A 71,224-nucleotide genomic window follows, 5' to 3' on the forward strand; every position below is an offset into this window, starting at 1 on the left:
TTCTCTTAGAGGTGAATAAACCTGGGAGTATCAGAACTAAACACACCGTTGCTTATAGACAGCATCAGGACGACTTTTCGAGGGTCATCAAGGCTGGTCTGTTGTTTCCATCAGAGCTGCCCACACAGAGCTGCCCGGCTGCTGGGAGGGGTCTGCGGGGTGGAGCTGAGCACACAGCAGGTGGGATGGGGTCTGTGACACTGACAGGAGGAGACCTGGGGACACAGACACAGCTGCCGGCAGGGAGAGCTCCAGGCAGCAGAGCAGGGGGTGCTCAGCAGCTCTTTTGATCCTTCTCTGCAGATGAAGCTGGGTGTTGTCTGCTGGGCAATGATCCGATGGTCACTTGAGCACATCCGATCTTCAGGAGCCCTGACTCTGCTCTGCTGAGCCTTTCCTTGGGGTCCGCACTCTCCTCTCAGAGTCCTTTGCTTCTCTCAGTGAGGGGTCGTGTCCTGCTCTCTCCATCACATCTCCACCTCTGGGCTGGGGCAGGGAAGAGTTTGCAGATCTGCCCTTTCAAACAGTGCTTGCCCACTTCTATATGACTCCAGTTGTTTTGGTTTTTCAGAGAGTTATTTGTGTGTGAATTCATCTTCAAAGCAGCACCAGCAAAATCTCTCAAGAGATGGGTAAAAAAACTGAAAGACACTGCTACTCTCCTGACTCTGTTCTAAGCCATAGGAAGCTGAGCCCTATCACCTGTCCTAGCACACGACTCTCCTCATTTTAGTCATGAAAATGAAGACTTTCTGTCTTCCCATATGTGATGGTGGAAAATAAAAACCACAGACAATATTATTATAAAGACATGCTAAGGCTCCCTTCTGCAGCCCACGTTCTTAGAGACATGAGTGCAGATACTGAACTTTTCCACCAATGGTGGTTTACACCTGACACTGCCTGTGAATGCTGGATCTGTCACAAACCAGCTCCCGTGTCCCCGCCGGAGCAGAACAAAGCTGGCTGCTTGGCAGCACATGGGCAGAGGTCCTGCTGCTCACAGCACACTCAACCAGCACAAACCAGAAGATAGAAATGCATTTCAAATGGAGTGATTACTATGAAAAGATGTAGTGGACTTTTCAGAAGAGTCTTCCTGCATTTTAATTTGTCATTTCGTTTTTTAGAGCAGTACCTCCATGTCAGGAAGGAGCAAATGTCCAACAGCAGCTCCATCACCCAGTTCCTCCTCCTGGCGTTCACAGACACATGGAAGCTGCAACTCTTGCACTTCTGGCTCTTCCTGGGCATTTACCTGGCTGCCCTCCTGGGCAACGGCCTCATCATCACCACCATAGCCTGGGACCAGCACCTCCACACCTCCATGTACTTCTTCCTGCTCAACCTCGCCCTCCTGGACCTGGGCTGCATCTCTACTATTCTCCCCAAGTCCTTGGCCAACTCCCTCTGGGACACCAGGACCATCTCCTACCCAGGATGTGCTGTGCAGCTCTTTTCATTTGCCCTCTTGATCACAGCAGAGTATTCGCTCCTCACCATCATGTCCTACGACCGCTACATTGCCATCTGCAAACCCCTGCACTACAGGACCCTCCTGGGCAGCAGAGCTTGTGTCCACATGGCAGCAGCTGCCTGGGCCACTGGGTTTCTCAGTGCTCTGCTGCACACGGCCAATACATTTTCACTGCCACTGTGCAAGGGCAATGCCCTGGGCCAGTTCTTCTGTGAAATCCCCCAGATCCTCAAGCTCTCCTGCTCACACTCCTACCTCAGGGAACTTGGGCTTATGGTGGTCAGTGCCTGCTTAGTTTTTATGTGTTTTGTGTTCATTGTGTTCATTGTGTTCATATGTGCAGATCTTGAGGGCCGTGCTGAGGATCCCCTCTGAGCAGGGACGGCACAAAGCCTTTTCCACCTGCCTCCCTCACCTGGTTGTGGTCTCCCTGTTTTTCAGCACTGCCATGTTTGCCCACCTGAAACCCCCCTCCATCTCATCCCCATCCCTGGTCCTGGCTGTGTCCTTTCTGTACTCGGTGGTGCCTCCAGCAGTGAACCCCCTCATCTATAGCATGAGGAACCAGGAGCTCAAGGATGCTCTGAGCAAACTAATGGCTAGATGCTTGTCAAAAGCAATAATTTGCCCCTCTTCTGCACATCACTTGTGATATAACTTATGAAAGGTCTGGCTGCTCTTTCGTATGCTTCGAGAGTTGTTGACGTTTTGGATTTGGAGGGAGACTTGTTTGGTTTTGCTTCTTTTTGGCTGTGATAATATCACCCACAAATAAATGTCATTTTTAAGCCCACTTCTAATTCTCTGTCTATCTTTACACCTTGATTCATAGACAGTGTAAATAAGATGGCGTGGTTTCTGTGTATTTGAACAAAATAAAGAACCCTGCAGCGAATTGCTTGTCCGATATCCTTCCTCTGAGAACTTTGTGAAGCTGAAAGCAAAGTGCTTGTGAGCAGAGTCGGAGGGAAGAATTCCCAGCACAGCAGCTCTGCCAGGGAGCACCAGCGCTTGGTCTTCCAGAGCTGTTCTGGTTCCACTCCCACACTCTCCTTCTCATCACTTGTGTTGGTGCAAGGCCTGAGTGCTCTGGCAGCTTGGTCCCCATCCTGCTGTGTGTCAGTGCTGTGAGCGCAGGCAGGGACAGGCAATGGGCACTGCTGTGACAGAGCTGGCCTCACAACAGCCTTTCCAGAATCAAAGGTGATCTCCTCAGGGTAGGACCTGAAGGTTCAGGTCTTCTTCCAAACCTTCTCTCAAAGAACACACACAAGAAAGCAGCCTGCAGGTTAAAACATCATTGTACAGCTGAGCAGTGTGTGTGTGCAGGGCTGGTACAGCAGTGTCCTCTCACAGCCAGGCCTCCTGCCAGAGACCTGCAGGACCAGCAGAGCAGGGGCTGGGCTGTGCCCCTGTGCACTGGACACCCCACAAAAGCTGTCCCAGGGCATCGTCATGGACTGGCCCCTCACAACTTCTATTTCCAGCCCTGGGCTATCACACCAGATTGGAGAATTTGTTCCTGAATGAGTAGGTTAGAAATCCATGTTTGCATTGTGCAGATGAGATGTGAGCATGCACATCATGTATGAGAGGTGAGATGAACCTAGGTGAGCAGAAGCAACATCAGCCATTCTTGGGGGTTCCATGAAGGCTTTTGAGACAGACAGAGTCTTGAGGTCACTTCACAGTGGGAGTAACATCCTATGGGAAACCACCTGAATGCAACATTGCATATGCATCCTTGAACTGTGATCCCCAGGTCCATTCCTCATGCTATGGGACATCTCAGATGAGTGCAGAGCAGGGTCACACACCACAGGGCTGAGGTGCCTCCTGTCCTTTGGGAGTGGCAACAGGAGGCCAGAGGGACACTGTGACTCCTGCCTCTGTGAGTAAAAGGGACAAACTCTGAACATCCCTAGGTGCATAAGGAGTCCATGGGACTGCCTCAGATGTGGACATCTGACATTTCTGTTTGTGACTCCAGAACAAACCCCACTGGCCCAGGCAGATCAACCTCATGTACTCCTGTCTGCTACATCATCCTTACCCGTGAGTCTGGATTGTGGTCCCAAATGCGCCAGAGCAAGCAGAGAGGTTCTGAGGTCCTTGGCAAAGCCAGTTGTCAAACCTGTCTTCAAGAAGGGCAGGAATGAGAATTGTGAGAATTACAGGCTGGTCAGCCTGTGTCCTTCCATGGAAAGAGGATGGGACAAGTCTTCCTGCAGCCATGTCCAGACACTTGGAAAACAAGGAAGGGATTAGTGAACCCAAATGGGCATGGAAAGAAAGGCATGTTGTGCACATGGAAATTCACAAGGTGTCAGACATGGTTTCCCATGATGTCCTTATAATCTGACTGATGCTATCTGCACTAAAGAGGTAGATGCTGGGTAGGAAGTTGGCTGGATGATGAAACCCAAATGTCACCAGTGGCACAAAGTGCCCCATAGAGCCAGTTAGCAGTGGAATCCCTCAGGGACCAGCATTTGGGCCAACACTGTTGAATGTCTTTACTTTCCCCCTGTATGATGTGACAGAGTGAACCTTCAGCTCCTTCGGAACTGATGATGGAACACAGTGTAGTTTCAGCTCCTTTGAGGATGGTGCAAAGCTGGGCAGAGGACTTGAACAACCTCACCTGGTTCACCCTCCCCTGAGCAGGACAGTGAGACAAGATGATGTTCACACCTGAACTACTCTGTGATTCAAGGAATCTTTCCCTTGGAAAGGTTTTGGGAGAAGGAATAGGTGGAAAAACAAGAAAATTAAAATAAAATAAAATAAAATAAAATAAAATAAAATAAAATAAAATAAAATAAAATAAAATAAAATAAAATAAAATAAAATAAAATAAAATAAAATAAAATAAAATAATAGGCAGCATAGGAGACATAAAAGCTGTCAAATAAACAGAGCATTTCCTGAGAAGAATGTTTCTCTACTCAAATTGTTATCAGGAAATCTATAATCAGCTCCTGAAACTCCCTGTTTTGCTCATTGGCCCCTGGGATTTACAGCCCATTTCTTTACATCAGATTCTGCACTGAAGTTTGCACTGATTGTTACAGCTTCTCTGCAGGAATTGCTTCATGTTTCCTTAGAGAACAGGATGTAAACAGGCAACGGGGAATTTTTAATTAGAGGGAAAAAAAAAACGATAAAAAGAAAAAAAAAAAGAAACACAATAGAAATTAATAGTCTTTCTCAGTTCTGTGGTTAAATTAAGCAGTTTCCAGCGAGGTCCATTGCCCTAATTGAAGAGTTGCCTATAGGGAGTACGAGAGCAACTGCTGAAAGACTTTACCTGCCTGAAGCTCAGAGCAGAGTGAGAGTTGAGAGGCTCTGAATGAGCAAAGAGTGAGAGGTGAAGATCCTCTGGGGAGCCATGGAAAGTGCAAATGTCCAGACAGGCTTCTGAAGAGATGAGTTCAGACATGGTGAGCTGGATAAGGACAGGCAGAAATTCCTGGATGCTCAGGGGATTAAATACACATCATGATAGACAGAGTTCTGGCAATGAAAGCACAGGGAAAGGCCAATGTTTCATCTCCCACAGTACATACATGTTCAGAAAGTACATATTTTGGTAGGATAGAAATTCCACAGACATTTTATTGGAAATATTGAATTATTTCACCTGATTAAAAAAGTGTGGGTCTTTTTGTTCTTGTTGTTGCTTCGTTTTAGTTTGGTTGGGTTTGGTTTTCAGTTTTGAGTGGAGTTTTCAGGCTTTCAGGTTTTCGGGCTGAGCTCCATGGTCTCTCTATAAGCACCCAGTGCAAACCTCGAGAGGTCCCCGTGTACCTGAGGTGTTTGCCTGGGACTGGCAGGTATCAGACCAGACTGATAGAGCCATGGTGCTTTCATCATTTACATCTGGTATTCAAGACTTGTGTGTTTAATTACATAAGTTTCTGGAGTGTAGGTAAAGAGACAGGTATGTAAAGAGCATTTTGAGGAAGTGATAGAAGAATTTTCCAGTTGATCGCATAGAATCATAGAACAATTTCAGTTGGAAGAGACCCACAGGATCATTGAGTCCAACCACAGCCTGACTCTAGCACTAAATCATGTCCCTAAGAACCTCGTCTAAGCTCCTTTTAAAACCCCTCCAGGGATGGTGACTCCACCACTGCCCTGGGCAGCCTGTTCCAATGGCTGACAACCCTTTCCAGGAAGAATTTTTTCCAAATATCCAATCTAAACCCCCTCTGGTGCAATTTGGGACCATCTCCTCTCGTCCTATCAGTTGCTCCTTGGGAGAGGAGACAGCAGCCCACATGTCCCAACCTCCTCTCAGGGAGTTGTGGACAGTGATAAGGTCTCCCCTCAGCCTCCTGTCCTCCAGGTTGAACCCCCCCAGGTCCCTCAGCTGCTCCCCATCACACTTGTGCTCCAGCCCCTCACCAGCTCTATTGCCCTTCTCTGAACTCGCTTCAGAGCCTCAAGGTCTTTCCTATAGTGAGGGGCCCAAAACTGAACACAGGATTTGAGGTGGGGCCTCGCCAGCGCAGATTACAACAGGATGATCACTGGCCTGATCCTGCTGTTTGCGATATTCTTGGTGAACGTCAGGATGCTGGTGGTCTTTGTGGCCACCTGGGCACATGCTGGCTCATGTTCAGCTGCTGTCAATGAACACCCCCAGATCCCTTCTGCCGGGACGCTTCCCAACCACTCTTCCCTGAGCCCGTAGCCTTCATGGGGTTGTTGTGATCCAAGCACAGGACCCGGCACTTGGCCTTGTTGAACGTCATGGAATTGGCCTCAGCCCAATGATCCAACCTGTCCAGATCCCTCTGTATGGCCTTCCTACCCTCCAGCAAATCAACACTCCCAACAGACTTGGTGTCATCTGCGAACTTACTGAGGGCGCACTCAATCCCCTCATCAAGATCATTGATAAAGAGATTAAACAGAACTGGCCTCAATACTGAGCCCTGAGGATACCACTCGTGACCGGCCACCAACTGGATTTGGCTCCGTTCACCACAACTCTTTGGGCCCGGCCCTCCATCCAGTTCTTTACCCATCGCAGATACACCATCCAGGCCATGAGCTGCAGCTTCTCCAGGAGATGCTGTGGGATACGGTGTCAAAGGCTTTATTGCAGTCTAAGGACACAACCTCCACAGCCTTTCCCTCATCTACTAGCTGGGTCACCTTGTCATGAAAGAAGATCAGGTTGGTCAAACAGGACCTGCCTTTCATAAACCCATGTTGACTGGGTCTGATCATATGGTTCTCTTGTAAGTGTTGCGTGATGTTACTCACGATCATCTGCTCTGTGACTGTCCCCAGCACTGAAATAAGACTGACAGATCTCTAGGTCACCAGGTCCTCCTTCCAGCCCTTCCTGTAGATGGGTGTAGCATTTGCGAACTGCAGAAAAGCTGTAACAACCAGGTGCAAACTTCAGTGGAGAATCTTATGTAAAGAAAAGTGATGTAACTGCCAGGGGGAGTTTGCTTGGTTTACTTTCCAAAACAGAAAGGAGAAGCCATGACTCTCCAAAACAGAAAGGAGAAGGCAACGGGAAGGGGGATCCTGTCCCTCACAGACGGCTCAGGGCTCTTCCTGGGACCGTGGGATGTGGGTGTGCAAGGCCCAGGGAAGGACAACACTGGGACAACAACTTCCAGCTTCCCCAAGGGGCTGCAAGGAGGCACCGAGGCCCCAGAGCCATGAGGACAACGTGGCTTCTCCTGGGCCTCAGTGGCAGAGACAACTGCCATGGCCAAGGGGACAGAGACCTGGGTTCTGTGGGTCCCTTCCAGCCTTGCCAGCGCCCTTTGCCATCTCCACCACAGGCTGTTCTACACGGTCCTACCCCTGCCCCTCTTTCCCTGCAGGCTGCAGACACCCATCTCGCTTCCCCACCTGCTCTCACCCCAGCATTTCTTGTGGTCTTTTACCTGACAGAAGACAAGTAACCTCACCATGATCTTCTAAATCCCATGACTGCTACTGGCCTTTCAGCTTCTCTGACAGACACAGCCATGTCCCTGCTGCTGTCCCGTCATGTTCTCAGGTGGGATGGACATGACAACCCATCTCCAAGGCCTCTTCCTGGATAGGGCCTGTGAGCACTTAGGGAGAGGCTCTTTCCCAGCCATGTCCCTGCTTCTGGGCTGTCACCTCCAGAGACAGAATTGACCTCACTGTCCCCTTCACAGTCCCATGCTGCTTACTGGAATAACTCAGGTTTGCAGAGAGCCCTTGTCTCACTCATCTTGTCTCACTCTCCTGCTCAGGGCAGGTGAACCAGGTCAGGTTGTTCAAGGCCTATACCCAGGTTTGCATCATCCTCAAACGCACTGAAAGTGCACTCAGTTTTATCTTAGGAGGGGAGAATAAAGACGTTCAACAGTGTTGTTCAAATGCTGGTCACTGAGAGATGACACCAGTAACTGGCTGCACGGAGGACTTTGTACCACTGCTGATATTTGGGTTTGATGGTTAAGCCAACTTCCTACCAGCATCCACTTCCTGAGCCCCATCAGCACTGCTCTGGCCAGAAGGAGACCATGGCTGAGCCTTGCAAACACCCTGTGCACAACATGCCTTTCTTTCCCCTGTCCATTTGGGTTCAGCAGTCCCTTCCTTGTCCTTCACATTCCTGGAAACAGCTGCAGGAGAACATGTCCCATCCCCTTCCCAGGGAGGGAGGTAGGGTGGCCAGTCTGTTATTCTCCCAGTTTCTATTCCTGCTCTTCTTGAAGATGGGTTTGAGGTCTGCGTTTTCTAAGGACCCCAGAACCATTCTGGTTTCTATGGCACTTTTGACATAAATATCAGGGTTCTGTCAGGTGTCCAAATCTGAGCTGGCCTCATGGACTCCTTATGCACCCAGGGATACTCAGAGACAGAGTCTGTCCCTTTTACACACAGAGGCAGGAATCACAGCGTCCCTCTGGCCTCCTGTTACCACTCCAAAGGATGGGAAGCATCTCATCCCTTTAGCATGTCACACTTCTCTGTACTTATCTGAGATGTCCCACGTCATGAGGACTGGACACGGGGACCTCATTTAAAGGAAGCACAACCCAGTGCTGCACTCAGGCAGTCTCCCATAGGATGTTTCTGCCAACATGAAATGACCTCAAGACCTTATATGTGCCACAGACCTTCACAGAATGGAAAGGAATAGTTGATGGTGTTTGTGCTCACTCACATTCATGTCACCTCATGCACATGATGTGCATGCTCACATCTCATCTGTACAAAGTAAACATGGACTGATGAACTATTCATTGAGTGTCCATCCATGGAGGGAAGAACAACCTCTGTGGGTGAGAGGCCAATACTAGAAATGGTGGTTGTGGGGGGCCAGTCCATGGTGATTGACTTGAGGCTCCTTATGAAGGGGTATTTATTGCACAAGGGCACAGCCCAGCCCCTGCTCTGCTGGTCCTGCAGGTCTCTGGCAGGAGGCCTGGCTGTGAGAGGACACTGCTGTACCAGCCCTGCACACACACACTGCTCAACTGTACAACAGTGTTTCATCTGTGGGCCAGTTTCTTGGGCATATCCTTGAGAGAAGCTTTGGAAGAAGACCTAAACGTTCAGGCCCTGCCCTGAGGAGATCACCTTTCTATCTGGAAAGGCTGTTGTGAGGCCAGCTCTGCCAGAGCAGTGCCCATTGCCTGTCCCTGCCTGCGCTCACAGCACTGACACACAGCAGGACGGGGACCAAGCTGCCAGAGCACTCAGGCCTTGCACCAACACAAGGGATGAGAAGGAGAGTGGGGGAGTGGAACCAGAACAGCTCTGGAAGAACAAGCACTGGTGCTCTCTGGCAGGGCTGCCATGCGACAGCTCTTTTCCCTTTCACCCATGCACGTAAGAACTATCACTGCAGCTCCAAAAACGCCTTGCAGTTAGGATGTCAGCAGAAAAAAAAAGTTATGAAGGGTCTTTTATTTTTCTTAAACGCAGAGAGAACAGTTCCTCACAGACACAGCCACACAGCGAGAAAAAAAAACAGGCAGGGAATTACAAAGGGAATCATGATATAGTCATAAAAAAATAATACAAGTAGAGAAAGAAAATACTGCACACACGATGAACCTTCAAAGAGATAGACTATAACTATTATGTAGAAGAAGACAGAGGCAGTTTATTGCTTCAGAAGAAATCCGGTCATCTTTTTCCACAGGGCATCCTTGATTTCCTGGTTCCTCATGCTGTAGATGAGGGGGTTCACTGCTGGAGGCACCACCGAGTACAAAACAGACACCACCAGATCCAGGGATGGGGATGAGATGGAGGGGGGTTTCAGGTAGGCAAACATTATGGTGCTGAGGAACAGAGAGAGCACGGCCAGGTGAGGGAGGCAGGTGGAAAAGGCTTTGTGCCGTCCCTGCTCAGAGGGGATCCTCAGCACGGTCCTGAAGATCTGCACATAGGACAGCACAATAAACACAAAACACACGAATGCTACGAAGAGACCTATCACAATAAGTCCAAGTTCCCTAAGGTAGGAGTATAAGCAGGAGAGCTTGAGGATCTGGGGGATTTCACAGAAGAACTGGCCCAGGGCATTGCCCTTGCACAGTGGCAGTGAAAATGTATTGGCCGTGTGCAGCAGAGAATAGAGAAACCCAGTGGCCCAGGCAGCTGCTGCCATGTGGACACAAGCTCTGCTGCCCAGGAGGGTCCCGTAGTGCAGGGGTTTGCAGATGGCAACGTAGCGGTCGTAGGACATGATGGTGAGAAGATAAATCTCCGCTGAAGCTAAAAAGACAAACAGAAAGAGTTGTGCAGCACATCCCAAATAAGAAATGGCCCTGGTGTCCCAGAGGGAATTGGCCATGGATTTGGGGACAATGGTGGAGATGGATCCCAGGTCGAGGAGGGCGAGGTTGAGGAGGAAGAAGTACATGGGGGTGTGGAGGTGCTGGTCCCAGGCTATGGTGGTGATGATGAGGCCGTTGCCCAGGAGGGCAGCCAGGTAGATGCCCAGGAAGAGCCAGAAGTGCAAGAGCTGCAGCTCCCGTGTGTCTGTGAACGCCAGGAGGAGGAACTGGGTGATGGAGCTGCTGTTGGACATTTGTTGCTTCTTGCCATGGGGGCTCTCTCTTCTAAAAGAAAAAAGACAACCTAAAATCAGGGCAGACTGCTCTGAGGAAGCCACTCTATTTTTCGTATTAATAACTCCAACTGTACTGTACTTCCTTTCTGTGGTCTGTGCTGGCTGAGTGTGCTGTGAGTAGCGGGACCTCCACCCATGAGAGGCCAAGCAGCCAGCTTTGCTCTGCTGCAGTGGGGACATGGGAGCTGGTTTATGAGAGATTTGATGTTCACAAGCAATGTCAGATTTTATGCACCATTAATTGAAAAGTTCAATATCTGCACTTGTGATGCTTAAGAGCATGGGTTGCAAAGCAGAGCCCATAGTATGTCGTTATCATGATTTTCTCTGTGTTTTTAACTTTATATCATCACATCTCATGAGTGGATTTCTGTAGGGGTTGAATTCCTCGTATATATGACTGAAAATGTGAAGAGTCTTGAGATTGGACAGGCAAAAGGGCTCATCTCTCTGTGGCTCAGTGCATAGCTAGGAGAGCAGCTTTTACCCATTTGCCCTGAGCTTACACTTGTGCTGCCTTGAAAACGACTTCATAAACAGATCTCTGTAAAATAAAACGCAAAACTGGACTCAGAGTGGAGTAGAGGAGCCCTGTTTGAAAGAGCCGATCTGCAAACTCTTCCCTGCTCCAGCCCAGAGGTGGAGATGTGATGGAGAGAGCAGGACACGACCCCTCACTGAGAGAAGCAAAGGACTCTGAGAGGAGAGTGCGGACCCCAAGGAAAGGCTCAGCACTCAGGGATCCTACAGCAGAGCTGGGCCTTTCTGGGGGCAGCTTGTGAGCCCAGCAGGACAGGCAGAGCAGAGTCAGGGCTCCTGAAGATGGGATGTGCTCAAGGGACAGTCAGACCATTGCCCAGCAGACAATACCCAGCATCATCTGCAGAGAAGGACCAAAAGAGCTGCTGAGCACCCCCTGCTCTGCTGCCTGGAGCTCTCCCTGCCGGCAGCTGTGTCTGTGTCCCCAGGTCTCCTCCTGTCAGTGTCACAGACCCCATCCCACCCGCTGTGTGCTCAGCTCTGCCCTGCAGACCCCTCCCAGCAGTCGGCACTGCCCAGGGGCAGCTCTGTGTGGGCGGCTCTGATGGGAACAGCAGATTTAACAATAATGAGCCTGGAAAAGTCATCCTGATACTGTCTGCAAGCCATGATGTGTTTAGTTCTGATACTCCCAGGTTTATTCAACTTCAAGATAAATGGATCTGGAATTTCAGTGCCTCATCCTGAACCAAAAGATTAGTTTCTATGTCTCAGTGCCCACCCTGTCAACCCGTAGTAAGTGGCTAAAATACCAGGATCATTCCCTTTCAGGTAGCCAGTGCCTTGCTCTTCTTGTTTAAAAGTCCCCTGGGAATGTTCTGCAGTGATCTGGACCTCTGAGCAGCTCTGACCCAGGCAGCACCCTCTGTACAGCAGAAGGACCCTGCAATGCTGGGGTTGTTCCTTTCACGCAGAGCTTCTCCCTGCAGTGCAAGGGGATCTCCCAGGCAGGCTGAGCGCTGACCCTGGCAGGTGGCAGAGTCCCTGCCCCGGCACAGCCCTGGGGTGCAGGGACCCTGCTCTGCAGGACAGCCCTGGGCACCCCTGGGTGCTCACCCGGCTTCACAGCTGTTCAACATTGCCTGACAAGAGCCCCCTCCTTACAGATCCCACCAGCTGTGCCTGTGCCAGTTTTAGGAGATGCCTCCAGGAGCTACAGCTGCATTGCTCTGCACCCAGAGACTTACCATGGCAAGGGCTGCAAAGGTTTCTCCTCCAGAGAGCTCTCAGTCATCCTCCCAGTCCTGACCACCTTTAATCTCTCTCTGCCTTGCTCGTCTCCCTGAGATCCCCAGGCAGAGCCCTCAGCCCTGCTGCGTGTGCAGAGGAGCTGCTCCTGGGCAGAGCTGTCTCTCTGCAGCGCTGCCGCTTGCCAGGAGCTCCCTGTGTCCCAGGAGCCCAGCCCAGCTCAGCAGCACAGGAGCAGCCCAAGGCGCTTTAATGACCCCTCTGGTGGCTTTGGTGCTGAGTTCATGAACCTCAGACCCTGAGGGCAAGTGGAAGAAGTCAAACTCAGATCTAAACTTCAAAGTTTCTTGTAATGTTAATGAATTCCACCTAGGGACACAACTGAGAAACCATCCCCAGGGCAGATAGGACAGAACAAAGGGTAAGCAAGTGAAAGGTGGCTCTGATGCTAGAGGAAACCTGAATGTGTTCCATTAACTAAAGGGCCAAGCCCTGACTCCCAGCCCCGGGGAAGTCTGATCCTGTCCCTCTCACCTTGCCCAGGGCCCTTCCTGGGACAGTGTGATGTGGGGCTGTGCAATCCAAGGGCAGGACTATGTCTGGTGGGGGCTCTCAACCTCTTTACATCCCGTGATCATCTCCACGACAGCCTGCACAAAGCCTTGGGCTGATGCAGACTCCCTCTGCTGACCTGCTCCACCACAGCACTGCCCTTCCAGTCACATTCCTTCCTGCTCTTGTCCAGCCTGGACCTCCCCAGCTGCACTTTGTGCCATTATTTCTTTCCCATGCTCTTTCCCACTAGGAAGAAAACCGCCACCATCTTTGAAACCACCCTTCAAGCACTCTCTGGCTACTCCTGCACTGCTGCAGCCTCCCCAGCGCTGCTGGGTCAAAGCAGCCCAGGTCCCTCAGCATCCCACACCATGTGCACAAGGTCCTGAACCTGCCTTGGCAGAGCCCTGCACTCTCCAGTTCCTCCCTGCTTCTCCAAACTGGGAAGCCGCACACTGGCACACCCCGTGTGTGTGGGGTCACACCAGTGCTGAACCGAATGGGATGAGAACTCCAGGTGTCTGGGTCCCCACGCTCCTCCTCATGCAGCCCCGTGTGCAGCTGCCTTGTTCATGGTGAGCGTGCACCACGGGCTGGTGTGGGGACCTTGGAGTGCCCAGGCCCTTCTCCTCAGGGTCACTGCTCAGTGTGTCAGGTCCTGCTCTGTCCTGATGGATGGGGTTATTGTCCCACCCTGATACAGCACTGGTCACTTCTCTTTCTACAGCTTCAGAGCTTTCTGCTGGCCGAATACCAGATATTCACAAGGTCTGGACTCTCCCCGGACTGAAGCTCCATTTGCTCAGCTGTTAATGTTTTCATGCAGATGGTTTATCCAGATAAGGGTTTCTCTCCTAAGATAACAGGATAAGGAGCTACAGGACACTACAAATACCATCTCCTGGAGAAACTGTGGGGTCTTGGGGGTCCGCTACATATAATGTCAGAGGTCTGGACTTACAGGGGTAGATTCCCCTCTTGTGAGAGAACACCAGGAATGCATGAAATTCAGCCTGGGGACAGAATACATCAAATGAAGGTTCAGGAGTCAGCATGAAAAGGCAGAACAACATGGGCAATGTTGTGGTGACTGGACATCAGCTACTACAGACTCACTGATGAGGAAGAGGAATTATATGAGGCCTCCTTCAAGACAAATCAAAGAAGCCTCATGTTGTCAGGGCGGTGCCCTCGTGTCAGACCTGAGATATCCCAATATCTGCAAGGTACCAGCCATCCAGGAGGGGTTGGAGCTCATTGACAACATCTTCCTGACACGGGTGACTGAGGAGTCAGTGAGGTGAGGTGCCCTGTGGGACTTCACACTTACAAACCACAAAGAGTTGGTCAGGATGGAACAGTCAGGGATGGGAAAGGGGAGCTGAGGCTCCTGGGAGATGATCACAAGGCCAAGAGCAGGATTTCAGGAGAGCAAGCTTTGGCCTGCTGAGGGACCTGCTTGGTTCCTATGGGATATGACCTTGGTGTCTGCAGTGCTTTTCTCTCACATTTCCTCCCTCCTCTCTCCCACCTGCTGTTGTGCAGCGTTTTTTACCCTTTCTCAACTACAATATCCCAGAGGTGCTGCCAGCATCACTGAGTGGCTCAGATTTGGCAAGGAGTGGGTTCATCTTCGAGCCAGGTGAAATCAGCTCTATCTGACGTTGGTCACACTCCTGTTGTCTTCTCAGAGAGGTGACAACTGTAGCGTTACAGGACAGCCTGGTCCAAGCACAAGAATGATCTCTCTGAGTTCCCATGAAAAGAACCATTTATCTCGTGAGGCTGCTCCTCTGAGCTGATGGAGCTCCAGGGCACAAAGGCAGCACACAGGAGGTGAGAGTAGGGGAAGATGCAAAGGAGGAATTTAGAAACCTTGTCCATGGATGTGGGGATGATGCCAAAGCTGCCCTGGACTTGATACCTGCAGGGGAGGCTGAGGGCAGCGAGATGAGCTGACACTGCTTCATTTCCAGTAAAAGAACAGACAGGGTGAATGTGGAACTGCTGCTGAACTTAATAAGAGTAGAATCAGACAGGACTGATGTTCTTCATGGCTTCTTTGCCTCCATCTTCACCACCAAGGTCTCCTGGGACTTTGTTCCTGAAGGCAGGAGTCTGGAGAACACCCAGCAGTGGGTGAGTTCAAGTCAGGGGTGACCTGAGCAAACTCAGACACCATTACAGAACAGGGGATGGGTCACTTGGCCCGCTCCCTGAACACAAGTATCACTGTGCTGTGGCACCTGAGATTCCCAGGAACACCCACCTCTTGGCCCAGAGTTGTGTGATTCCTCTTGAGGTGTCCTGGCCTGTCTCCTCCGTCAAGTGATGCTTTAGGCACCCACTTCTCTGACACATTCAGTTGTTATCAGGGGATTCTCTAGATCCATATTCATTGGAGATTGTTGATACCAGCTGTTCTGGAAATGAGGATTTTGGGAGGGGGACAGAAATACTAGAGATTTGGCTTTATTACTGTTTATTATGGAAATGCTCACTGTTTGGCTACAATTCTGAAATCTCTGAAATCATCCACACAAGACTTGAAGCCTTTAGGAAAGTGCTGCAGAGAGCATTGTCTTGTAAGAGCATTTTGGATGTTACTGAGCCCTCTGCTGCCATGATCCTGAACTGCAGGTACTGAAAGAATGAACAAACCTGTCATGAACTGAAGGGCGGAAACAAACCCCAAGTTTCTGAGGGTGTTTGGGACCCCGCGAAGGGCCATTACTGACACAAGCAGTCCCTGTCCCTGGAGGCTACTCAAGGAAAAACATGGAGACAATGGTCAGAGGTGGTAAAGGCGATGTGGAGGTGGCTCTGGTGCCACATCAGCCCTTGACGTTTGTTCATCACCAGAATGGCCAAGCCCTGACTCCAGGACCAGACAAAGGAGACCCTTTCAGTCAAATGTTTCTCAGGATCTACCTGTGGTCACTATGAGTGTTTTGTGTTTTGGGGGTTGGTTTGGTGCCAAGTGCTGTTCCTTTAACCACAAGGCTCTGGTTTTCTGAGGACTTGGCAATGCCTGTGACGTCCCCCAAACCCATTCTACTTCTTTCACTGACCTGGTAAAGGTCACCAATCACCTGAGCTGTCCCAGGCCCAAACTTGCTTAAATCCTCTATTTGGATCCATACCCAGGACTGAAATGCACACATTCCTTCTTCCGCTGCCATAAAATAAAAAGAAAAATCAGTTTATTTCACATTAGCATGACCAGACAATGGTCTTTAGGTCATCTTCTTTAACACACTTACTGCTACACGTAGACCACTCTCTTCCTGCACTCCCCTGTGTCTCACAAACCTTTCACTCTTGTTCTCCAGTAATGGGCCAACATTCCAGGATGTTGGTGTTTCCTCCGGGATCATGGATGATTCCTGAGGACCATCCAAGTGTGGACAGTGTAAGAGAGGAGCAGAGCAGGGTCAGCTCATGGGCCATGACTGAGCACAGCCACCCCAGCAGCAGCCATTCCCCATCTCCCAGGCACAGCCAAGCCCACAGCATGCAAATGGCACTGCCATATATCATTAATCCAAAAAAGCCTGCCTTCTTTCCAAAATCAACAACAATCTTTCCACCATTCCCCTTCAACCCCCAGATATCAGCCGCATTCCACTTGTGGCTCAGACACGGTTGTAAGGATTTGCTGAAGTCATCAGCCATCACCCTTTTCTACCCCACATCCCCTGACCCTCTCCCACACCACGCATGGCCGGTCACTGCTGCTCAGGGCCTCGCACTCTACAGAAGAGGCCTTGAGCTTCTTGGCTCTTCCTGGTGCTTGTTATAATCTTCCTCACTCCCTCCAGATCTCACGGTGAGATTTCTTGTTCATGACAGGGCCTTTGTAACCAGCTCTTATGAAATGGTTGTCCTTCTGTGATCATCTGTGCAGAAGAAGTGATCACAGAAAAGCACCAAATAGGTCAAATCTGATGCCGAGTGAAATGCAATAAAACCTTGTTGAGCCAGCCCCGTCGCTGTGTCTTTCCAGCAAGGAGTTTCTCCTGAGAAAGGGATCCAACCTCTGCCACTCTCTGCAGAGGCACATGAGCAGTGTCCATGCACCTGGGGACACAAAGAGTGACTTTTGCAAGATCACCCTCTATCTGGACCATTTAGAAATGTACCTGTGGATGGGGTATGAAGCCTTATAGTACAGCAGAGACTGGAGTTCTGAGCTCTTTTCAACTCCCCGTGTGACAGTCTGTAAAATTAATTAACCCAGTGAAAAAGTTGGTTTTGATTCTCTTCACAGCCTGAAGCACCACATGGCTCAGGAGACAATCCAGGATACCCAACCAGAACTCACATGCTCTGCACTTAAAGTTCAGGTGTTCCCGGGAATCTCAGCAGACGTGTCACACTGATATCTGTGTTGAAGGAACTGGTCAAGAGCCTCGTCTGCATTTCTATAATGATGGCTTTGCTGCCTGGCTGATGCGCAGACTCTGTAGATGGATGTTGACACCTCTTGAACAACCTGTTCTGAAAGGATGAACAAGGTGATGTGTTCCTTCTGGAAGGTTATTAGGACAGCAAACAAGAGGAAGCTGGGTTGGAGGAAGTGTAAAAGGATACAACGGTTGTGACCAGAGCTGTTTACGGTTACTTGTAAAGGAGCCTTGCGCCTCATGCGAATTATTTCTGTGATCAGAGGGAACCTGAGGGCTTTCTCCAAATCAGAAACATGAAGGGGAAGGAAGGACAGCGTCATTCAGTCTCCACGGCATCTCAGGAGGTGTCTTGACCAACCTCCTCCTCAAAGCAGGGTCAGATCAGATTAGTGAGGGGTCTATACAAACACATCGTGGTAACTTTCTGATGTAGAGTGGATGCACACTGCTGGGAAACAGCTTCCAGTGCTTGACTGTCCTCAGGAGTGGAAAGTTTCTCCCTTTATGTACTGTCCTTCTAAGCCAAACCATCCAGATTGCCTTTTACCCGGCTACTTGCACACTGACACAGACCATAATATTCTAACTTGGACAGAAGCATATTGTGGGGGATGATGCTGAATTCCTTGCTGACTTCCAGGTAACAGACCACCCCTGCTCTGCCCACATCCAAACCATATCCTTTCCTCACAGAAAACAAGCTCTTTACGTTCATTCCTAGCAGCCATTCTTGCTTTTCTAAAAATCTACTACACCTCAGTAGTTGTGTCTTGAAAGAAGTTCTTAGAACAATGCTTTTTCTCTTTTTTTTTTTTTTTAAATAATTTAAAAAATACACCCCCTGGACAGAATTAGCCCAAAATCATGCTTCTTTCATAACTTTTGGGGGTTTTTTTGCTTTTCCGTGTTTGAGGTGGAGGTGGCATAGCAGAATATTGCCTTTTTGAGAACAAGGTGGCCAAGGAACAGATCCCAGGTCAGTGCAGAGGCACAAAGGAAGCCAGAATCTTTATGTGGTGTGCACTGACACACACTGTCACCTGCATTTCCTGTCTCTGCAGTCCCAGCTGTGCAGCAGAGTCTGGAGTTCTGAGCTCCCTTCATCTGCCCTGTGTGACACGTATAAAATGGAACTACCCCAGTCAAATGGTTGGTTTTGATTCTCTTCACAGCCTGAAGCACCACACGGGTCAGCAGACAAGCCAGGATACCCAAAAAATCCTCACATATCCTTCACTTACAGTTTGGGTGTTTACTGCCATCTCAGCAGACATGGCATTCGGATTCCTGTGTGCAAGGAGCTGGTCAAGTGCCTTTTCAACATTTCTGTAATGGTGGTTTTGATGCCTGGCTGATGTGCAGACTCTGTACATGGAGGCTGACACCTCTTGAACGACCTGCTCTGAAAGGATGAACAAGGTGGGCATGAGGACAGCAAAAAAGAAGAACCTGGGTGGGGGTAAATGAAAGGGGATGAACAAGTTTTAGTCAGGGCTGTTTGAGGGCACTTGTAAAGCAGCCCTGGACCTTCTCTGAATTATTCCTGTGGTTGAGAGAACCTGAAAGCTGTCTCTAAATTGAAAGCATGAAGAGGATAAAAGGACAGCGTCATTCAGGCTGGAAGGGATCTCAGCAGGTTTCTTGGCCAGCCTCCTGCTCAAAGCAGGGTCAGACCAGATTACTCAGGGCTTGATCCAGACACATCTTGGTCACTTTCTGGGGTAGAGTGGATACACAAACCTGGGACACAAGTTCCAGTGCTTGACTGCCCTCATGACTGGAAAGTTTCTCACTGTCTATAGCAACTTTTCAAGCCCAAACATCCAGATTGCTTTTTCCTGTCTTGTTACACACTAATACAGACCATAATATACTGCCTCGGGCACAAGAATATTGTGGGGGATGATGCTGAATGCCTTGGTGACTTCCAGGTAATAGACCATCAATGTTCTCCCCACATCCACAACCCTGTCCTTTCCTCACAGAAAGCAAAGAGGATGGACAGGCAGAACCTGCCCTGGGTAGACCCCATCACCTTCTCTTCCAGACACCCAGAAATGGGGTCCCAGCGGACATGTTCTGGGGCACAGCCCTTAGTTCCCCTGCTCACCCATTGGCCATTTTGAAAAGTGCACACACTGTGTGAGAGCTGCCAGTGGTCATGGAGTCCCCCCAGTCTCCCTGAGCTTTCCAAGATGGTGGAGAGTGGCCTCAATGTGACATCGTCCTGCTGTCTCAGCTCCTGGGATGCTGCCCCTGCTGTCCCATAGACTGGAAAGGGTTGTGTTAGTTCCAGTGACCCCTGATTTGATCCCCATCCACTGCTGGTTGTTCTCCTCCAAATTCCTGTCTCAAGTCACAGTGGTCTGGGAGAACTTAGTGGTGAAGATGGAGGACAAGAGATACCGAGAATATAACTTTTTTCCCTGATAAAATTCATCAGTGGCCACACAGTGTATTTCTTTCTCCTTTAGGTGTTCCTGAAGCAGTAACAGCTCATTATGGGCCCTTAAATTGCCTTACAGGTCTAGACTGAGTTTTGATCTGGACTGTTGCTGTGCTTGGAGGCTGCTGTCCTTGCAGACCAGATGAACTCACTTCTGCCACCCTGCCTGGCAGTTCATTCCACCCGTGTCACAGCTCTGTCTGCAGCACTGACAGCTCCAGCTCCCCCAGTCAGGTCCCTGGCTGAGGCCATTGCCTCACATCTGGGCTGAACCACCCCAGCTGTGGCACCAGCCCAGCTCTGACCTGCCACAGGAAACCTGGTACCAAGTGTCCAAGAGCCCATGTGTGCAAAGGCTTTGCTTCAGAGCACAGACATGACATGGCCAAAGATTGATGAACTCTAGACCTGGCAGTATAAAACAAGAATAAAATTGCTAAATTCCTTCAACTGAAGATATTCCTCCCCCAGCTTGGAGAAATTATATCCTTTGCTTTAACATTCCTGATGTCCAGTCTAATGATGGGACAAGAAAATATTACGTAATAGAAAGAACACAATTCTGGCAAGAAGTGTCTGTGCAGAGGAGAGAGAATCAACATCACTTATTACTTGTGGTTGTTTCAAAGGATATGCCCCTGGAGCCCCAAGGACACCTGGAGGGAGCCCAGAGGGGACAGAGAAAGGGACATCATGGGCTGCTCCTGTGCTGCTGAGCTGGGCTGGGCTCCTGGGACAGAGGGAGCTCCTGGCAAGCGGCAGCGCTGCAGAGAGACAGCTCTGCCCAGGAGCAGCTCCTCTGCACAGCGCAGCAGGGCTGAGGGCTCTGCCTGCAGCACCGAGGGAAGAGGAGGCAGGCAGAGAGAGGGAAATGAAGTCTGGGGTGGGAGGATGCTGAGAACTCACTGGAAATGAAATCTTAACTGATTGCAGGGCATTGAATCTTCAAATCATGTTCGGATCTTCTAAAGCTGTCACATTGCAGATAACACAAGAGATGTGAGTACAACTCTCAGACACCCTCTGATGTAGAGGAGTAGGACATGCTGCAGAGCAGGGATTGCCTTCTGAACCTTCAGAGGGACAGGGCATGATGGCTGCCTTTGATCACGGATGGCTGCAGGGGTGTAAACGCAAATGTTCAGGCAGGGGTGCCCAGGGCTGTCCTGCAGAGCAGGGTCCCTGCACCCCAGGGCTGTGCCAGGGCAGGGACTCTGCCGCCTGCCAGGGTCAGCGCTCAGCCTGCCCGGGGAGATCCCCACGGTGCTGAGCGGAGAAGCTGTGCGGGGAAGTAGCAAACGCTATAAGGGCAATAAAGGTCCTTCTGCTATGGAGAGGGTGCTCACAGCTCCTGATCATCAAGGGATGCCCAAGGACAAGATCAATCCAAGGATTACCAGACAGATAAGGAGCTTTCCTGAGCCTGTCTTTTCAGTTTCCCATCCCAAGGGGCGGGGGGTGCAGGAAACAATAAAATGAAAATGAGCACCAGCATCAGATAGCCTGGACTCATCCACCTTAGTCTGACCTGTCCCGTTTTCCAACCTGCAAACAGGAAGATGCCCCCAGGCAGTGCCCTGGGAACAGGCAGGATCTGTAGGGCCAGGGGGAGGGCACAGAGGGTGGGATGGGGTCTGTGAGCACTGACAGGGAAGAGACATGGACAGGGAAACACCTCCCAGGGGGAGAATCTCCAGGCAGCAGCGAAATGATCAGAAATGAGAGGAAACTAAACCCGGGATTGTTATGGGAGGGAGAACAGAGAAAAGTCCCTGTGATCCCCTGCAGTGCAGATCCCTCCTGTGAGCAGCCCCCTGGCCTCCTCTCCCACCCAGCAAAGCCTCTGCCCTCAGGGCCGGGGGCTCCAAGGCATGGAGCAGCTCCTGTGCAGCCAGAGCTCCAGTTCCTCTGCAGAGCACAGGGGCTGAGAGCAGCTGCCCGGCAATGTTGGTGTCTGGGAGATGGCTGCACAGCTGGGGAAGGGTGACGCTGTCTGAGTGCCCGGCTGCCTCTGCCCTGGCCTCTCTCACACCCACCCTCACCGCATTGTCCTTCTTGCTCCCCTGCTCTGGGTCACTGCTGTTGGGATCTTGTTCTTGCTGTCAGGCTCTCTGGGGATGGCAGTTTCAGCTGCAGAGTCACAGCCTGATCTTGTGGGTCCTTTCCTGCAGATGTGTCCATGGGAACACGTGTCCAGCTTTGCTCTGACCTGTGGGGTGTGGGCAATGCAGTCTGTGGGGCTGGGGAATGAGCTGAGTCTCCCTGAATCAAATCATTAGGACCCTTGATTGTCTCGTTAAGGTTTCCTTCCAAGCTGTGAGCATCCATCCAGGATGCCAACCTGTCCAACAGCATCTGTGTGTTATCTGAACCCCAATGTAGAAGCACAGAAATGAAGCAACAGACAAAATGCTGTTTGGTTTGTGAAACAAAATCGTGCGTGTCCTGGGCTAAATGTGGGGTGCTGAGACCTTAGGAAAGGGTGAGACATGTCATGGTGTGAGATGGATCCCTCTGCTCTAAGCAGTGCCTGTTGGCTTTTCAGGGTAACATGGGAGTGTGATCGGGCTCCATCTCAGAAAGGTGCCAGCCCGGGGCAGCTGGAGCAAGACAGAAGGACAGACCAGCTGCCCTTACTCTGCACTGACCCACAGGCATCCTCTGGTCTCGCAGGACTCGCTCTGTTCTCCCTGAGTGCAGCAGAAATGCTGAGGGTTTCTGACACCCAACAACATTCCCCAGGGTGGGAGCGGGGAAGGAGCTGCAGAAACACCAAACCTCTCCAACTCAGTTTCTCAGGCCTGGGGTGCAGATGCTGACAGCCCCTTCTGCACCAGGAGCGGTTCCAGCTGACAAAGCTGAACCCCAGGACTGGCCCCTGCCCACCCAATCACACAGGGTCACGCTGACTGATCAAGAGCCCCTGGGCAGAGACCCTGCTCTTCATTGCACACTCATCAAGCACTGACGTGGGCTCCAGCCAGAACATTCTCCTGGAAAAAAGAAAAGTGTCTCTGTCTGTGACGGGGTGGGAGGGTCTGTGGGAAATGGCCTTGGTTTTTCCCAGAGAAGTCTCCCCTAACTTGTCACTGTCCTTTCCTCCTTGCACAGGTCCTCATGCCCACAGGCAGCAAATGTCCAACAGCAGCTCCATCACCCAGTTCCTGCTCCTGGCATTCACAGATACACGGGAGCTGCAGCTCTTGCACTTCTGGCTCTTCCTGGGCATCTACCTGGCTGCCCTCCTGGGCAACGGCCTCATCATCACCACCATAGCCTGGGACCAGCACCTCCACACCCCCATGTACTTCTTCCTGCTCAACCTCGCCCTCCTTGACCTGGGCACCATCTCCGCCATTGTCCCTAAATCCATGGCAAATTCCCTTTGGGACACCAGGGTCATTTCCTATGCAGGATGTGCTACCCAACTCTTTTTGTTTTTATTTTTCATTTCAGCAGAATATTCTCTCCTCACCATCATGTCCTACGACCGCTACGTTGCCATCTGCAAACCCCTGCACTACGGGACCCTCCTGGGCAGCAGAGCTTGTGTCCACATGGCAGCAGCTGCCTGGGCCACTGGGTTTCTCACTGCTCTGCTGCACACGGCCAATACATTTTCACTGCCCCTGTGCAAGGGCAATGCCCTGGGCCAGTTCTTCTGTGAAATCCCCCACATCCTCAAGCTCTTCTGCTCACACTCCTACCTCAGGGAACTTGGGCTTATTGTGGTCGGTGCCTGTTTAGCATTTTCGTGTTTTGTGTTCATCGTGGTGTCCTATTTGCAGATCTTCAGGGCTGTGCTGAGGATCCCCTCTGAGCAGGGACGGCACAAAGCCTTTTCCACCTGCCTCCCTCACCTGGCCATGGTCTCGATCTATGTCAGCACTGGCATATTCACCTACCTGAAGCCCCCCTCTATCTTTTCCCCATCCCTGGATCTGGTGGTGTCTGTTCTGTACTCGATGGTGCCTCCAGCAGTGAACCCCCTCATCTACAGCATGAGGAACCAGGAGATCAAGGATGCCCTGTGCAAACTGATGACTGATATTTTCCTGAAGCAGTAGTCTTCTTGTCACCTTCTGCATAGCAGTTGTAAAACAATTCATTGCATTACATCTTCTTTTTTTGTGTGGTTTGTTTGTTTCTTTGTGGTTTGTTTTTCTTCTTTAATTTTTCCTTTTTTTTTTTTTTTGTGGTGGTTTATTTTTCGTCACTAGAATATTGTCATCCCCTTTGTAATTCACTCTGTTATGTGCCTTTCTGTCTGAGTGGATTTTTAAATAAAGAGTTGTTTTTATGTGTTTAACCATAACAAAGGCCACCACAAATATTTGGGAATATTTCCTGAAACCCTTACTCCAAGGTATTTTTGGAGCTGCAGGGACAGTTTGTGTGTTTGTATGGAAGGAAATCAAGTCCAGATATGGCAGTGTCACTGGGGAGCACCGTCTCTGGATCTTTGGGGGCTGTTTTTTTTCCACTTCCAGAGTTTCCTTCCCACCTCTTGTGTTGGTTCAAGGCTTGAGTGCTCTGGCAGCTTGGTCACCATCCTGCTGTGTGTGAGACCTGTAACCGCAGGCAGTGTGTGTGTGCAGGGCTGGCACACAGCAGTGTCCTCTCACAGCCAGGTCTCCTGCCAGAGACCTGCAGGACCAGCAGAGCAGGGTACGACTGGTGCCTGTGTGCACTGGACACCGCTTTGGAAGGAGCCTCAGGTCAATCATCATGCATTGTCCCTCAGGACTACCATTTCTAACCCTGGCCTCTCACCTTAGCTCAGAGAGGTTGTTCTTCTTTCCATGAAGATACATTGAATGAATAGGTCTGAAGTCCACGTTGCACTGTACAGGTGAGTTGTAAACATGCACATCATGTATGTGAGGTGAGATGAACCCAAGTGAGCACAAATGCCATCAGCTGTTCTGTGGGGGTACCATGAAGGTCTGCTTCCTTGAACTGGGATCTTCTTCCTTGAACCAAGGTCCATGTGTCCATTCCTCATGATGTGGGAAATCTGAGATGAGTACAGAGCAGGTGACACACGAAAGGGGTGAGATACTTCCCATCCTTTGAGTGTCGTACCAGGAGGCCAGAGGGACACTGTGGCTCCTGCCTCTGTGTGAAAAAGGGACAGACTCAGTCTCTGAACATCCCTGGGTGCATAATGAGTTCTCAAGGCCAGGTCAGATCCGGATGCTTGATGGAACCCTGATATTGGTCAAACTCCTGTTGTCTTCCCTGAGCGGCAGCAACTGTAGCACAGCCAACTCAGCCCCGGTTCTAAGAATGTGTCATGTAAATCCAATATCGGGTGATAACGTGTTGGGTGTTACAAACTACTTGATCATAGAGAAGAAATGGAAAATATCTTCTGTCAGTAAGCTGGAGAACTCTCCAGTCAATGAGCAGGTTCCTATGGGGACCTGTAATTGCCTTGGTATTCACTGACCAGGGAAAGTGGCAGGTGCCAACAGTCCAGAGGATCTTGAGACAACTTCTTAACATGGCTTTTTGGTGGGCAGCAGGGGTGATTCTCACCTGGATCTGGAAGTGGCAAACAAGGAAGAGCTGGTGAGGGATGTGAAAATCCATGTCCACCTTGGCTTTTGTGACCAGGAAACAGTGGGGTGTCAGGCACTAGAGGGGAGAGAGGAAGGCCAGCAGCAGAGCACAGGCTGGTGGGCTCCAGAATTCCACATAATAGGGGACAACTGCCAATAGAGGTGGTGACATAGAAGTAGGTTTGAAGTGTGAAGGAGCTCAGGAAATAAGATCAGCCTTACAGGACAGCCTGCTCCAAGCACAAGAATGATCTCTCTGAGTTCCCATGAAAAGAAGCATTTATCTTGTGAGGCTGCTCATTCGAAATCTTGGAGCTCCAGAGCAAAAAGGCAGCACACAGGAGGTAGAAGCAGGGGGAGCTGCAAAGGAAGAATTTAGAATCCTTGTCCAGGAATATAGAGATGATGACAAAATTCCCCTGGACATGATACCTGCAGGGGAGGCTGAGGGAAGCAAGATGAGCTGACACTGCTTCCTTTGCCAAAAACAGTGGGAACATGAGGTTGCTGCTGAACTTAATAAGAGTAGAATCAGACAGGACTGAGGTTCTTCATGGCTTCTTTGCTTCTTGCTTCACCAGCAAGGTCTCCTGGGACTTTGTTCCTGAAGGCAGGAGTCTGGAGAACACCCAGCAGTGGATGGGGCTCAAGTCAGGGGTGACCTGAGCAAACTCAGACACCATTACAGAACAGGAGATGGGTCATTTGACCAGCTCCCTGAACACAAGTATCACTGTGCTCTGGCACCTGAAATTCTCAGATACAGCCACCTCTCGGTCCAGAGGAGTGCGATTCCTCTTGGGGTGTCCTGGACTATGTCCTCACTCACATGGTGATTCAGGCACCCACTTTTCTGACCTGTTCAGTCTTTACCAGGAGACACTCCACATCAATATGAACTGGAGGCTGCTGATGCCACCTGTTCTGGAAAGGGAGGGAAGGGCGAGCAGGGAAGGACATAGAATAAATTTGCCTTTATTGCTGTTTATAATGGAAATGCTCTCTGTTTGGCTGTTCCTGAAATCTCTCTAGTCATTCACAGCAGACTTGAAGACTTTAGGAAAATGATGCACAGATCCTTGGCTTGTAAGAGCATTTTTGGTGTCAATGAGCCCTCTGCTGCCATGATCCTGAACTGCAGCTACTGAAACAATTAACAAACCTCTAATTAAGTGAAAGGCAAAAGCAAACCCCAAGTTTCTGAGGGTGTTTGGGACCCCATGAAGGGCCATCACTGACACAGCTGTGAAGGAAACAACCAGTGCAGGTCCCTGTCCCTGGAGGCTGGTGAAGGAAAGACTTGGAGACACTGGTTACAGGTGGTGAAGGAAATGTGGAGGTGGCTCTGATGCCATGTCAGCCCTTGATGCTTGTTTGTCACCACAATGGTTGAGCCCTTCCCTGGTAATTTTTTCTCAAATGTTTTTCAAGGTTTTTCCTGTGGTCAGTGTGAGTGTTTTGTGTTTTCGGGTGGGTTTTTTGTCAAGTGCTGTTGCTTTAACTGCAAGGGTCTGGTTTTCTGTGGAGTTGGAAATGCCTGTGAGTTCCTCACAACTCATCCAGGTTCTTTCATACACCTGACAATGGTCACCAATCACCTCAATGTCCCAGTCCCAAACTTGCTTGAATCCTCTATTTGGATCCATACCCCATCACACCAGGAGGTTCATGGATCCACCAGGCTCATGGATGATTCCTGAGGACCATCCAAGTGTGGACATTGTGAGAGAGGAGCAGAGCAGGGTCAGCTCATGGGCCATGACTGAGCACAGCCACCCCAGCAGCAGCCATTCCCCATCTCCCAGGCACAGCCATGCCCACAGGATGGAAATGTCACTGCCATATATGATTAGCTCAAGAGAGGCCTTGAGCTTCTTGGTTCTTCATGGTGCTTATTATAAACTTCCTCACTCTCTCCAGAGTTCATGGTGACATTTCTCGTCCATAACAGTCTCTTTATGACCATGTCTTACTAAATGGTTGTCTTTGTATGATCATTTGTGCAGAAAGGGCAGTCACAGGACAGCACCCAATGTGTCAAAACTGATGTCGAGTGAAATGCCGTAAAGCCCTGAGGAGTTACCCCTGTGTCTGTGTCTCTCCTGGAAGGAGTCTGTCCCGAGAAGGGGATCCAGCTCCTGCCACTCTCTGCAGAGGCACATGAGCAGTGTCCATGCACCTGGGGACACAAAGGGTGACGTTTGCCAGACCACCCTTCATCTGAACCCCTTAGATGTGTGCTTGTGGATGAGGTTTGAAGCCTTATAGTGCCAATACCTATTTAATTGTCATTGCTAGAGGGGCTACCACAGATGCGGGGTACTATTTTACAGATATTTAAATATAACTACACATTCCGAGACAAATTCCACAAACACTTTAAGGATTATTCATGCTTTGTAACATGATTATCCACACAAGGCCCACCAGCTTTGCATCTCAGGAAATGGGATGCCAGAGTTCAAGGGCAGGATGGTTTGGGCTCTGTCCTGGGATCTGGAAACTGAAACGTGCTCCCATCTCCCAACCCCCTGCCCTCCTCAGTGAGGGTGTGAGACATTCTGCCAGCGAGGGCTGAACTCACAGTCATGACCAGTATCTTATGGCCAACTGCAGCCAATGGTGTCCTGCCAGCTCAGGGCTGGAGTTTCCATTGCTGGAGGTGTTTAAAAGTCATGATAATGTGGCGCTTTGGGACATGGTTTAGTGGTGGCCTTGGCAGTTTTTGATTTATAGTTGGACTCCATGTTCTTAAGGGTCTTTTCCAGCCCTTAGTTCCCCTGCTCACCCATTGGCCATTTTGAAAAGTGCACACACTGTGTGAGAGTGGTCAGGGAGTCCCCCCAGTCTCCATGACCTTTCCAAGATGGTGCAGAGTGGCCTCAATGCGACACCGTCCTGCTGTCTCAGCTCCTGGGATGCTGCCCCTGCTGTCCCATAGACTGGAAAGGATTGTGGTAGTTCCAGTGACCCCTGACTTGATCCCCATCCACTGCTGGTTGTTCTCCACATTCCTGTCTCAAGTCACAGAGACCTGGGGCACAGCAAATTCTCAGAATAAAGATCCTTCTTTCGAGAGTGCTGGTAGGAAATGTATTTTGCTGAGTAACTGGGCACAATTATGTATTTTACTATAGATCTACCAACACATAAATATATTTTTTTCCTTATGATCACGTAGAAAGACAGAATAGAGAGATCTGTTGAGATCACTGTCAACATGGCCATCTAAACAGAGAACAGTTCAATTAACCTTTTTCTCCTTCTTTCCTCCATCAGACAAGAGTGGCCAACAGCTTCCAGCAGGACTCACTCTGTGCCAAGAGTAAAAAGTGGCACTGACAGGACACGGCAGTGGATTGTTTGGAAATATGTTCTTGCAACATTCAGCATCAAACGCTGTTGATGTTGTAATTCCCCTTTCTTTGTTCTGAATCCTTTAAATATCAGTGTTTTCCCATGACATCAAAATGAGATTTTTCAGGATGTGCATTAAGAGCAAGAGGACAACTTCTGATCCTCCACTAGATTTCCCTTCTCAGCACTCTCTCTGTTATCTGTGCACCTGATCTCCCTCATCCTCCAGGTATTTCCTCCTGCCCTAACTAAACTGACCATGTCTGAAGTCCCATTTCCAGCAGCTGATCTGCACACAAGCACTTGCGATTGCTCTCTGGGTTTCCCTTCTTACTGTTTGATCACTCAGACACTTCTCAACAACCCAGTTGCTGCTTTCAGCTTCAAGGAGTTAAAAGCTTCCTTGTCTTTCAGTAGTCTGTCTAATTCTGTCCTTAGACAAATCTTTTATTGTGTTTATTTTTAAATTTCCTTTCTCTCTACAACATTTCTTGCATGGTTCTGCCTTGGAGAGGGTGAACCTCAGTGGTGGCAGTTTGTCCTTGGCGTACAGTTGAGGAGTGTGTTTTCTTTTAATCATGACCCTCATCAGTTGTATTTTGTTTGTTCAAAGGTAAAGCAAAGCCCCTGTTTGCTGTGTGCAGCCAGGTCTCCAAGGAGAGCAGGTGGGAGCTGGTGCAAAGGAGCCGGCACATCCAGCTGCAGACTGCAGTGGAGAAGTCTGGTGTAAGGAAAAGGGATGCAAGGCCCAGGGGGCCATGAGAGAAACGATGGGGCTGGGGAGGTGAGGAGCAAGGTTGTGCACATGGTGTGAGACCTCAGGGGACAGCTTCTCCAGCCAGTCCAGACCTGCTTAGGAGAGACCCTGGATCCACATCAGATAATGCTACGATCAGCTCTTCTCCAAACTGAACAGTAATGAAATACACTCTTTACAATAGAAAGACGTTTTTGTCAGAAGCTTTTGAAATCTTTCTCCAGAATTACACCAAGAAAACTCTCTAATTAACTAGACAAGATTGGAAGACAATTATAAGAGGAGACATGGCTTGTTAGAGCTTTCTTCAGTGTAATGAGCCCCATGGTGCATTTGGTGCTGAGTCCTTGAACATTACTCAGGTGCTGAGAGGAGATTGCACAAACCTTTCCAGAAGTCAAAACCAGAAGAAAAAAGTACTAAGTACCTTGAGGTATTAATGAGTTCCACTGAGGGCAAGTACCAGCAGAGCCTCCCCAGGGACTCCTTAGAGCAGAGGATTGGAGGCCATGGTGGCAGAAAAACAAAGGGAAATGTGCAGGCAGCTGAGGTGCTGAGAAAAGCCTGGTTTTGTTGGGTGAAGCAGAGAGGCCAAGGCCTGACCCCCAGTCCCTGGGAAGGCAGATCCTGTCCCTCACACATTGCTCAGGGCTCTTCCTGGGCCAGGGGGATGTGGGCTGTGTGGTGCTGAGTGAAGGACAATGGTGTGACAGCTCCCAGCCTTACTGGGGGTGTGCAAGGAGGCCATGAGGTGTCCCAGTGCCTCAGGACAACATGTCTCCTCACAGGCCTTGGTGACAGAGGTGTTGGCCATAGCCAAAGGGGACAAAGTCTTGGGTTCTCTTGGTGACATCCAGCCTTGCCAGTGCCCTTTGCCATCTCCACCACAGGTTGTCCTGCACTGTCCCACAGCTGCTTCTGTTTCCCTGCAGGCTGTAGACACCCATCTCGCTTCCTCCCCTTGCTCTCACCCTGGTATTTCCATACGTTGACTGATGTGTCTGCACTCTCATGCTCTGTTCCTGGAAACACAAGGACATGGGCTGATCTCATGCTCCTTCTGGATGATTTCTCGTGCCACAGTACTACCCTTTGAGTCACATTTCTTCCTCCTTATGTCCATTCTCCATGTTCCAAGCTGTGCTGTGTGGCAGTGTTTCTCTGCTGTAGAAAGGAGGACCATGAAAGCTACTGACCTGTCTACCTCTTACCTGTGCCTGGGAAGATCATGGCACAGATCCCCCTAGAAGCTGTGCTAAGGCACAAAGAATGGTGACTCAACCGTTTCCTTGGGCAGCCTGTTCCACTGCTTCACAACCCTTTCCATGAAGAAATGCTTCCTAATATCAATTCTGAACCTTCTCTGGCAGAAGCTGAGGCTATTTCCTCTCATCCTGTCACTTGCTACACAGGAGAAAAACAACACCCTCCATACTACAACCTCTTTTCAGATAGTTATAGAGATCAGAAATGTCTCCCCTCAGTCTCCTTTTCTTCAAGCTATAACAACCCCGGGTACTTAAGCTGCTCCTCAGCAGACTTGTGCTCCAGACCCTCAACAGCCTTGTCCCTCTCCCCTGCACTCACTCCAGCACCTCAAGGTCTTTCCTGTAGCAACAGGCCCAAAACTGAACCGAGGATTTGAGTTGTGGCCGCACCATCGTCGAGTACAAGGGGATGATTACTGCCATGGTTCTGCTTACTACACTATTCTTGATGTAAGCCAGGAGGCCAATGGCCTTTTTGGCCACCTGGGTACACGCTGGTTCATGTTCAGTCATTTTCGATCAACACCCCCAGGTCTTTTTCCACCAGGCAGTTTTCGAGCCACTCTCCTCCAAGCCTGTAGTGTTACAGGGAGTTGTTATGACCCCAGTCCAGGAACTGGCACATGGCCGTGTTAAACCTCAGACAAATGGCCTCAGCCTAATGAACCAGCAGCTCCAGATCCCTCTGTAGAGCCTTCCTACCCTTCAGCAGATCAACACTCCCACCCAACTTGGTGTCATCTGCGAACTTACTGAGGGTGTACTCGATTCCCTCATACAGATTATTCATAAAGAGATAAAAGAGAACTGGTCCAAGTACTGAACCCTTGGGAACACCACTCCAGACCAACCGCCAACTGGATTTGGCTCCGTTCACCAGAACCCTTTGGGCCCGGCCCTCCATCCAGTTCTTTACTCATCGCAGATACACCATCCAGGCCATGAGCTGCAGCTTCTCCAGGAGATGCTGTGGGATACAGTGTCAAAGGCTTTACTGCAGTCTAAGGACACAACACCCACAGCCTGGGTGGCGCATTCACTCCCCACGATAGACTTTCCCTCATCTGCTCAGCCGGTCACCTTGTCATAGAAGGAGATCAGGGTGGTCAAGCAGGACCTGCCTTTCACAAAGCCAAGCTGATTGGGCCCGATTGCTCGTCTGGTATGGGTGACCTCACAGTCCTTTCCCAGCCATGTTCCTGCTGTTGGCCTGTCCCCTGCAGAGGCAGAAGTGACCTCACCATCCCCTCCACAGCCATTGGCTTCTACTGGACTATGAGTTCCTGAGACACAAGTGACCACATGGCATCGTACCCAGCCATCACCCTCCTTGTGCTCCAGTGTGTGAGCAGGTAGACTTTAGCTGCTTTCATCAAATTTAGCCAATAGATTTCCTATCAAGGGTTTGAGTGGAGAAACGTTCCTCAGAGGAGCTGCTGTATTTACTCTGGGACATTTTACATCTTTGCTTCTGACTCTTATTATTTTTCTCTTCTTCCTTTGTCTGTTCTGACTTGAAAGAGCTCTCCAAGGAAAAGATTCATGGAATCCTACAATAGCACAGATTGGAAGAGACCCCTGAACACCATCTCTGTCCCACCGACCTTTATGGCACCCCAAGGAATAGCTGACAGCATTTGTGCTCCCTTGGGTTCATCTCACCACATGCACACAGTGGACATGCACATGATGTGTATGGTTACAACTCATCTGTACAATGAAAACATGGACTTTTGTCCTAGTATTTCATAGAGTCATAGTATGTCCTGAGCTGGAAGGATCCACAAGGATCATGGAGTCCAACTCCTGTCACTGCACAGGACACCCCACAGTTTACACCGTGTGTCTGAGGAAGTTGTCCGGTCTCTTCTTGAACACTGTCAGGTTGGGGCCGTGACACCTCCCTGGGAGCCTGTTCAGTGTCCAGCACCTCTGGGTGAAGAACCTTTTCTTCATGTCCAAGCGGAACCTCCCCTGGCTCATCTTCTGCCATTCCCTTGGGTTCTGTCATTGGCCACTAGAGATAGGAGTTTGGTGCCTCCCCTTCTTCCTCCCCTTGTGAGGAAGCTGTAGCCACCATGAGGTCTCCTTTGAGTCTTTTCTTCAGCTCTGATGCTGAGAAACCCCTGGTTTTCTTTCTGAAGCAGAAAGGAGAAGCCATGACCTTCAGGCAATGGGAAGGGGGATTCTGCCCCTCACACACGGCTCAGGGCTCTTCCTGGGACCGTGGGATGTGGGTGTGCAAGGCCCAGGGAAGGACAACACTGGGACAACAACTTCCAGCTTCCCCATGGGGCTGCAAGCAGCCACCGAGGCCCCAGAGCCATGAGGACAACCTGGCTTCTCCTGGGCCTCAGTGGCAGAGACAACTGCCATGGCCAAGGGGACAGAGACCTGGGTTCTGTGGGTCCCTTCCAGCCTTGCCAGCGCCCTTTGCCATCTCCACCACAGGCTGTTCTACACGGTCCTACCCCTGCCCCTCTTTCCCTGCAGGCTGCAGACACCCATCTCGCTTCCCCACCTGCTCTCACCCCAGCATTTCTGCACCTTCACTGCTGTGTCTGCACCCTCACTGGCTGCTCTTTGGAACACAAACCATGGGCTGATCCAGCTCCCTCTGGGTGACCTCTTGCACCACAGCACTGCCCTTCCACTGACATTTCTTCCTCCCGATATCCAGTCCTCACCTTCCAAGTTGCACATGTCCCTGCTGCTGTCCCCTCATGTTCTCAGGTGGGATGGACGTGACAACCCATCTCTAAGGCCTCTTCCTGGGAAGGGCCTGTGAGCACTTAGGCAGAGGTTCTTTCCCAGCCATGTCCCTGCTGCCTGGCTGTCACCTCCAGAGACAGAACTGACCTCACTGCCCCTTCACAGCCACAGGATTCTGACTGGATTATGAGTGTCTGAGACACAACTGACCACAAAATACCACACTCATCCATTCCCTGCCTTATGGCTCAGGACCTGACCAAGACTGAAGCGTATTCTACACAGTCCTACACCTACTCCTCTTTCTCACAGGCTGCAGACACCCATCTCGCTTCCTCACCTTGTTCAAATTTGTCAAATATATTTCCTACTAACACTGTGAGTGAAAAGCACTCTTCACTGGAACTCCTGTACTTCCGGTAACATCTTCTGTATCTCTTCTTCTCCCCTTTCTTATTTTTTTTCTATATTTCCACCTATTCTCTCTCCTGAAACCTCTCCAAGGCAAAAAATCTTTCAAATCACAGAATAACTCAGGTTTGCAGAGAGCCCTTGTCTCACTCATCTTGTCTCACTCTCCTGAACAGGGCAGGTGAACCACGTCAGGTTGCTCAAGGCCTCCACCCAGGTTTGCATCATCTTCAAAGGCACTGGGAGTTCAATCAGTTACATCATAGGAGGGGAGAATAAAGATGTTCAACAGTGTTGCCCAAGTGCTGGTCACTGAGAGATGACACCAGTAACTGGCTGCACGGAGGACTTTGTAACACTGGTGATATTTGGGCTTGATGATTCAGCCAACTTCCCACCCAGCATCCACTTCTTGAGCCCCATCAGCACCACTCTGGTCAGAAGGAGACCATGGCTGAGCCTTGCAAACGCCCTGTGCACAACATGCCTTTCTTTCCCTATCCTTTTAGGTTCAGCAGTCCCTTCCTTGTCCTTCACATTCCTGGAAACGGCTGCAGGAGAACATGTCCCATCCCCTTCCCAGGGAGGGAGGTAGGGTGGCCAGCCTGTTATTCTCCCAGTTTCTATTCCTGCTCTTCTTGAAGACGGGTTTGAGGTCTGCGTTTTCTAAGGACCCAAGAAGAACCATTCTGGTTTCTATGGCGCTTTTGACATAAATATCAGGGTTCTGTCAGGTGTCCACATCTGAGCTGGCCTCATGGACTCCTTATGCACCCAGGGATGCTCAGAGACAGAGTCTGTCCCTTTTACAGACAGAGGCAGGAGTCACAGTGTCCCTCTGGCTTCCTGTTGCCACTCTTAAAGGATGGGAAGCATCTCATCCCTTTAGCATGTCACACTTCTCTGTACTTATCTGAGATGTCCCACGTCATGAGGAATGGATACAGGGACCTGAGTTAAAGGAACAACAACCCAGTGCTGCATTCAGGCAGTTTCCCATAGGATGTTTCTGCCAACATGAAGTCACCTCAAGACCTCATCTGTGCTACAGACCTTCAAAGAATGGAAAGGAATAGTTGATGGTGTTTGTGCTCACTCACATTCATGTCACCTCATGTACATGATGTGCATGCTCACATCTCATCTGTACAAAGTAAACATGGACTGATGAACTATTCATTGAGTGTCCATCCATGGAGGGAAGAACAACCTCTGTGGGTGAGAGCACAGGGCTGGAAATGGTGGTTGTGAGGGGCCAGTCCATGATGATTGACTTGAAGCTCCTTATGAAGGGATGTCCAGTGCACAGGGGCACAGCCCAGCCCCTGCTCTGCTGGTCCTGCAGGTCTCTGGCAGGAGGCCTGGCTGTGAGAGGACGCTGCTGTGTGCCAGCCTTGCACATACACACTGTTCAGCTGTACTACGGTGCTTCATCTGTGGGTCGCTTTCTAGGACATATCCTTGAGAGAAGGTTTGGAAGAAGACCTAAACATTCAGGCCCTGCCCTGAGGAGATCACCTTTCTATCTGGAAAGGCTGTTGTGAGGCCAGCTCTGCCACAGCAGTGCCCATTGCCTGTCCCTGCCTGCGCTCACAGCACTGACACACAGCAGGACGGGGACCAAGCTGCCAGAGCACTCAGGCCTTGCACCAACACAAGGGATGAGAAGGAGAGTGGGGGAGTGGAACCAGAACAGCTCTGGAAGAACAAGTACCAATATTGGTGAAGGACCCTTTATTTTGCTTAAACACAGATAACACGATTCCACATTGACACAGCCACTCACTGAGAAGTGAAAAGCAGGCAGTGAATTACAAAGGGAATAAAAATATTATCATAAAAAAAAAAAATCACAACTAGAGACAAAAAATACTACACAAGATGAACCTGCAATGAGAATGTCTTCTTATGTGGAAGAACACAGAGACAGTTTATAGGTTCAGAAGAAATCCAGTCATCAGTTTCCACAGGGCATCCTTGAGCTCCTGGTTCCTCATGCTGTAGATGAGGGGGTTCACTGCTGGAGGCACCACCGAGTACAGAACAGACACCACCAGATCCAGGGATGGCGAGGAGATCGATGGGGGCTTCAGGTAGGCAAACATGGCAGTGCTGACAAACAGGGAGACCACGGCCAGGTGAGGGAGGCAGGTGGAAAAGGCTTTGTGCCGTCCCTGTGTGAAGGGGTTTCGTTAGAAGGAGATATGTTGTTGAATTAGTCAGGCCCAAAGGAATCTCAAGGCCACTTCGAGAAACTGAGAACAGAATCTGCTGTGAGAAAGAGGGGCGTTTCTTCATTAACAGGGCCTCAGCATGGCGTGAGTCGTCGGACCTATCATCGGTGGGGCTCCAGCGTGTGGACTGCCCACGATACTCATTTAGCGAATCCATGCTTGGAGCGTGGATTCGTGATTAGAGAATAGTTACGTATATAAGGAGACATGTTTCTGTAATAAATGGCTTTTGCGTGATTCACATTGAATCGGAGTGCTGAGTCCTTTATCGTTCCAACAAATGGTGACCCCGACGTGATACTCCGAACGGCGTCTCACTAAGGTCGGGGAAAAGCCTGGAGCGGCCCAGCCGGAGGCGGCTCAGCTGGACTGAGAGCCGGGCGGAGACGTATGGACGTTCCGCGGATAAATTTTGTTGAAGAAGGCCCCGGGAAAGGTGAGCGGCTGGGAGCAGGAGGAGGGAAGAGTGAAGTTATGGGGCAGAATATATCCTCAGAGGAAGAAGCTATAGTTAAGATCCTCCTGCATATTCTCTCTATGAGAGGACTTAAATATGAAGAAAGTAGCATACGTAGACTGTTGGTTTGTTGTAGAACTAACGGCTACCCGTCAGAAGCTGAGAAAGCTTTTAAAATTGAATTTTGGGATGATATAGGGCAGAAATTATGGGATAAGGTTAGCGACGGAGATGAAGCTAAATCATTAGCGACTACACGGAAGCTTATAATTTCCACCTTAAAAGAATTTAAGGCTGAGCGGGCTGCTGTTACTGGAATTTTTGCAGCGTTACAGCCTGATAAGAACTCTAAAAATAACTGTGAAGCTTACCCAGTTCGTGTTTTCAATACCCTCCTTACTCCATCCCCTGTTGTGCCTTCGGCACCCCCGATGATACAACAGTCTGGGGCGGAGGGAGGAAAATTACTGAGTGGATGGCCTCCTGTACCATCACACGACCCTGGAGAGACCAAGAAGTCCAAAGAACTGGAGTCAGATAATTTGTCAAAAGGACTGGTGAAAGTTGAGAATGCTAAAGTCGTAAATAAGTGTAATATCAATTATTTTACTGATTTGTGTCCGCCTTCACCGCTTTCTATCCTTCTAACTCCTACAAGAGAACAGAAGGAGCCGCCGGATAAGAACTGGGCAAAAGAGCTGTGTGAAAGATCAGATCAGCTATTAGCGAGTGAATCCAACAGTCAGCAATATCAAGCTATGAGAGAGGTGCCTGAAACCAACAAAGCAGCCAAATCATTTGCAACTATTAATCAGGGTCCAAATGAGAATTACATGCAATTTATTGACCACCTTGAAGAGACCATCAATAAGCAGGCTGAAAACTTAGAAGTTAAGGAAGCACTGGTGTTGAAATCAGCAGTAGAAAATGCTAATGTTTGCTATCAGCATGTTATTTGCGAGTTTTACAGTACATATTAGGTGTTCCTGTGTACCGTCTCTCTGAAAATCAAGCAGCTTGTCAGGAATGTGAATTAATTGTTTCACTAGTTGTTTTCAAGTGCGCCATAAAACCTTCTGCCTGCTCTTCCCACTCAGGCTGCAAGCAGCTCTGTGCTTCCCCCCTGCCTCCCCCCCCGCAAGGTTTTTACTTGCAAGATGGGGTCAGGAATGATTGTTTTCAGTTGTGTTCCTAAAAAATCGGTATTGGGAGGTGTTTTAAAACATAGGAAAGCACTCGGACAAGAAATCATTAAATCTTTTCAGACAGTTTTTTTTTACAGGCGGGGCGATTTGAACTTCAACAAGCTGAGAGAGACTTAATTGATAACACACAGGTCAGAAAACTTGTTAAAGTGTGCAAGATGCTTTCCTTATTAACCTGTTTTCTCTGTGGGTATCTGTTTAAGCATGTTGCAATTTTGATAGGTCTTTGTTACATGGTACGATAAGTTCACAGTCTGTTAAATCATGAGATTCCGTTGACTCAAAATGTGCATTTTGTGATAATACAGAAGAACATGAGTAATTTAGTTCTTTACTGCATGAATGTGATGTCTATCCCTGTTTCTCTATTAGGACGGGATGTGTTAGGACAACTAGGAGCAACTCTGGTGACAAAACAACAGCATTTCTAGAAGTGGCCATTGATGATGGGCGACCAGTACTTAAATTACAGTGGAAAAATGATGATCCAGTATGGGTAAATCAATGGCCGCTCAGTAAAGAAAAACTTGCCCATGTCGAAGAGCTAGTACAGGAACAGCTTGAAAAAGGGCATTTAGAGCCGTCTACAAGTCCCTGGAATACTCCTGTGTTTACTATTCAGAAAAAATCAAAGAAATGGAGGTTGTTACAGGATCTTCGAAAAATTAATGATACCATGGAAGACATGGGAGCATTACAGCCGGGATTACCATCCCCTGTCATGATTCCAGAAAATTGGCAGATCTTAATAATTGACTTGAAAGATTGTTTTTTCACCATTGCTTTGCATCCTGATGACTGTAAACGTTTTGCATTTTCCATAAATTCTGTAAATAAGGCTGAACCTGCGAAAAGGTATCAATGGGTAGTTTTGCCACAGGGAATGAAAAATTCCCCAACTATGTGTCAAATTTATGTAGCTTGGGCCTTGCAATCAATCAGAAAATCTCATCCTGATTTAGTGATTTACCACTACATGGATGACATATTAATAGCTGGGGAAATTTTTTCGACTGATTTGTTGATAAATGAAGTATCTGATACATTGCAGCATAGAGGATTGCAAATTGCTCCAGAAAAGGTACAAATTCAACCAGCATGGAAATATCTTGGTTGGGAAATTTCTCAGTCCACAGTGAAACCTCAGAAAATAGTATGTCGGCCTGTCATTCAATCCTTAAATGATGTGCAGAAACTAGTGGGTGATCTGAATTGGGTCCGGACCATTTGTGGGATCACTAATGAGGATTTAGCTCCAATTGTAAAACTGCTAAAAGGGGATAGTGACATTAGCTCTCCTAGAACGCTTACTGCTGAGGCGGATGCTGCTCTGAAAAAGATTATGTCCAAACTTGTAAAAGCTTTCAGCCATAGGTGGAACCCAGATTATGTAATCGGACTACTAATTGTAAACAATACTAACTATCCTTTTGCTCTCATAATGCAATGGACAACTGGTAAGGAGCCGTTAAAGATCTTAGAGTGGGTGTTTTTGCGTTTTCGACTCAAACGAACCATTACAACCAGGGTTGAGGTCTTTGCTCAGCTTATAATGAAAGGTAGGCAGAGAATAGTCGAAATTTCAGGGGCTGAGCCTGCATATATCATTGTTCCCCTCGTTTCAGAATATTTACAGTGGGCTTTGCAGAACTCCTTACCTTTTCAGATTGCGTTATTAGATTCTCAAGCTTTAATTAAGACATTTTCCCCTCCACACAAGTTAATGTCAGCTTTGAATATGGGATCAATGGAGGAGGGTCCCCCTCTTCTCTCAGAATTTCCTGTTAAAGGACCCACAGTGTTCACTGACGCAGGGGGTAAAATGCAGAAAGCAGCAATTACATGGAAAACAGATGGAAAATGACACAATGTGATACTAACTGACCTGAAAGGATCAACTCAGCATTTGGAACTCAGGGCTGTAATAGAAGTGTTTATCAGATTTGCTCATAGCCCAGTGAATATTGTTTGTGATTCTTTGTATGTGGTAGGTGTGGTAGCTCGCATTGAAAGATCATTGCTCAAAGAGGTTCAGGATGCACAACTGATGTCTTTGTTCAAGCAACTATGGTTGTTGGTCGAAGAGAGACAACACCGATACTTCATAACACATATCCGTAGTCATCTGACAATTCAAGGCGATTTAGCTGAAGGAAACCGCCGAGCTGATTTTCTTGTATCTCCTGCCTCGGTTCCACCTCCAGTAGATAGGTTTGGGCAAGCAGTACGCTCTCATAGTTTCCTCCATCAGTCTGCTCAGGTCTTACAGCAGCAATTTTCATTGTCCGAAAGTGAAGCCCGAGATATTGTTAAAAGTTGTGCAGATTGTCAGCGCATCCCAGTAGGGCTGGGTGCAGGCGTCAATCCAAGAGGATTAGGAGCCTTGGAATTGTGGCAAATGGACGTCACACATGTCCCTGAATTTAGCAGGCTGAAGTATGTGCATATGTCTAGTGATACATATTCTTTCGCCATATGAGCCACTGCTCAGACTGGTGAAACTAGTTCACATGTGCAACGACATTTACGTTCTGCTTTTGCAGCTTTGGGAGTTCCTGCACAGGTCAAGACAGACAACGCACCTGGTTATATCGCCAAAACTACTGCCACCTTTTTTCAGTTGTGGGGTGTTAAGCACATTACAGGTATACCAAATTCTCCTACTGGTCAGGCCTTGGTAGAAAGGATGAATCGAACTCTCAAGCATCAGCTTGACAAACAAAAAGGGGGAACTGACTGTACTACTCCACATGACAGACTAAGCAAAGCATTATATGTCTTGAACTTTTTACGCCTTCCGCAAGGGTTCAACATTCCACCTATGATTCGTCATGGAACAAGCTTAAAAGGACACTTGACAGACCTTAGAGAAAATCAATGTCAGGTCAAAATACGCAATGGAGTTACTGGTGAATGGGAGGGTCCTTTCCAATTAATAACTTGGGGAAAGGGTTATGCTTGTGTCATTACAGACCAAGGATCAAAATGGATTCCTGCGAAATGGATCAAGCCATGACTGAATAAAGACAACAAAGATTCGACAGATGCAGAAGGACAGGAGGGAGATCAGTTGTGAGAATTGTCTCAAATGTAAACCATGAATTCTTATTCAGTGTTATAGATGCTCTTAGACCCAGTGGTCTAAAAGCTTATTAGTAAACAGATAAGGTACCTTCCATAGAGAATGCTAATTTGAACAGATGGTAAGAATTCCAAAAGGGTGATATTACAATTAGATAATCTATGCATAGATAAGGTAAAAGTATAAGATATTTCTACCATGGTAACCTAATTTAGCAACTGGTAAGGTTTTAAAAGAGATATTAAGATTAAGCTATAGATCTTTTAAATAGGTTAATATAAGTTTTAAGATATTAATTCAATAATTAGCATATGAATAGGTTAATATAAGTTTTAAGATATTAAGTCAATAATTAGCATATGCTGATGGTATTAAGTACGTTACTCTATAAACTGCGCAGTTATAGATCTTTTAAGAATTTAAGAGAATATATTGTATTAAGTTGTCTGACTATTCTAAAATAGTGTGTTGGTAAGGTTGTCATAAGTAGAATTAAGGTTTTATATATGATATGAAGGTTTGAGTATAAGCAGATAGTTGTTTAGTCTTATTAAGTGAGGTTTAGCTACATTCTATGTAATTGTAATTATGTTGTTAATCACGTGTCCTATGTTGCAGTGTATTTCAAAGACGATTCAGCATGCTGTTTAAGGGGCCTGACTAATTCAAGAACAAAAAGGGGGAATTGTGAAGGGGTTTCGTTAGAAGGAGATATGTTGTTGAATTAGTCAGGCCCAAAGGAATCTCAAGGCCACTTCGAGAAACTGAGAACAGAATCTGCTGTGAGAAAGAGGGGCGTTTCTTCATTAACAGGGCCTCAGCATGGCGTGAGTCGTCGGACCTATCATCGGTGGGGCTCCAGCGTGTGGACTGCCCACGATACTCATTTAGCGAATCCATGCTTGGAGCGTGGATTCGTGATTAGAGAATAGTTACGTATATAAGGAGACATGTTTCTGTAATAAATGGCTTTTGCGTGATTCACATTGAATCGGAGTGCTGAGTCCTTTATCGTTCCAACAGTCCCTGCTCAGAGGGGATCCTCAGCACGGCCCTGAAGATCTGCACATAGGACACCACGATGAACACAAAACAGCCGAAAGTTAAACAGACACTGACTACTAGAAGCCAGACTTCCCTAAGATAGGAGTGTGAGCAGGAGAGCTTGAGGATCTGGGGGATTTCACAGAAGAACTGGCCCAGGGCATTGCCCTTGCACAGTGGCAGTGAAAATGTATTGGCCGTGTGCAGCAGAGCATGGAGAAACCCAGTGGCCCAGGCAGCTGCTGCCATGTGGACACAAGCTCTGCTGCCCAGGAGGGTCCTGTAGTGCAGGGGTTTGCTGATGGCAACGTAGCGGTCGTAGGACATGATGGTGAGAAGATAAATCTCCGCTGAAGCTAAAAAGACAAACAGAAAGAGTTGTGCAGCACACCCTGCATAGGAAATGACCCTGGTATCCCACAGAGAGTTGGCCATGGACTTGGGGAGAGTGGTGGAGATGGAGCCGAGGTCAAGGAGGGCGAGGTTGAGCAGGAAGAAGTACATGGGGGTGTGGAGGTGCTGGTCCCAGGCTATGGTGGTGATGATGAGGCCGTTGCCCAGGAGGGCAGCCAGGTAGATGCCCAGGAAGAGCCAGAAGTGCAAGAGCTGCAGCTCCCGTGTGTCTGTGAACGCCAGGAGGAGGAACTGGGTGATGGAGCTGCTGTTGGACATTTGCTGCCTGTGGGCGTGAGGACCTGTGCAAGGAGCAAAAGACTGTGACAAGTTAGGGGAGACTTCTCTGAAGAAAATAAATGGGCTGTTTCTCATGGAAAACCCCCTCCACAATGGAGGGATATTTCTGCTCATTCTCTCTTTCTACCAAGTGAGAAAAACAGTTCATCACAGTTTAAAATGCAGTTGGGCATGCAGTTTCCATGGATACAGCTCTGGGGCAAAACCGCCTGAGTTGGTGTCAGAACAAAAACTGACCCACACTCCCACGCCAACCCCAGAGAGCAAGAGCACCAGGGACACCTGTAGAAACAGGGAAGGACACTGCAGTGCTACCAGAAAATAAAGCAAGGACAGAAAGGCAGATGAGCATGCTGTGGAACCTTCTCCTTACCTGGCTGTGCTGCTGCCACTCACATAATGACACTATAGAGCAAATACTTTTAGCACCTTTTTTGTGTACCACGTTCCAGGAACCCTTCCCCTGGAGGTCCAGCTGCTGAGGTGGAGACTCGTGACCTGGACCCCATGGCTTTGGGGCAGAGGCTCTGCTGGGGAGGAGAGGAGACCAGGGGTTGCACTGGGAAATGTGTCTGCACTGCAGGGGATGTGAGAGAGGTTCCTAAATCCTGTCCCCAGCATTTCTGGTAGCAGTTAACTCTTCCTGCCCGTGTCTGTGCTGCCTGCAGCTGTGTCTCTGTCCCTGGGTCTGCTCCCTGTCAGTGCCACAGAGCCCGTCTCACGTGCTGTGTGCTCAGCTCTGTCCTGCTCACACCTCCTGGCACTGCCCAGGGTCAGCTCTGTGTGTGCAGGGGCTCAGGAGCAGATCAGAGAAGTCCTAACGAGAACTGGGGTCTCAGTGTCCTCTCCAAAGCAGAGAAATAAATCCCCACCTCCCACAGCACACCCGGCCAACCAAGAGTGGAAAACTGAAAGCACAGACTCCTTCCCTTGCAGCTGTTGCTGTGTTGATGTCGTTGTTCAGAAGGACCCTCTGCCATGTCTGTGCGGTTGATCTGGAGCTCTGAGCAGCCTTGACCCGCACAGCACCCTTCAACCCCACAAGCTCCCTGCCTGCCCTGCCGGAGGTCGCTCCTTCCACCCACAGCTGCTGCCATGGGATCTCCCTGGGCAGGCTGAGCGCTGACCCTGGCAGGCGGCAGAGTCCCTGCCCTGGCACAGCCCTGGGGTGCAGGGACCCTGCTCTGCAGGACAGTCCTGGGCACCCCTGGGTGCTCACCCGGCTTCACAGCTGTTCAAAATTGAGGTGCAAGATCCCCCACCTTACAGATCCCACAAGCTGTGCCTGTGCCAGTTTTAGGAGATGCCTCCAGGAGCTACAGCTGCATTGCCCTGCACCCAGAGACTTACCATGGCAAGGGCTGCAAAGGTTTCTCCTCCAGTGAGCTCTCAGTCATCCTCCCAATCCTGACCACCTTTAATCTCTCTCTGCCTTGCTCGTCTCCCTGAGATCCCCAGGCAGAGCCCTCAGCCCTGCTGCGTGTGCAGAGGAGCTGCTCCTGGGCAGAGCTGTCTCTCTGCAGCGCTGCCGCTTGCCAGGAGCTCCCTGTGTCCCAGGAGCCCAGCCCAGCTCAGCAGCACAGGAGCAGCCCAAGGCGCTTTAATGACCCCTCTGGTGGGTTTGGTGCTGAGTCCATGAACCTCAGACCCTGAGGGCAAGTTGAAGAAGTCAAACTCAGATCTAAACTTCAAAGTTTCTTGTAATGTTAATGAATCCCACTGAGGGACACAACTGAGAAACCATCCCCAGGGCAGCTGGGACAGAAAACTTGAAGCAGAACAAAGGGTAAGCATGTGAAAGGTGGCTCTGATGCTGAGTAAACCTGAATGTGTTTCATTAACCAAAGGGCCAAACCCTGACTCCCAGCCCTGAGAAGGCAGATCCTGTCCCTCCCACATTGCCCAGTGCCCTTCCTGGACAGTGTGATGTGGGACTGTGCAAGGCCAAGGGCAGGACTATGGTCCCACAGCTCCCAGGTTCCTGGCTGGGGACAAGGAGGCCATGAGGCCCCTGTGCTGGAAGGACAAGGTGTCTCCTCACAGGCATCAGAGGTGCAGACAACAGCCATAGCCAAGGGGAGAAGGAGCTCATGTCTGTTGGGGCTTTCAGCCTCTTTACATCCCTTGATCATCTCCACCACAGCCTGTCCTGTGCTGTGGCATCCCCTGCACCTCTCTCCCTGCAGGCTGCAGACATCCCCCCTGCTGCCCCACCTTGCTCTTGTCTGAGCATCTTCCTCCCTTTGCTGAGATCTCTCCATCCTCCCCAGCTGTTCCTTGAAGCACAAAGCCTTGGGCTGATGCAGACTCCCTCTGCTGACCTGCTCCACCACAGCACTGCCCTTCCAGTCACATTCCTTCCTGCTCATCTCCAGCCTGGACCTCCCCAGCTGCACTTTGGGCCATTATTTCTTCATCTTGTCAAAATTCAGAGTTATCTGATGGTAAATACCAGATGCATGAAGTTGTGCCTGGGGACAGACAATGTCAGCTGAAGGCTGAGGAGTCAGCATGAGAGGGCAGAACAACATGGGCAGTGTTGTGGTGACTGGACATCAACTACAGGATCCCTGATCAGGAAGAGGAATTAGATGAGGCCTCGTTCAGACAAATGAAAGAAGCCTCATGTTTCCAGGGCCGTGTCCTTGTGGCAGACCTTAGACATCCCAGTCTCTGCAAGGTACCAGCCATCCATGAGGGGTTGGAGCTCATTGACATCATCTTCCTGACACGGGTGACTGAGGAGTCAGTGAGGTGAGGTGCCCTGTGGGACTTCACACTTACAAACCACAAAGAGTTGGTCAGGATGGAACAGTCAGGGATGGGAAAGTGGAGCTGAGGCTCCTGGGAGATGATCACAAGGCCAAGAGCAGGATTTCAGGAGAGCAAGCTTTGGCCTGCTGAGGGACCTGCTTGGTTCCTATGGGATATGACCTTGGTGTCTGCAGTGCTTTTCTCTCACATTTCCTCCCTCCTCTCTCCCACCTGCTGTTGTGCAGCGTTTTTTACCCTTTCTCAACTACAATATCCCAGAGGTGCTGCCAGCATCACTGAGTGGCTCAGATTTGGGAAGGAGTGGATCCATCTTGGAGCCAGCTGAAATCGGCTCTGTCTCATCGGTCAAACTCCTGTACTTGCCCTGACATTCACTGGCCTGGAGAAGTGGCAGGTGCCAACAGTCCAAAGGATCTTGGGCCAACTGCTCGACAGAGCTGCCTTGTGGGCCAGTGAGGGTGATCTTCACCTGGATCTGGAACTGGGAAACAAGGAAACCCTGGTGAGGGATGTGAACATCAGTGTCCACCTTGGCTGTAGTGACCAGGAAACAGTGGGGTCCCAGGCACCAGAGGGGAGGGAGGAAGGCCAGCAGCAGAGCACAGGCTGGTGGGCTCCAGAGGAGAAGACTTTGACGTACTGGGGGCTGGTGGGCGACGTGGTGACATGGAAGTCGGTCTGCAGGGTGAAGGAGCTCAGGAGACATGAGAAGCCTTACAGGACAGCCTGCTCCAAGCTCAAGAATGATCTCTCCAAGTACCCATGAAAAGAAGCATTTATGTCATGAGGCTGCTTGTCTGAACTGATGGAGCTCCAGGGCACAAAGGCAGCACACAGGAGGTGGGAGCAGGGGAAGCTGCAAAGGAGGAATTTAGAAACCTTGTCCATGGATGTGGGGATGATGCCAAAGCTGCCCTGGACTTGATACCCGAAGGGGAAGCACAGTAAGATGTGCTGATACAGCTTCCTTACAGTAAGAGAATAGACAGGGTGATCGTGGGACTGCCGCTGAACTTCCTAAGAGTAGAATCAGACAGGACTGGGGTACTTCATGGCTTCTTTGCCTCCATCTTCACCACCAAGGTCTCCTGGGACTTTGTTCCTGAAGGCAGGAGTCTGGAGAACACCCAGCGGTGGATGGGCTCAAGTCAGGGGTGACCTGAGCAAACTCAGACACCATTACAGAACAGGAGATGGGTCACTTGACCAGCTCCCTGAACACAAGTGTCAGTCTGCACAGCACCTGAGATTCCCAGGTACAACCACCTTTTGATCCAGAGGAGTGTGATTCCTCTTAAGGTGTCCTGGCCTGTCTCCTCACTCACATGGTGATTTAGGCACCCACTTTTCTGACATATTCTCTCTTTATCAGGAGATGCACCACATCAATATGAACTGGAGGCTGCTGATACCACCTGTTCTGGAAAGGGAGGGAAGGGCGAGCAGGGAAGGAAATAGAAGAAATTTGGCTTCTTTGCTGTTTATTATGGAAATGCTTTTCATTTGACTATTCCTGAAACCTCCCCAATCATCCACACCAGACTTGAAGTGTTTAGGAAAATGCTGCACAGAGCCTTGGCTTGCAAGAGCATTTTCGATGTTCATGAGCCCTCTGCTGCCATGATCCTGAACTGCAGCTACTGAAACAATGAACAAACCTCTCATGAACTAAAATGCAGAAACAAACCCCAAGTTTCTGAGGGTGTTTGAGACCCCATGAAGGGCCATAACTGACACAGCTGTGAAGGAAACAACCAGTGCAGGTCCCTGTCCCTGGAGGCTGGTCAAGGAAAGACTTGGAGACACTGGTTACAGGTGGTGAGGGCCATGTGGAGGTGGCTCTGATGCCATGTCAGCCCTTGATGCTTGTTCATCACCAGAATGGCTGAGCCCTGACCCCTGGAACCTGGTAGATCTTTCTCAAATGTTTTCCAAGGCTTTTCCTGTGGTCAGTGTGAGTGTTTCGTGTTTTGGGGTGGGTTTTATGTCAAGTGCTGTTGCTCTAACAGTAAGGGTCTGGTTTTCTGTGAAGTTGGAAATGCCTGTGAGTTCCTCACAGATCATCCAGCTTCTTTCATTCACCTGGCAATGGTCACCAATCACCTCAGTGTCCCAGCCCCAAACTTGCTTGAGAGGTGCAGAATGACCTTACAACCCTTGAGGTTATAAAGAGGGTATGCATTTATTTACGACGCCGGACACACGGGGAATCATTTCACCTAATGCGTGAGTAAAATTACAGTAGCTTTGAACTTGGTTAAATGCAGTAAAGTGTTACATATTCATGACAGTTTTAGGAACACATTCATACATATTCATAACCTGTACCCAAGAGGGCGGTTCTTATTACAATGAGTTCAGGAGACCATTTCCAGAGTCTCCATCTCCGGCTCCTCCTGGTTGCAACTGCGCAGTGATCGTGAACCCGGGTCCTCTTTCTCTGTACATGGTCACCTTTGTTCCAGTGTGATGAGTTGGTGAGGTCTCAGACTGCTGAGTCGGTTAAAACTGGCGTATCTCCTGTCCTGTGCCCAAGACTCTGTAATCTGGTTCACCCAAGGATGCACCAAGGATTATTATCTTTGCAAGGTGTCAGTGAACTCCTGTTTTTCGTACAATAAGTTACACGGAGTTAAGCAAGGCTGGGCAAGAGTGATGTGGGTTAAAGGGTCAGCTCTCTAAGTGTCTTTAGTGATGTGGGGTAGGGTTAGTTCCTTAAGTGTCAAGTGTTAGTTTTTAAGTGTTAATTAGTTAATTGTTAATTCCCTGTATAACTACAAGGATGTCATGAAGCTGTTCATGAAGAAATCAGAAAGGCTAAAGCCCAACTGTAGCTGAATCTGAGCAGTGCCATCAAACGGAAAAAAACAAACTATAAATACTTCAGCAAAAAAAAGGAGGGCTAAGGAGAAACTTCATCCTTCATTGGGTGCACAAGGAAATATATTGACAAAAGAACAGGGAAACGTTGAGGTACATGAAACCTCCTTTGACTCAGTCTTTAATAGTCAGAACAGTTGTGCTCCAGGTATCCAGCCCCCTGAGACAGAAGACAGGGATGAGGAGCAGAATGAAGTCCAAACAATCCAAGGGGAAATGGTTGGTGACCTGCTACACCACTTGGACACCCACAGGTCTATGTGGCCAGATACACCCAAGGGTGCTGAGGGAGCTGGCGAAGGTGATCCCTGAGCCTCTTTGCATTATCTACCAACAATCCTGGCTAAGTGGGGTGGTCCCAGTTGACTGAAAGTTGGTGAATGTGACACCCATCTACAAGACAGGACATAAAAAGGATCTAGGCAACTACAGTCCTGTCAACCTGATCTCAGTCCCAGGGAATAGTATGGATCATATCATCCTGAGTGCCATCATGTGGCAGACACAGGACAACCAGGTGATCAGTCCTAGGCAGCATGGGTTTAAGAAAGGCAGGTCCTGCTTGACAAACCTGATCTCCTCCATGACAAGGCACCCTGTATAGGGGATGAGGGAAGATTTAGTAAGACTTTGACACTGTTTCCCACAGCATCTCCTGGAGAAGCTGCAGCTCATGGCCTGGATGGTGTATCTGCGATGGATAAAGAACTGGCTGGAGGGTCGGGCCCAAGGAGTTGTGGTGAACGGAGCCAAATCCAGTTGGTGGCCGGTCATGAGTGGTGTCCCCAGGGCTCAGTATTGGTGCCAGTTCTGTTTAATTTCTTTATCAAGGATTTAGACAAGGGGATCACGTGCACCCTCAATAAGTTTGCAGATGACACCAAGTTTGTTGGGAGTGTTGACCTGCTAGAGGGTAGGAAGTCTCTACAGAGAGATCTGGATCAGGTGGATCGATGGGCTGAGACCAATTGTATGAGGTTCAACACGGCCAAATGCTGGGTCCTGCACTTGGGTCACAACAACCCCAGGCAGCGCTACAGGCTGAGGGAAGAACGGCTAGAAATTTGTTGAGGACGGAAAGGACCTGGGGCTGTTGTTGACAGTGGTTGAACCTAAGCCAGCATGTGCCCAGGTGGCCAAATAGGGCCAGTGGTATCCTGGCTGGATCAGCAGCAGTGTGGCCAGCAGGACTAGGGCAGTGATTGTTCTCATGTAGTGAGGACTGCTGAGTCTGCACCTCGAGTCCTGGGGTCAGCTTTGAGCCCCTTATGACAAAAAAGACCTTGAGGTTCTGGAGCAAGTTCAGAGAAGGGAACGGAGTTGGTGAGGGGCTGACGAGCAAGTGTGATGAGGAGCAGTTGAGGGAACAGGAGATGTTTAACCTGGAGAACAGGAGGCTGAGGGGAGACCTTATGAGTGTCCACAACTACCTGAAAAGAGTTTGAAACATGGAGGATGTTGATCTCTTCTCCCAAGTACCGAGGGATAGGACAAGACGGAATGGCCTTAAGTTGTGCCAGGGGAGGTTTAGATTGGACATAAGGAAACGCTTCTTCATGGAAAAGGTTGTGAAGCAGTGACCAGGGTTCCCAGGGAAGTGGTTGAGTCATCATTCCTGGGGGTGTCTAAAAGATGTATAGAGAAGGTTCTCTGGGAAATGGTTTAGTTCTAGAGTTAGGTTATGGTTGGACTCCATGGTCTCCTCTAAATCAAATGATTTTCTGGTTCTAGGATCCTGTGATTCTGTGCTTGAAGGGTTATTTCCCAGATGGTGGAGCTTTCCTTGGAGATAGGAATCATACAAGCATAGAGAGTGTTGGAAGGGAGCTTCAAAGGTCATCTAGTCCGACTCCCCTGCCATGGGCAGGGACATCTTCAAGCAGATCAGGCTGCTCAGGGTCCCATCCAGCCTGGCCTGGGAATTCTTCAGGGATGGGGCATCCACCACCTCTCTGGGCAACCAGTGGTTGTGTTTCATCACCCGCATTGTGAAAAATGTCTTCCACATGTCTGGCCTCAGTCTCCCCTCTTCTAGTTCAAAACCATCACCCCTTGTCCTATCACAACAAGCCCCGCTAAAAAGTCTGTCCCCATCATTCTTATTGACATGTTTTAAGTACAGAAACATGGGAATAAGGTCTCCCTGGAGCCTTCTCTTTTCCAGGCTTAACAACCCCAACTCTCCCAGCCTGTCCTGCCAGCAGAGCTGTTCCATCCCTCTGATCATCTTGGTGACCCTGCTCTGGACCCTCTCCAACAGTTCCGTGTCTTTCCTGTACTGAGGGCTCCAGAGCTGGATGCAGGACTCCAGGTGGGGTCTCACCAGAGTGGAGCAGAATCCCCTCCCTTGACCGGTGGATAAATGCTCCTTTGACCGCTGGTCATGCTCCTTTGGATGCCGCCCAAGATACATTTGACCTTCTGGGCTGCAAGCACACATTGATGGCTCCAGTCCAGTCTTTCACCCACCAATTTCCCCAAATCTTTCTTGTCAAGGCTGCTCTCCTGTGAAGGGGTTTCGTTAGAAGGAGATATGTTGTTGAATTAGTCAGGCCCAAAGGAATCTCAAGGCCACTTCGAGAAGCGGAGAACAGAATCTGCTGTGAGAAAGAGGGGCGTTTCTTCATTAACAGGGCCTCAGCATGGAGTGAGTCGTCAGACCTATCATCAGTGGGGCTCCAGCGTGTGGACTGCCCATGATACTCATTTAGCGAATCCATGCTTGGAGCGTGGATTCGTGATTAGAGAATAGTTGCGTATATAAGGAGACATGTTTCTGTAATAAATGGCTTTGGCGTGATTCACATTGAATCGGAGTGCTGAGTCCTTTATCGTTCCAACAAATGGTGACCCCGACGTGATACTCCGAACGGTGTCTCACTAAGGTCGGGGAAAAGCCTGGAGCGGCCCAGCCGGAGGCGTCTCAGCTGGACTGAGAGCCGGGCGGAGACGTACGGACGTTCCGCGGATAAATTTTGTTGAAGAAGGCCCCGGGAAAGGTGAGCGGCTGGGAGCAGGAGGAGGGAAGAGTGAAGTTATGGGGCAGAATATATCCTCAGAGGAAGAAGCTATAGTTAAGATCCTCCTGCATATTCTCTCTATGAGAGGACTTAAATATGAAGAAAGTAACATACGTAGACTGTTGGTTTGTTGTAGAACTAACGGCTACCCGACAGAAGCTGAGAAAGCTTTTAAAATTGAACTTTGGGACGATATAGGGCAGAAATTATGGGATAAGGTTAGCGACGGAGATAAAGAAGCTAAATCATTAGCGACTACATGGAAGCTTATAATTTCCACCTTAAAAGAATTTAAGGCTGAGCGGGCTGCGGTTACTGGAATTTTTGCAGCGTTACAGCACCTATCATCAGTGGGGCTCCAGCGTGTGGACTGCCCATGATACTCATTTAGCGAATCCATGCTTGGAGCGTGGATTCGTGATTAGAGAATAGTTGCGTATATAAGGAGACATGTTTCTGTAATAAATGGCTTTGGCGTGATTCACATTGAATCGGAGTGCTGAGTCCTTTATCGTTCCAACACTCTCCATCCCTTCATCCCCAGCCTGTGCTGATACCCAGGGTTGCCCCAGGAGATGCAGGACCTTGCCTTTGGTCTTGCTGAAGCTCAGGAGACTCACATGAACCCACTTCTCCAGCTTATGCAGGTCGCTCTGAATGCCCTACTGTACCTCAGATGTGTCAGCAATGCCACTCTGTTTGGTGTCATCTGCAAACTTGCTCAGGATGCACTTGATCCCACTATGCCACTGATGAAGATAATAAATGGTACTGATCCCAGTATGGAACCCTGAAGGACACCACTTGTCACCAGTGTCCATCCAGACATTGTGCCATTGACCACCACTCTCTAGGTGTGACCACTGAGACAGTTCCTCATCCATAGAACAGTCCAGTCATCAAATCCATATCTCTCCAATGTAGACAGAAGGATGTTGTGAGGGACCATGTCAAAGGCTTTACAGAAGTCCGGATAGATGACATCCATAGCCCGCCCTTTGTCCACTGATGTAGTTACTCCATCAGAGAAGGCCACTGGGTTAGTCAGGCAGGACTTGTCCTTGGTGGAGACGTGCTGCCTGTCTCAAATCACCTCCCTGTCCTCCTTGTGCCTTAGCACAGCTTCTAGGCGGATCTGTGCCATGATCTTCCCAGGCACAGGTAAGAGGCTGACAGGTCAGTACTTTTCAGGGTCGTCCTTTCTACAGCAGAGAAACACTGCCACACAGCACAGCTTGGAACGTGGAGACTGGACATGAGGAGGGAGAAATGTGACTCAAAGGGCAGTGCTGTGGCACAAGAAATCATCCAGAAGGAGCATGACATCAGTCCATGTCCTTGTGTTTCAAGGAACAGAGCGTGAGAGTGGAGACACATCAGTCAACGTATGGAAATACCAGGGTGAGAGCAAGGGGAGGAAGCGAGATGGGTGTCTACAGCCTGCAGGGAAACAGAAGCAGCTGTGGGACAGTGTAGGACAACCTGTGGTGGAGACGGCAAAGGGCACTGGCAAGGCTGGATGTCACCAAGAGAACCCAAGTCTTTGTCCGCTTGGCTACGGCCATCGCCTCTGCCACCAATGCCCATGAGGAGACATGTTGTCCTCAGATACTGGGGCACCTCATGGCCTCCTTGCACACCCCCAGTAAGGCTGGGAGCTGTCACACCATTGTCCTTCACTCAGCATCACACAGCCCACATCCCCCTGGCCCAGGAAGAGCCCTGAGCAATGTGTGAGGGACAGGATCTGCCTTCCCAGGGGCTGGGGTTCAGGCCTTGGCCTCTCTGCTTCACCCAACAAAACCAGGGTTTCTCAGCACCTCAGCTGCCTGCACATTTCCCTTTGTTTATCTGCCACCATGGCCTCCAATTCTCTGCTCTAACGAGTCCCTGGGGAGGCTCTGCTGGTACTTGCCCTCAGTGGAACTCATTAATACTTCAAGGTACTTAGTACTTTTTCTTCTGGCTTTGACTTCTGGAAAGGTTTGTGCAATCTCCTCTCAGCACCTGAGTAATGTTCAAGGACTCAGCACCAAATGCACCATGGGGCTCATTACACTGAAGAAAGCTCTAACAAGCCATGTCTCTTCTTGTAATTGTCTTCCAGTCTTGTCTAGTTCATTAGAGAGTTTTCTTGGTGTAATTACAGAGAAAGATTTCAAAAGCTTCTGACAAAAATGTCTTTCTATTGTAACGGGTGTATTTCATTACTGTTCAGTTTGGAGAAGAGCTGATTGCAGCATTATCTGATGTGGATCCAGGGTCTCTCCTAAGGAGGTCTGGACTGGCAGGAGAAGCTGTCCCATGAGGTCTCACACCGTGTGCACAACCTTGCTCCTCACCTCCCCAACCCCATCGTTTCTCTCATGGCCCCCTGGGCCTTGCATCCCTTTTCCTTACACCAGACTTCTCCCCTGCAGTCTGCAGCTGGATGTGCCGGCTCCTTTGCACCAGCTCCCACCTGCTCTCCTTGGAGACCTGGCTGCACACAGCAAACAGGGGCTTTGCTTTACCTTTGAACAAACAAAATACAACTGATGAGAGTCATGATTAAAAGAAAACACACTCCTCAACTGTACGCCAAGGACAAACTACCACCACTGAGGTTCACCTTCTCCAAGGCATAACCATGCAAGTAATGTTGTAGAGAGAAAGGAAATTGTGAAATAAACACAATAAAAGAGTTGACTAAAGACAGAATTAGACAGACTACTGAAAGAAAAGGAAGCTTTTAAGTCCTTGAAGCTGAAAGCAGCAACTGGGTTGTTGACAAGTGTCTGAGTGATCAAACAGTAAGAGGAAGGGAAAACCAGAGAGCAATCGCAAGTGCTTGTGTGCAGACAACAGAGAGAGTACAGAGAAGGGAAATGTTGTCGAAGATCAGAACCTCTCCTCTTGTTCTTAATGCACATCCTGAAAAGTCTGTTTTCTCTCTTTTGAAAACACTCGTATTTAAAGTATTCAAAACAAAGAAAGGAGAATTAAAACACCAACAACGTTTGATACTTCATGTTGGAAGAAGACATTCCCTTCTCTCTACATCTTTCATTTGGTCTGTTTTTCTCTCTTTTTTTTTTTTTTTTTTAATGTTCTCTAGATTTCTCTCCTACCAAAGCCTCCAGCATTAAGAAAGATAATCCTTGTGTCTTGCACAGAGTCGAAGGCACCAAACAATCCACTGCCATGTCCTGTCAGTGCCACTTTTTACCCTTGGCACACAGTGAGTCCTGCTGGAAGCTGTTCGCCACTCTTGTCTGATGGAGGAAAGAAGGAGAAAAAGGTTAATTGAACTGTTCTCTGTTTAGATGGCCATGTTGACAGTGATCTCAACAGATCTCTGTATTCTGTCTCACTATGTGATCAAAAGGAAAAAAATATATTTATGTGTTGATAGGTCTATAGTAAAATATATAATTGTGTCCAGTTACTCAGCAAAATACATTTCCTACCAGCACTCTCGAAGAAAGGATCTTTATTCTGAGAAATTGCTGTCCCCCAAGCCTCTGTGACTTGAGACTTGAATTTGGAGAACAACCAGCAGTGGATGGGGATCAAGTCAGGGGTCACTGGAACTAACACAATCCTTTCCAGCCTATGGGACAGCAGGGGCAGCATCCCAGGAGCTGAGACAGCAGGACGGTGTCACAGGGAGGCCACTCTGCACCATCTTGGAAAGGTCATGGAGACTGGGGGGACTCCCTGACCACTGGCAGCTCTCACACAGTGTGTGCACTTTTCAAAATGGCCAATGGGTGAGCAGGGGAACTAAGGGCTGTGCCCCAGAACATATCCACTGGGACCCCATTTCTGGGTGTCTGGAAAAGAAGGTGACGGGGTCTACTCAGGGCAGGTTGTGCCTGTCCATCGTCTTTGCTTTCTATGAGGAAAGGACAGGGTTGTGGATGTGGGGAGAACATTGATGGTCTGTTACCTGGAAGTCAGCAAGGCATTTGGCATCATCCCCCACAATATTCTTGTGCCCAAGGCAGTATATTATGGTCTGTGTTAGTGTGTAACAAGACAAGAAAAAGCAATCTGGATGTTTGGGCTTGAAAAGTTGCTATAGACAGTGAGAAACTTTCCAGTCATGAGGACAGTCAAGCACTGGAAGCTGTGTCCCAGGTTTGTGTATCCACTCTACCCCAGAAAGTGACCAAGATGTGTCTGGATCAAGCCCTGAGTAATCTGGTCTGACCCTGCTTTGAGCAGGAGGTTGGTCAAGAAACCTGCTGAGATCCCTTCCAGCCTGAATGACGCTGTCCTTTCATCCTCTTCATGCTTTCAATTTAGAGACAGCTTTCAGGTTCTCTCGACCACAGGAATAATTCAGAGAAGGTCCAGGGCTGCTTTACAAGTGCCCTCAAACAGCCCTGACCAAAACTTGTTCATCCCCTTTCATTTACCCCCACCCAGGTTCTTCTTTTTTGCTGTCCTCATGCCCACCTTGTTCATCCTTTCAGAGCAGGTCGTTCAAGAGTTGTCAGCCTCCATGTACAGAGTCTGCACATCAGCCAGACATCAAAGGCACCATTACAGAAATGTTGAAAAGGCACTTGACCAGCTCCTTGCACACAGGAATCCGAATGCCATGTCTGCTGAGATGGCAGCAAACACCCAAACTGTAAGTGAAGGATATGTGAGGATTTTTTGGGTATCCTGGCTTGTCTGCTGACCCGTGTGGTGCTTCAGGCTGTGAAGAGAATCAAAACCAGCCATTTGACTGGGGTAGTTCCATTTTACGCGTGTCACACAGGGCAGATGAAGGGGGCTCAGAACTCCAGACTCTGCTGCACAGCTGGGACTGCAGAGACTGGAAATGCAGGTGACAGTGTGTGTCAGTGCACACCACATAAAGATTCTGGCTTCCTTGGTGACTTTGCACTGACCTGGGATCTGTTCCGTGGCCACCTTGCTCTCAAGAAGGCAATATTCTCCTATGCCACCTCCACCTCAAACACGGAAAAGCAAAAAAACCCCCAAAAGTTATGAAAGAAGCATGATTTTGGGCTAATTCTGTCCAGGAGGTGTATTTTTTAAATCATTTTTAAAAGGAAAAAAAGGGAAAAAAAAAAAGGAAAAAAAAAAGGAGAAAAGTTAGGAAAGATGCGTGATTTTGTGTTATTTGTGCGCAAGAGGTGTAGTCTTTACATGATTAAAAAGAAAAATATGGGAGAGAAAAAGCATTGTTCTAAGAACTTTGTTCAAGACACAACTACTGAGGTGCAGTAGATTTTTAGAAAAGCAAGAATGGCTGCTAGGAATGAACTTAAAGAGCTTCAGTTTATCATCATCATCATCAGTGAGAATAAGGAGTTCCCTGTTTCTGTTACTAGTGACAGTACCACTGTTCAAAAACATCCTTCAGAGCATCTCCATTTTTCCTGGGCTCCAAAGCCCAGCCTGCTCAGATTTTGAAAGGATTGCTTCAAACCCCTGTGACCCAAATCTCTACAACTGTCTCTCCTCAACAGCCTTTTACCCCAGGAAAGGGAAAACTGCCAATGCAGGCACCAAACCAGTGCCCAACCTGCCTGGAGAGCCAGGACAGTTGTGCCACACAACAGCAGCCTCTGAGGGAAGCTGGAGGTGATGGAACTGAAATGGTTTCAACCCAAACCATACAATCATAGAAACATTGAGGCTGGAAAAGACCCTTAAGAACATGGAGTCCAACTATAAATCAAAAACTGCCAAGGCCACCACTAAACCATGTCCCAAAGCGCCACATTATCACAACTTTTAAACACCTCCAGCAATGGAAACTCCAGCCCTGAGCTGGCAGAACACCATTGGCTGCAGTTGGCCATAAGATACTGGTCATGACTGTGAGTTCAGCCCTCGCTGGCAGAATGTCTCACACCCTCACTGAGGAGGGCAGGGGGCTGGGAGATGGGAGCACATTTCAGTTTGCAGATCCCAGGACAGAGCCCAAACCATCCTGCCCTTGAACTCTGGCATCCCAGTTCCTGAGATGCAAAGCTGGTGGCCTCCTGTGGATAATCATGTTAAAAAGCATGAATAATCCTTCAAGTGTTTGTGGAATTTGTCTTGGAATGTGTAGTTACATTTAAATATCTGTAAAATAGTACCCCGCATCTGTGGTAGCCCCTCTGACAATGACAATTAGATAGGTACTGGCACTATAAGGCTTCAAACCTCACCCACAAGCACACATCTAAGGGGTTCAGATGAAGGGTGGTCTGGCAAACGTCACCCTTTGTGTCCCCAGGTGCATGGACACTGCTCATGTGCCTCTGCAGAGAGTGGCAGGAGCTGGATCCCCTTCTCGGGACAGACTCCTTCCAGGAGAGACACAGACACAGGGGTAACTCCTCAGGGCTTTACGGCATTTCACTCGGCATCAGTTTTGACACATTGGGTGCTGTCCTGTGACTGCCCTTTCTGCACAAATGATCATACAAAGACAACCATTCAGTAAGACATGATCATAAAGGGGCTGTTATGGACAAGAAAGCTCACCATGAACTCTGGAGAGAGTGAGGAAGTTTATAACAAGCACCAGGAAGAACCAAGAAGCTCAAGGCCTCTTCTGAAGAGCGGGAGGCCCTGAGCAGCCGTGATTGGCCATGTGTAGGTGTGGGAGAGGGTCAGGGCATGTCAGGGAGAAGCAGTGAGATGGCTGATGGCTTCAGTGAACCCTTCCAGCCATGTCTGAGCCCAGAAATGGAAAGCAGTTGATGCCTGCAGGTGGAGGAGGAACAGGAGGAAGATTTTCCTGGGAATATGGAAGGAAGAAAGGCCTCTCTTGGGCTACTCATGTATGGCAGTGACATTTCCATCCTGTGGGCATGGCTGTGCTGGGAGATGGGGAATGGCTGCTGCTGGGGTGGCTGTGCTCAGTCATGGCCCATGAGCTGACCCTGCTCTGCTCCTCTCTTACACTGCCCACACTTGGATGGTCCCCAGGAATCATCCATGACCCTGGTGGATGCATGAACCTCCTGGAGTGATGGGTATGGAACCAAACAGAGGATTGAAGCAAGTGTGCAACTGGGACATTGAGGTGATTGGTGACCATTGCCAGGTGTATGAAAGAAGCTGGATGAGTTGTGAGGAACTCACAGGCATTTGCAGCTCCACAGAAAACCAGACCCTTGCAATTAAAGCAACAGCACTTGACATAAAACCCACCCCAAAACACAAAACACTCACAGTGACCACAGGCAGAGCCTGAGAAACATTTGACTGAAAGGGTCTCCTTTGTCTGGTCCTGGGGTCAGGGTTTGGCCATTCTGATGATGAACCAACATCAACAGCTCACGGGGCACCTCCACATCGCCTTTACCACCTCTGACCATTGTCTCCAGGGACAGGGACTGGTTGTGTCAGCAATGGCCCTTTGTGGGGTCCCAAACACCCTCAGAAACGTGGGGTTTGTTTCCGCCCTTCAGTTCATGACAGGTTTGTTCATTCTTTCAGTACCTGCAGTTCAGGATCGCGGCAGCAGAGGGCTCAGTAACATCCAAAATGCCTTTACAAGACAAGGCTCTGTGCAGCACTTTCCTAAAGACTTGAACTCTGGTGTGGATGATTTCAGAGATTTCAGAATTGTAGCCAAACAGTGAGCATTTCCATAATAAAGAGTAATAAAGCCAAATCTCTAATATTTCCGTCCCACTCCCAAAACCCTCATTTCCAGAACAGCTGGTATCAACAATCTCCAATAAATATTGATCTAGAGAATCTCCTGATAACGACTGAATGTGTCAGAGAAGTGGGTGCCTAAAGCATCACTTGATGGAGGAGACAGGCCAGGACACCTCAAGACGAGTCACACAACTCTGGGCCAAGAGGTGGGTGTTCCTGGGAATCTCAGGTGCCACAGCACAGTGATACTTGTGTTCAGGGAGCTGGTCAAATGACCCATCTCCTGTTCTGTAATGGTGTCTGAGTTTGCTCAGGTCACCCCTGACTTGAACCCCATCCACTGCTGGGTGTTCTCCAGACTCCTGCCTTCAGGAACAAAGTCCTAGGAGACCTTGCTGATGAAGATAGATGCAAAGAAGCCATGAAGAACCTCAGCCCTGTCTGATTCTACTCTTATGAAGTTCACCAGCAGTTCCACATTCACCCTGTTTGTTATTTTATTGGAAATGAAGCAGTGTCAGCCGATTTCAGCTGGCTCCAAGATGGACCCACTCCTTGCCAAATCTGAGCCACTCAGTGATGCTGGCAGCACCTCTGGGATATTGTATTTGAGAAAGGGTAAAAAACACTGCACAACAGCAGGTGGGAGAGATGAGGGAGGAAATGTGAGAGAAAAGCACTGCAGACACCAAGGTCATATCCCATAGGAACCAAGCAGGTCCCTCAGCAGGCCAGAGCTTGCTCTCCTGAAATCCTGCTCTTGGCCTTGTGATCATCTCCCAGGAGCCTCAGCTCCACTTTCCCATCCCTGACTGTTCCATCCTGACCAACTCTTTGTGGTTTGTAAGTGTGAAGTCCCACAGGGCACCTCACCTCACTGACTCCTCAGTCACCCGTGTCAGGAAGATGTTGTCAATGAGCTCCAACCCCTCCTGGATGGCTGGTACCTTGCAGATATTGGGATATCTCAGATCTGCCACGAGGACACCGCCCTGACAACATGAGGCTTCTTTGATTTGTCTTGAAGGAGGCCCCATATAATTTATCTTCCTCATCAGTGAGTCTGTAGCTGATGTCCAGTTACCACAACATTGCCCATGTTGTTCTGCCTTTTCCTGATGACTCCTCAACCTTCAGCTGACATTGTCTGTCCCCAGGCTGAATTTCATGCATTCCTGCTGTTCTCTCACAAGAGGGGAATCTACCCCTGTGAGTCCAGACCTCTGACATTGTGAGTAACAGACCCCCAAGACCCCACGGTTTCTCCAGGAGAGGGTATTTGTAGTGTCCTGTAGCTCCTTATCCTGTTATCTTGGGAGAGAAACCCTTATCAGGATAAACCATCTGCATGAAAACATTAACAGCTGAGCAAATGGAGCTTCAGTCCAGGGAGAGTCCAGACCTTGTGAATATCTGGTATTCGGCCAGCAGAAAGCTCTGAAGTTGTACAAAGAGACGTGACCAGTGCTGTATCAGGGTGGGACAATAACCCCATCCATCAGGACAGAGCAGGACCTGACACGCTGAGCAGTGACCCTGAGGAGAAGGGCCTGGGCACTCCAAGGTCCCCACACCAGCCCGTGGTGCACTCTCACCATGAACAAGGCAGCTGCACACGGGGCTGCATGAGGAGGAGCGTGGGGACCCAGACACCTGGAGTTCTCATCCCATTCGGTTCAGCGCTGGTGTGACCCCACACACACGGGGGTGTGCCAGTGTGCGGCTTCCCAGTCTGGAGAAGCAGGGAGGAACTGGAGAGTGCAGGGCTGTGCCAAGGCAGGTTCAGCACCTTGTGCACATGGTGTGGGATGCTGAGGGACCTGGTCTGCTTCAGCCCAACAGCACTGGGGAGGATGCAGCAGTGCAGGAGAAGCCTGAGCGTGCTTGAAGGGTGGTTTCAGAGGTGGTGGAGGTTTTCTTCATAGTGGGAAACAGCATGAGAAAGAAATAATGGCCCGAAGTGCATCTGGGGAGGTCCACGCTGGACATGAGCAGAAAGGAATGTGACTGGAAGGGCAGTGCTGTGGTGGAGCAGGTCAGCAGAGGGAGTCTGCATCAGCCCAAGGCTTTGTGCTTCAAGGAACAGCTGGGGAGGATGGAGAGATCTCAGCAAAGGGAGGAAGATGCTCAGACAAGAGCAAGGTGGGGCAGCAGGGGGGATGTCTGCAGCCTCCAGGGAAAGAGGTGCAGGGGATGCCACAGCACAGGACAGGCTGTGGTGGAGATGATCACGGGATGTAAAGAGGCTGAAAGCCCCAACAGACATGAGCTCCTCCTCTCCTTGGCTATGGCTGTTGTCTGCACCTCTGATGCCTCTGAGGAGAGACCTTGTCCTTCCAGCACAGGGGCCTCATGGCCTCCTTGGCCCCAGCCAGGAACCTGGGAGGTGTGGGACCATAGTCCTGCCCTTGGCCTTGCACAGCCCCACATCACACTGTCCCAGGAAGGGCCCAGGACAACGTGGGAGGGACAGGATCTGACTTCCCAGGGCTGGGGGTCAGGGCTTGGTTCTTTGGTTAATGAAACACATTCAGGTTTACTCAGCATCAGAGCCACCTTTCACTTGCTTACCCTTTGTTCTGCTTCAAGTTTTCTGTCCCAGCTGTCCTGGGGATGCTTTCTCAGTTGTGTCCCTCAGTGGGATTCATTAACATTACAAGAAACTTTGAAGTTTAGATCTGACTTTGACTTCTTCAACTTGCCCTCAGGGTTTGAGTTTCATGGACTCAGCACCAAACTCACAGAGGGGTCATTAAAGCCCCTTGGGCTGCTCCTGTGCTGCTGAGCTGGGCTGGGCTCCTGGGACAGAGGGAGCTCCTGGCAAGCGGCAGCGCTGCAGAGAGACAGCTCTGCCCAGGAGCAGCTCCTCTGCACACGCAGCAGGGCTGAGGGCTCTGCCTGGGGATCTTAGGGAGACGAGCAAGGCAGAGAGAGATTAAAGGTGGTCAGGATTGGGAGGATGACTGAGAGCTCACTGGAGGAGAAACCTTTGCAGCCCTTGCCATGGTAAGTGTCTGGGTGCAGGGCAATGCAGCTGTAGCTCCTGGAGGCATCTCCTAAAACTGGCACAGGCACAGCTGGTGGGATCTGTAAGGAGGGGTCTCTTGTCAGGCAATGTTGAACAGCTGTGAAGCCGGGTGAGCACCCAGGGGTGCCCAGGACTGTCCTGCAGAGCAGGGTCCCTGCACCCCAGGGCTGTGCCGGGTCAGGGACTCTGCCGCCGTCCAGGGTCAGCGCTCAGCCTGCCCACGGAGATCCCATGGCAGCAGCTGTGGGTGAAGGAGTGACCCCTGGCAGGGCAGGCAGGGAGCTTGTGGGGTTGAAGGGTGCTGTGTGGGTCAAGGCTGCTCAGAGCTCCAGATCACCCCACAGACATGGCAGAGAGTCCTTCTGAACAATGACATCAAGACAGCAACAGCTGCAAGGGAAGGAGCCTGTGCTTTCAGTTTTCCACTCTTGATTGTCTGGGTGTGCAGTGGGAGATGGGGATATATTTCTCTCTTTGGAGAAGACACTGAGACCCCAGTTCTTGTTAGGACTTGTCTGAGCTGCTCCTGAGCCCCTGTACACACAGAGCTGCCCCTGGGCAGTGCCAGGAGGTGTGAGCAGGACAGAGCTGAGCACACAGCGGGTGGGACGGGGTCTGTGACACTGACAGGGAGCAGATCCAGGGACAGAGACACAGCTGCAGGCTGCACAGACATGGGCAGGGAGCGGGAGATGGACCAGAAATGCTGGGGCGAGGATTCATCTCCTGCAGTGGAAACGCTTCCCAGTTCAACCCCCTGGTCTCTTCCCCAGCAGACCCTCTGCCCCAAAGCCATGGGGTCCAGGTCACGAGTCTCCACCTCAGCAGCTGGACCTCCAGGTGAAGGGTTCCTGGAACGTGCTACACAAAAGAGGTGCTAAAAGTACTTGCTCTACAGTGTCTTTAAGTGAGTGGCAGCAGCACAGCCGGATAAGGAGAAGGTTCCACAGCATGCCTGTCTGCCTTTCTGTCCTTGTTTTCTTTTTTCTGGTAGCACTGCAGAGTCCTTCCCTGTTTCTCCACCTGTCCCTGGTGCTCTTGCTCTCTGGGGTTGGGGTGGCAGTATGGGTCAGTTTTTGTTCTGACACCAACTCAGGGGGTCTTCCCCCAGAGGTGTTTCATGGAAACGAGATGCCCAAGCTGCTTTTTAAACTGTGATGAACAGTTTTTATTCAGTTGGTAGAAAGAGAGAATGAGCAGAAATATCCCTCCATCAGGGAGGGGGTTTTCCATGAGAAACAGCCTGTTTATTTTCTTCAGAGAAGTCTCCCCTAACTTGTCACTGTCATTTCCTCCTTGCACAGGTCCTCACGCCCACAGGCAGCAAATGTCCAACAGCAGCTCCATCACCCAGTTCCTCCTCCTGGCGTTCACAGACACACAGGAGCTGCAGCTCTTGCACTTCTGGCTCTTCCTGGGCATCTACCTGGCTGCCCTCCTGGGCAACGGCCTCATCATCACCGCCATAGCCTGGGACCAGCACCTCCACACCCCCATGTACTTCTTCCTCCTCAACCTCGCCCTCCTCGACCTGGGTGCCATCTCCACCACTGTCCCCAAGTCCATGGCCAACTCTCTGCGGGATACCAAGGTCATTTCCTATGCAGGATGTGCTGCACAGGTCTTCTTTTTTTGTTTCTTGTTTGCTGCAGAATATTCTCTTCTCACCATCATGTCCTACGACCGCTACGTTGCCATCTGCAAACCCCTGCACTACGGGACCCTCCTGGGCAGCAGAGCTTGTGTCCACATGGCAGCAGCTGCCTGGGCCACTGCGTTTCTCTATGCTCTGCTGCACACGGCCAATACATTTTCACTGCCACTGTGCAAGGGCAATGCCCTGGGCCAGTTCTTCTGTGAAATCCCCCAGATCCTCAAGCTCTCCTGCTCACACTCCAATCTCAGGGAACTTGGGCTTCTTGTGGTCAGTGCCTGTTTATTTTCTATGTGTTTCATTTTCGTTGTACTGTCCTATGTGCAGATCTTGAGGGCCGTGCTGAGGATCCCCTCTGAGCAGGGACGGCACAAAGCCTTTTCCACCTGCCTCCCTCACCTGGCCGTGGTCTCCCTGTTTGTCAGCACTGGCATGTTTGCCTACCTGAAGCCCCCATCGATCTCCTCCCCATCCCTGGATCTGGTGGTGTCTGTTCTGTACTCGGTGGTACCTCCAGCAGTGAACCCCCTCATCTACAGCATGAGGAACCAGGAGCTCACGGATGCCCTGTGGAAACTGATGACCGGATTTCTTCTGAACCTATAAACTGTCTCTGTCTTCTTCTACATAAGAAGACATTCTCATTGCAGGTTCATCCTGTGTGCAGTATTGTTTGTCTCTAGTTGTGATTTTTTTTTTTTTAATGATAATATTTTTATTCCCTTTGTAATTCACTGCCTGCTTTTCTCTTCTCAGTGAGTGGCTGTGTCAATGTGGAATCGTGTTCTCTGTGTTTAAGCAAAATAAAGGGTCCTTCACCAGTATTTTTACTGACATTCTTTTTCCAAGACCTTTCTGGAGCTTTAGTGATAGTTCCCATGTGCATGGGTGGAAGGGAAAAGAGTCCAGCATGGCAGCCCTGCCAGGGAGCACCAGCGCTTGTTCTTCCAGAGCTGTTCTGGTTCCACTGCCACACTCTCCTTTTCATCCCTAGTGTTGGTGCAAGGCCTGAGTGCTCTGGCAGCTTGGTCCCCGTCCTGCTGTGTGTCAGTGCTGTGAGCGCAGGCAGGGACAGGGAATGGGCACTGCCGTGACGGAGCTGACCTCTGGAACAGTTCTTCTATAAAGAACAGTCATCTTCCTAGGCCAGTGTCAGAAGACTTAGATCTTCCTGAAATTTCTGTCAAGAACATGCCCGCAAAAGTGGCTCACAGATGAAACACGAGTGTACAGCTGAGCAGTGTGTGTGTGCAGGGCTGGCACAGCAGTGTCCTCTCACAGCCAGGCCTCCTGCCAGAGACCTGCAGGACCAGCAGAGCAGGGGCTGGGCTGTGCCCCTGTGCCCTGCACACCCCATGGAAGGAGCCTCAGGACAATCATCATGGACTGGGCCCTCACAACCACCGTTTCCAGCACTGGCCTCTCACCCACAAAGGTTGTTCTTCCCTCCACGGATGGACACTGAATGAGTAGTTCAGCAGTCTGTGTTTGCTTTGTACAGATGTCGAGCTTTTGATCGTGGGGTGACAACCGTGGCAGGTGTAGTGTTAGTCCCTTCTGCTCCCCCTTCCTTCTTCAGCCCCCTCCTCTCCCCGCTTCCCACTAAGGACAGGTGATCAGGAGAGAAATGAGGACAGAGAGAAGACAGTTGGAAAAAATAAAAATGTTTTACTAATGCTACTAATAAAAATAGAGAAAACAATACAAAATATACAAAACCAATCTCTAAAGTCCCAGCAACTGCTCAGGCAGATGAAGGGCTGGCAGCCGACGTCCTGGACTGGACTCCGCAGCTGGATTCAGTCTGTCACTAGGCCTCAGTTCACAAGGATTACTAGCAAGGTCCTCTCCTAATGTCGACCATAAGCAAAAGGGATGAGATCCTCGTGATTTCCCACTTTTATATGAAGTATTCACGTGAATGGGATGTTATACTCCGTTGGTCAGTTTCTGGTCACTTGTTTCACAGAATCACAGAATGTCAGGGGTTGAAGGGACCTGGAAAGCTCATCCAGTGCAATCCCCCCATGGAGCAGGAACACCCAGCTGAGGTTCCACAGGAAGGTGTCCAGGCGGGTTTGAATGTCTGCAGAGAAGGAGACTCCACAACCTCCCTGGGCAGCCTGGGCCAGGCTCTGCCACCCTCACCATGAAGAAGTTTCTTCTCAAATTTAAGTGGAACCTCTTGTGTTCCAGTTTGTAACCATTACCACTTGTCCTGTCATTGGTTGTCACCAAGGAGAGCCTGGCTCCATCCTTGTGACACTCACCCTTTATATATTTGTAAACATTAATGAGATCACCCCTCAGTCTCCTCTTCTCCAGCTCCAGAGCCCCAGCTCCCTCAGCCTTTCCTCACACGGGAGATGCTCCACTCCCTCCAGCATCTTGGTGGCTGCGCTGGACTCTCTCCAGCAGTTCCCTGTCCTTCTGGAGCTGAGGGGCCCAGAACTGGACACAACATTCCAGGTGTGGTCTCCCCAGGGCAGAGCAGAGGGGCAGGAGAACCTCTCTGACCCACTGACCCCCCCCCTTCTAACCCACCATAGGTACCATTGGCCTTCCTAGTCACAAGGGCCCAGTGCTGGCTCATGGTCACCCTGCTGTCCACCAGGACCTCCTGGTCCCTTTCCCCTACACTGTTCTCTAATAGGTCATTCCCCAACTTACACTGGAACCTGGGGTTGTTCCTGCCCAGATTCAAGACTCTACACTTGCCCTTGTTATATTCCATTAGATTTTTCCCTGCCCAACTCTCCATCCTGTCCAGGTCTCTGATGGCAGCACAGCTTCCAGTGTCACCACTCCTCCCAGCTTGGTGTCACCAGCAAACTTGCTGATAGTGCACTCTATTCCCTCAGTTTCTCGTTGCTCCTCTCCCAAGATGTACATCCGTCCTTATCAGTGACCTCACATTCCATTGCTATGTTAACCAGAACATGTAACTGATTTTCCAGGAAAATGCAGCTAATATGAAGCTTTAGCTGACAGGCAAATTCACTAAAAGAGAAACTTGTTTTAAACAAAACCAGGACAACAGATGAGAAGTGAGCATGTACATGAGGTGACATGAACACAAGTGAGCACAAACATCACCAGCTATTCCTTGCCTGTGGCACAGACAAGGTCTTGAGCTCACTTCTTGTTGGGAGGAATATCCCATAGGAAATCACCTGAATGCAACAGTTATACTTCCTTGAACTGAGGTCCCTGTGTCCATTCCTCATGACATGGGACATGGGTGACACACCAGAGGCCTGAGGTGTCTCCTGTCCTTTGGGAGTGGCAACAGGAGGCCAGTGCCCCTGTGTGTAAAAGGGACTGACTTTGTCTCTGAACACCCCTGGGTGCATAAGAAGGCAAGTATTGGGAGAATTGCACATTGGTCAGCCTGCCTCTGTCCCTGGGAAGGGGGTTGGACACATCCTACCGTAAAGTGGGATTTCAGCTCTTTTTAAGGTGAGGAAAAGGTGGGTTGAGGCCTTGAACAACCTCCCCTGGTTCACCCGGCCTTGAGCAAGAGAGTGAGACAACATCAGTGGGACAAGGGCTCACTTCAAGCAAGGCAAAGAGGCAGGATGTGTGTCTACAGCCTGCGAGGAAAGAGGGGAGGTGCAGGACTGTGTAGGGCATGCTTCAATCTTGGTCATAATCCAGTCAGAAGCGTGTGGCTGTGAAGGGGCAGTGAGGTCAGTTCTGTCTCTGGAGGTGACAGCCCAGCAGCAGGGACATGGCTGGGAAAGAGCCTCTGCCGAGGTACCCACAGGCCCTAACCAGGAAGAGGCCTTAGAGATGGGTTGTCATGTCCATCCCGCCTGAGAACATGACGGGACAGCAGCAGGAACATGGTCGTGTCTGTCAGAGAAGCTGAAAGGCCAGTAGCAGTCATTTGATTTAGAAGGTCATGGTGAGGTCAGGTAAAAGACCACCAGAAGCCTAACGGGTTGGGTTCCCTGCATGAAGGGCAGATTCTGAGGTGGCTGAGTATTCCTTTGTAGAGGGAAAAAGCAGAGGAGAGAAAAAAACATCACAAAGTGCAACTTGGAAGGTGAGGACTGGATATCAGGAGGTTGAAAATTCACGGTAAAGGCAGTGCTGTGATGCAAGAGGTCACCCAGAGGGAGCTGGATCAGCCCATGGTTTGTGTTCCAAAGAGCAGCCAGTGAGGGTGCAGACACAGCAGTGAAGGTGCAGAAATGCTGGGGTGAGAGCAGGTGGGGAAGCGAGATGGGTGTCTGCAGCCTGCAGGGAAAGAGGGGCAGGGGTAGGACCGTGTAGAACAGCCTGTGGTGGAGATGGAAAAGGGCGCTGGCAAGGCTGGAAGGGACCCACAGAACCCAGGTCTCTGTCCCCTTGGCCATGGCAGCTGTCTCTGCCACTGAGGCCCAGGAGAAGCCATGTTGTCCTCATGGTACTGGGGCCTCGGTGCCTCCTTGCAGCCCCATGGGGAAGCTGGAAGTTGTTGTCCCAGTGTTGTCCTTCCCTCGGCCTTGCACACCCACATCCCATGGTCCCAGGAAGAACCCTGAGCTGTGTGTGAGGGACAGGATCCCCCTTCCCATTGCCTGCAGGTCATGGCTTCTCCTTTCTGCTTGAGAAAGAAAACCAAGGGGTTTCTCAGCATCAGAGCTGAAGAAAAGAATCAAAGGAGACCTCATGGTGGCTACAGCTTCCTCACAAGGGGAGAAGAGAGGGAAGGTACTGATCTCTTCTCTCCGGTGACCAATGACAGAACACAAGGGAATGGCAGGAAGATATGCCAGGGGAGGGTCAGGTTGGACATGAGGAAAAGGTTCTTCACCCAGAGGTGCTGGACACTGAACAGGCTCCCAGAGAGGTGTCATGGCCCCAACCTGACAGTGTTCAAGAAGAGACTGGACAACGTCCTCAGACACACGGTGTAAACTGTGGGGTGTCCTGTGCAGGGACAGGAGTTGGATTCGATAATCCTCGTGGGTCCTTCCAGCTCTGGACATTCTACAATTCTATGAAATACGAGGTCAAAAGTTTTTCATTGTTGAGATGAGTTTTAACCATACACATCATGTGCATGTCCACTGTGTGCACATGGTGAGAAGAACCCAAGGGAGCACAGATGCTATCAGCTATTCCTTGGGGTGCCATAAATATCAGTGGGACAGAGATGGTGTTCAGGGGTCTCTTCCAACCTGCGCTACTGTAGGATTCCATGAATCTTTTCCTTGGAGAGCTCTTTCATGTCAGAATAGAGAGAGGAAGAAGAAATAAAAAAAATCAGAGTCAGAAGCAGAGATATAAAATGCACCAGAGTAAATACAGCAGCTCCTCTGAGGAACGTTTCTCCACTCAAACCCTTGATAGGAAATCTATTGGATACATTTGATGAAAGCAGCTGAGTTTGATCTGCTCACACACTGGACCACAAGGAGGGTGATGGCTGGGTACGATGCCATGTGGTCACTCGTGTCTCGGGAACTCATAGTCCAGTAGAAGCCAATGGCTGTGGAGGGGATGGTGAGGTCACTTCTGCCTCTGCAGGGGACAGGCCAACAGCAGGAACATGGCTGGGAAAGGACTGTGAGGTCACCCATACGAGACGAGCAATCGGGCCCAATCAGCTTGGCTTTGTGAACGGCAGGTCCTGCTTGACCACCCTGATCTCCTTCTATGACAAGGTGACCGGCTGAGCAGATGAGGGAAAGTCTGTCGTGGGGAGTGAATGCGCCACAAAGGCTGTGGGTGTTGTGTCCTTAGATTGCAGTAAAGCCTTTGACACCGTATCCCACAGCATCTCCTGGAGAAGCTGCAGCTCATGGCCTGGATGGTGTATCTGTGATGGGTAAAGAACTGGGTGGAGGGCAGGGCCCAAAGAGTTGTGGTGAACAGAGCCAAATCCAGTTGATGGCCAATAACGAATGGTGTTGCCTAGGAATCAGTATTAGAGCCAGTTCTGTTTAATCTCTATCAATGATTTGGATGAGGGGATCCAGTGCACCCTCAGTAAGTTTGCAGATGACACCAAGTTGGGTGGGAGTATTGATCTGCTGGAATGGAGGAAGGCTCTACAGATGAATCTGGAGTTGCTGGTTCATTAGGCTGAGACCAATTGTCTGAGGTTTAACACGGCCATGCACGGATCCTGCACTTGGATCATAACAACCCCCTGCAACATTACAGACTTGGGGAAGAGCAGCTGGAAATCTGCGTGGTGGAAAAAGACCTGGGGTGTTGATTGACACCAACTGCACATGAGCCACCGTGTGCCCAGGTGGCCAAAAAGGCAACCAACATCCTGGCTTGTATAAGGAATAGTGTAGTGGACAGAATCAAAGCAGCGATCATCCCCTTGTACTCGGTGTGGGTGAGGCCACAACTCGAATCCTGGGTTCAGTTTTGGCTCCCTCACTATAGGAAAGACCTTGAGGTGCTGCAGTGAGTGCAGAGGAGGGGGACAAGAAATCATCCAGAAGGAGCATGAGATCAGTCCATGTCCTTGTGTTTCCAGGAACAGAGCATGAGAGTGCAGACACATCAGTCAACGTATGGAAATACCAGGGTGAGAGCAAGGGGAGGAAGCGAGATGGGTGTCTACAGCCTGCAGGGAAACAGAAGCAGCTGTGGGACAGTGTAGGACAACCTGTGGTGGAGATGGCAAAGGGCACTGGCAAGGCTGGATGTCACCAAGAGAACCCAAGTCTTTGTCCCCTTGGCTACGGCCATGGCCTCTGCCACCAAGGCCTGTGAGGAGACATGTTGTCCTCAGGCACTGGGGCACCTCATGGCCTCCTTGCACACCCCCAGGAAGTCTGGGAACTGTCACACCATTGTCCTTCACTCAGCATCACACAGCCCACATCCCCCTGGCCCAGGAAGAGCCCTGAGCAATGTGTGAGGGACAGGATCTGCCTTCCCAGGGGCTGGGGGTCAGGCCTTGGCCTCTCTGCTTCACCCAACAAAACCAGGCTTTTCTCTGCACCTCAGCTGCCTGCACATTTCCCTTTGTTTATCTGCCACCATGGCCTCCAATCCTCTGCTCTAACGAGTCCGTGGGGAGGCTCTGCTGGTACTTGCCCTCAGTGGAACTCATTAATACTTCAAGGTACTTAGTACTTTTTCTTCTGACTTTGTCTCTTTGTGTAATTTCCTTTTAACCTTGTACAGTTAATTAAAGAGTTTTCCTAGTCTAGTTACAGAGAATGATTTCAAAAGCCTTGTAATAAAATTATTTTTCTTTTTTAGTAAAGTGTATAATTTAGTATTTTTCAGTTTGGAGAAGAGGTGATTGCAGCATTGATGCTGATCTAGGGTCTCTCCTATGTTTTAGAGTCTTCTCCTGCAGCCTCACCTGGAGCACTGTTTGCAGGGCTGGGTGCCACAGTATTAACAAGATATTATGTGCTAGAGAGTGTCCAGAAGAGGCTATGAACTTATTGCAGGGTTTGGAGGGGAAGCCGTATGAGGAGTGGCTGAAGTCACTTCTTTTTTTCAGCCTGGAGAAAACTGAGAGTTGAGCTCATCATGGTCTACAGCTTCCTCACAAGGGGAGGAGGAAGGGCAGGCATTGAACTCATTGAACTCTTGTCTTTAGTGACCAGTGACAGGACCCGAGGGAATGGCAGGAAGATGATCTGGGGGAGGTTTAGGTTGGACATTAGGATAAGGTTCTTAACCCAGAGGTGCTGGACACTGAACAGGCTCCCCAGGCAGTTGTCACAGCCCCAACCTGACAGTGTTCAAGAAGATACTGGACAACGTCCTCAGACACACGGGTGACCTGTGGG

General features: G+C 49.7%; 2 protein-coding genes across 2 annotated transcripts; both read right to left on the reverse strand.

The window, feature by feature from the left end:
- Positions 1 to 9,602: 9,602 nt before the first annotated feature.
- LOC139829545 (olfactory receptor 14J1-like) lies at positions 9,603 to 10,535 on the reverse strand. The gene has a single exon (XM_071817633.1). It carries the CDS (start codon positions 10,533 to 10,535, stop codon positions 9,603 to 9,605), a length of 933 nt encoding a protein of 310 aa, XP_071673734.1.
- Positions 10,536 to 35,715: 25,180 nt separating this feature from the next.
- LOC139829568 (olfactory receptor 14A16-like) lies at positions 35,716 to 42,478 on the reverse strand. Its single transcript, XM_071817738.1, has 2 exons — positions 41,796 to 42,478; positions 35,716 to 35,965 (listed from the first exon to the last, which is right to left on the reverse strand). Exons 1-2 carry the CDS (start codon positions 42,476 to 42,478, stop codon positions 35,716 to 35,718), a joined length of 933 nt encoding a protein of 310 aa, XP_071673839.1.
- Positions 42,479 to 71,224: the final 28,746 nt, after the last annotated feature.

Source organism: Patagioenas fasciata, chromosome 21 (assembly GCF_037038585.1).
Source record: "Patagioenas fasciata isolate bPatFas1 chromosome 21, bPatFas1.hap1, whole genome shotgun sequence".
In the NCBI taxonomy this organism is placed as follows: domain Eukaryota; kingdom Metazoa; phylum Chordata; class Aves; order Columbiformes; family Columbidae; genus Patagioenas; species Patagioenas fasciata.

What these genes read in the sequence shown, in the direction of transcription:
- LOC139829545 (XM_071817633.1), bottom strand. Translation starts at nt 10,535, where the DNA reads ATGTCCAACAGCAGCTCCATCACCCAGTTCCTCCTCCTGGCGTTCACA.
- LOC139829568 (XM_071817738.1), bottom strand. Translation starts at nt 42,478, where the DNA reads ATGTCCAACAGCAGCTCCATCACCCAGTTCCTCCTCCTGGCGTTCACA. An exon ending in GCCGTGCTGAGGATCCCCTC is followed by an intron (nt 35,966 to 41,795) that starts TGAGCAGGGACT and finishes ACGAAACCCCTT; the next exon opens with CACACAGGGACGGCACAAAG.